Here is a 72,089-nt window from a genome sequence, read left to right on the forward strand (position 1 = left end):
AAGTATGCTGCGATGAACAGCCTTATTCTTACTTCGCTGTTTAAGGATTCATTTATGTAAGGATGCCTGGGTGGCTGGGTTGGTAAAGCATCCAGTTCTTGATTTCAGCACAGGTCGTGATCTCAGGGTTCTGAGATGAAGCCCTGTGTTAGGCTCTGCACTGGGCATGGAGTCTGCTTAAGATTTACTCTCTGCCCTCCCACTCTCACTTGCGTACTCTCATTAAAAAAACTTAAAAATAAATAAAAATAAGATGCAGTGCATGTGTAGATGCTGGGTAAATACCTGAAAGTTGCATTACTGAGTCAAAGACTAAATTCAATTAAAAAAATATATATATATGTGTGTATATATATATATATATATATTTTTTTTTTTTATGTTTCTTACAAGTAAAGGAGATTATTCTATTTAATACACTTTATAAAATATTTAAAAATTCCTTATATTGTGAGGTTTGGGTTATAGAATATTTAAATTTCTAGGTAGTCAAATTTATCAATCTTTTTTTAATGCTGCTTCTGGATGGTTCCTATTATTTGGAAGGAGTATTTCCACATCAAAACTCTTAATATAATATAAATGTAAAATTTGTTCTTTAAAAATTTTATTTTTACATTTAAATCTTTGATACATCTGGGATTTATTGGGGTCTACTCTTAAGACAATAATCAGCTTTTTAATTTGTGACTGGCTGGTTGCATCAACAACCTTTATAGAGAAAGCTATTGTTTTTTTTTTTCTTTTTACCTATTTGAAATGCCATCTTTATCATACAGTAAACTCTCATGTGTATTTGTTTATTTCTTGACTTTTTCTACCATTCAGTTGATCAGTCTGCCGATTCAGACACTGCTGCCAAACAATTACAGTGGTGGGAAAATTCACCTCACTATCTTACCAAGGTATCTTCTTTTACTACTTTTAATTTTTTCAGAAACTTTCTGCCAATTTTCCATGTTTATTTTTACATAAGAAATTTAGAATCAGCTCAAGTTCCAAAAATAAGGCTGTTGGTATTTTATTTGGATCATGTGAAATCTGTAGATTTATTTAGTTTGAACTTACGTTTTTACAATAGTGAGTCTTTCTGTGCAAGAATTAATTCTGTCTTTTTTACTCTTGAAGCCTTTTAAGAATATTTATCGTTTAGTAAAATTAAAAATTGTTCTTTCAGAGACATCAATCACATTTGTGATTAACTTCCACCTAGATATTTATTCTCTTTATTTTGAAGTTGGATTCTTAATTCCTATTTTATAGCAGGGTATGTTTCCTAAAAAGCCATTTTTAAAAATTATTTGTATTTGGTTCCCTCAGTAAATAAGTTTTCCAGTTGTGTATCATCTGAAAAAAATGTTGTTTTATCCTTTACAATATTTATTTTTCCATTTAAAAAATTAAGTTTTAAAGAAATATTTTAAAGTATATCACCTGGTACATATAGAACCGTATTAAATATAGTAATCCTAATAAACATCCCATTTTATTGTGACTGAATTGAATGAAAATGCTTTACTATTTCTCTGTTATCATGGGTTTTGCTTTTAGACATATATGCCAAACAGATTACAAAGTTTTAGAGGATACCAGTTACCATTTTATTAATTATAAAAATCAAGGTCAGATACCAGTTTTTACCGAATAATTTGTGCTGCCTACCAAATAATCTTGTGCTTTTGTTTTCTTATATTTTTAAACATATTGATATTTTTTATTTGAAGATGTATGTATTTATATTCCTTGAATAAACCTTCTTAATTGTGTTCTATTCTTTTAATATTCTAAGAATTTCCTCCTTTTGCTTCGTTTTGTATACAAAAGCAGTATGGGGCTATAGCCACTCCCCCTTTTAAATCTGGAAAGATCATTTTTCTAGATTTAAAACGTTAGTTTTATGTTGGCTTCATAAAAGACGAGTTTGGAAGTTAAAGGTTTATGTGCTTTCTGGAATTTCAAATAGCTTTGCAATTATCTATTTCTTAGGGTCTGGTTATAATTCATCACTGGAACTCCATGGTTTAAGAAGTGTTCAGCTTCCTGAGGATAAATAAATACTTTTCTTAATTTTCCTCCACAAAAATTTGTAAATTTACTTTCATTTGACTTCTCTTGTCCTTTTAGATCAATTTTGTCCCTTCTGTTTTCATAATAAAACATTCATTTTATTCAGACTTTGAAATTTAGCTTCAGTGTGTGAGTTAAATATTTTCTCATAATTAATTTCATTTTCCTAGCAATAGTATCTACTAACAAATTCACTTTTGTCTATTTTACTATATGTAATATTATAGTCCTCAGCTTATTTTTATAATAGTTTATATATACGCATATATGTTTCAAAACATAAATACACACAGGTACACCCATATATTTAATCAGTTTTATATATGCATATGGTTATATATCTGTGTATAATATAGTATGTATATATAATATATACAGTTACTAGCACTTTGAGTTTTACTTTATTATATGTGATTTCTCCCTAATGTTATTTTTTAGTATTACTCATATACCAAGTGTATTTATGTCTGTATATTATTAGCATATGCATAGGTGCATAACATGTATTCAGTTATATGATACCTATTTATATGATCACATATCAAGCAATTAGTGAATTAGCTGTTTTACTCATTTTCTATTTTCCATTTTATTAATTCTGCTTTTGTCAGTGGCAATTCCTTCCTTTTGGTTTTCTTAGTTCTAGGTTACTGTTACTTTTCTAATTCCCTCAGTAGAATGTTTAATTAACTTATTTCATTCTTGGTTGTTTAGAAAGGTAATTATTAAAGCCTGTAATTTTTTTTTCTTTTGATCATATTTTTAGTCAGTTTTCATAGGTTCTGATATATAATTACTTGTTATTGTTATATTCTGGATATTCTACACATTCCTTTTTTAACTCGTGAGCTGCTGAACACAGAACTTCTAAATGTTTAAACAGCTGGTATGTTAGGTTTTTCTTTTGTGTTACTGTAATTGTAGTGCATTTCAAGCAGGGGATGTCTCGAAATTAATCGCTTGTCAAAAAATTGCTTTAAGTTTCTTTATAACTCCTTATATATAAGGAGATTGATATATTTTGGTAGGTACAACTGTATACATTTATTTGGTCTCTTTGACCAAATGAGTTCAAAGATGTAGTTAAAAATACTCTAGTGCTATTGTGTATGTTCTGGTTCATTGAAGTGGTTCTTTTAACTCCTTTAATATTTTTTCTCCTCCTTGATTTCAACTTTGATATTAATATCACCAATTTTGCTTTCTTGTTTGTTAGTATTTTCTCTGGTATGTCTTCGCCTATCTGTTTCATGTATTCCTTTAAAGCCACTTTATTTTAAAAGTTTGCTTTGGGATCTAATCACTATGGGATTAGACTTTCTTGTGGATCAAATTAGATAATCTTTTATTCCTAATAGCTTATTTTATTCAGTTTACCTTCATTCATGTGAGAAATATGATTGATCTTAGTATTATAATCTTACCAGTATTTTATGTTTCCTTTTCAGTCTCTTGTGTGTTTTATTGTGCCACCTTTTCTTTGTGTACTTCTTATTTTCTTGTAATTACTTGGGATGTTTATTGACTGTTGAGTGCTTCTTGGAAGTTAAGCTATCTTTAAAATAATTTCCTTATTGTTTAACTTTACAAAACCATTGAATCTCTACATCAAGGTAAAAAGAAATCAGCTCACTAACACTGGTGTTACTATACCTCCCAGTATGTGTTAGTTTTGTTGATTTTGTCATGATTTTTTAAAATAATTTTTTAATTTTTTATTAACATATAATGCATTATTAGCCCCAGGGGTACAGGTCTGTGAATTGCCGGGTTTACACACTTCGCGGCACTCACCATAGCTCATACCCTCCCCAGTGTCCATAACCCATCCCCCCTCTCCCTATCTCCCCCTCCCCAACCCTCAGTTTGTTTTGTATGATTAAGAGTCTCTTTTGGTTTGTCTCCCTCCCAATCCCATCTTGTTTCGTTTTTTCCTTCCCTACCCGCCAAGTCCCACATGTTGCCTCTCAAATTCCTTATGTCTGGGAGATCATATGATAATGTCTTTCTCTGATCGGATTTTGTCATGATTTTTTAACTTTTATCTGAGAAATTTATTTTACAGAATTAGTATCTGTTTGGTTCTCACCTGGAAATGACTGTACATTCACTTCATCAGGCTTCCCTTCTCTTGCTTCCTCTCCTGGTTTTTTTGATTAGAACATTCTGTAACTGACAAATAATAATACCTACATTGCTTTATCATTAGTTCTTTGAAGTGGTATCAATGACTCACCATTTTTTCCATTCCTGGTCTTTACTTTGATTCATCTCTGTCAGGTTGGATTTTGTGATTAAGTAGTTCCTACGTGTGCTCACGGTGATCCTGGGCTCGATGAAGTGTTTATCTGTTGCCTTAATTATTAAAAAGCAGTTTGTTGTGGAATAAAAAATGAAGACCATCTTTTCTTTATCACAGTGATATACTGTTTTTTTTTTACTCTGATTATTTGTCTTGTTTGTCTCTTTTTACTCCAAATAGTTATTTGTTTGGTTTTGTTTGTCTAGGGTTAGTTCTTTATACTTAAAAGTCCAGTAACTGCTCTGGGATATGGTGATGTTTGGTTGACATATTTCATTTTTTTCCTTAAGATAGAATTTATCATTTTAATGTACAAACTTTGACATTTATTATTTTGGTGTTTGAATGACCTAATTAAGAAACTTCATGTTCTTTTCTTCAGAAATATGAAAATATATATATGTACAAATATACACTCACATATATAAGATTCATCTCCTGTATCTCTTATTATGTCTAAACATTTATTTTTCCCCCATTTGACCATATTTTCTTTATTCAAGCTGGTCTTCCCTGTTCCCAGTTAAATTTTCCATATTTTCCCTACTACTTTTTCTTTCTTTTAATGTACCCTTATTTACAAAGTGTTTTACATCCACCTTCTTTCTATTTCTATTTCTAGTATTGTTGACTCACTTTAATTTTTTTTCTGGCGTCCTCCTTGACCACATACATCTCTGCTTTGAACTCTTAAAAAAAAACAAACAAAAAACCAGAGTTTGCTTTCTTTAAGCCATGATGGAGAAAGATTTGTTCAAGGCTCTCAACTGTCTACCAGGACATGTGTAATCTTCTGATCCCTCATCTCATGCTGGTGTCCTTCTGATGACTGTTCCCCGTTGAATGGGGTCAGCACTCTCTTCAGCTTTTGAGTCATGAAGTAGGAATAAAGAGGAAAGAGACTTGGTGAACTAGGGCATAGCCTGCTTCATTTCAGACATTTTATTATAAGCTCTGCTGCAACCTCTGTCTTGTTGAACAAACTTGACAGACGGAGTCAGTTTTTTTTCTTTTTTGTGTGGAACAAAATATCTACATGGCTCTCAGTGATGTATGGTGGCAGAGAATTTGTGCAGGAATGTGGCTTGTTCATGCAGGAATAGAAATGAAGTCAGATAGAGGCAGTGTCCTTTAGTGGTTACAGGCACAGGCTTTGGAGCAGATAGCCTTCCTGGGTTAAATCTGAAACTTCACCACTGATGAACTACATGATGTTGAAGAAGGGCCTTTCCTCCTTTAGTTGCTCACCTGTATCTACCTTCCAGACTTGTGAATATCAATTAAATAATGTGTCCAGGGCACTTGGTGTATAGCAGGCACTCAGATTGCCCTAACACCATCACTGAGACATCGTGTACTCAGTGGTGAGGCTGCTTGGGTTCAAACACCAGCTCTTCATTTACTGGCATTAGTACAATTTGGTACAATTTACTCAATTCTTCTGCATCTCTGTTCCCTCATATACAAGAAGGAGATTATAGTAACAGCTACTTCTTTCAGTGTTGGGGAGGTTTTAGAACAGTATGTGGCATATAGTAGGAGCTCAGTAGCTTTATTGTTAATCATGATACTCAACACACAGAAAAGCTAAATCTGGCAGCGAATTTTGATCCATGAATCTTGATCCATTCATGAGTATTAAACAGTTAATGTCTGAACTTATGTACCTCAAAGTACTGACGCCTTGTGAGCATCTATCCCAGTATTCTGTACAGTAATAATAACGGTAAATGGTTGCAGAATGAATAAATATATTCATAGAAGTGAGGTGACATGGGTACCAAGTTGCCTCCTGTTTTTTGTTTCAGTTTTTTTTTTTTAATCATGGAAAAAAAATATTGAGTTTAATTTAAAAGGTTTCTTCTGTGATGTTTTGACTTATATATGTTACTTTGGTTTTCTCTGTTTTCAGTAGCCTTTTTTGCTTTCTAGTTATGTATTGATAGTACCCATTACCTGCAAGAATATAGATAGCATGGATTGATAGGAATTAGAAGTCCTTTGAATTCCAATGTAAAGATTATTATTATCGCATAGAATCGAGCCTCTGACTTAACTTTAATACCGTTAAGGATTGCCTTAATTACAGCTTGTGTAGGTGGACTAGATGGTTTACAATATTTATTTAAAACATTAGCTTGATGTGGAGAACTTCCAGTTTTGCATTTTCTACTTAATTTATTTGAGTCATCTTTATTTGTTTGTGGCCACTGATGTATCCTTGGTTTAAAAGAAAAGTGACTTTTATCTCCAAACAGTGGTCATGCTTCATTTCCCCAGCTACACTAGAATGCCCAGCCTTTGTGAGTAATTCTTGTTTAACCAGTTTACTGCAGTTTTTATCTTTATTATTGTTGCCATTACTGTTCACTGAGTGCCGAAAACATTTTCAGTGTTTTAAAATGCAGAACCTAACCAAGTGTAGTTTCTGCCCTGGCAGCTCCTATCCATAATGCCACAACTGATATTGCAGAACAAGAGAAATAGCACTGTGAGAGAACACAATGAAATTGGGTTATCCAGGGTTAACAGCATTTCATTAATGTTATTTCTGAGCACCTTTCTTTACTGCACTAAGTTCTTTGAGGAATCTAAAAACGCATAGGACATATCACTTTCCTAGAAAATTTTACAATTAGATTTGGAAGGCCTAACGTATGCCTGTAACATGACTAGACAAAAATTACCATGTGCCTTTTGTTAATCAATAAATTTGCACTGAGCCTCTATTAAATGAAGAGATTGGCTCAGGATACAAAGACATTTATGACATCGTCTCTTTGATTGTAAAGAACTCAGCATTTGATGAGGGATAAAATGTCACTCCATATTACCATTACCACTACCAAAAGTGACCGTTTTTTTTGCAGACTTACTACCTGTGCAGTTACTCTATTACATGCATTTGACATCCTAACTCCCAGAATCCCCACAGTAACTCTGAACATGTGTTGCTGTCATTCTCGTTTCAAAGATGGGAACACAAAGGCACAGAATGTTCAAGTCACTTGCTCCAGATTGTTGACCTAGTAAGACAAACAAGATATAGGGGCCTGATGACATCAGGGTGAAGGGGGGATAGTATGGAATAGGAATTGGGAAAATCTTTTGGAAAGAGTTAAATTTTTTATCACTATCTCAAAGGAATAAAATCAGGACTTTTCCGTGGGAGGAAGCTCAGGAGTCCATGTATTTTGAGGAGGCACGGGCCTGGAGAAGAGTGGAAAGCTTGAGGAATAAACAGAGACAAGACTTGGTTCTGGCCAAGATTTTAGAGGATTGTGATAGAAATGCCTCTGATAAGTCAGAAATGCTGAGCAAAACAGACTGCTCACCGTAAAATTTTCTGTGCCTGTTTCGGAGAGACTTGGACCACATGTCCAGGTAACCTCTGAAAACTGACATGATTGAACTAAAAGCTGTGTGGTTTTCCTCATGCCTGATAATGCCACAGAGACAAGATTCAGAGCTAGGACATTCTTTCAAGAGACCATCACTCTTAATATTGCAGATAACCCAAGAAAGAATATAGAATCAAGCTGTTATCTCCATTAACACTTAGTGCCCATTAACTCATTTGTGAGTTTATTGGCTCACTTAAGTTATTAGATCAGTGACAGAATGCTAAGCAAGGCAAGTGGTTTTAATAGCAGTGAAAGCATGTTATAAGATTGCTAAATCACATGACACCAGCCAGGCATGGGGAACAGCAAAGTGATGAAAAGCCAGGGAAACTGAAAGGCAAAGCAAAAGGCTCTGAGGATAAGCCCCACCAATTTTGCAAGTTTGCCTAGAGCTGGCCCTGAGAAAGACACAAGGGCAGATCTTTCAGTAATGTGCAGAATTAGTAGGATAGAAAGTGAAAGGGATGTATTATGCCTCAAAGTTTTTTGTATGGCATCCTTTTGCAGAGCTGGCTAGTAACAGTCACTAAAAGCCAATTGTTAGATTACAAAAAATGTGGGAGCCAATTAAGTGCTGCTAGACTGAAGTTTACCGTGGTGGGAGTATTTACACCATGGATGTTGGCAAATGTTGCAAATGACATTTTCTACCCTCCTATCTTTCTCACCCTCTGATCCCCCAACACATACAACCCCTCACTGTGCATTGAAAGCTAAGGAAGGGAAATTCAAGATGTGGGGTTTAACCAGTCCGCCATGGACTTTGAGTGACAACTCCTTTCACTGTAGTGAGGGGAATTGGATCTGCTCTAGGAAGGTGAAGAAAGAATGCCCTCTTGCCCCAACATTCCTTGGAATCATGGCAGGGAACACAAACAGCCTGGGTTGGTGTTTGTAGCTTCCTGCTGCTCTTAGAAAACAAGATACCATGGAGTTTGTGATTCACAAAAGTAAAAAAATGTATAATGTCAAGGAAGGAGCATGAATGCTTGGGGGCCCTTTGGAGGACCGGTGGGAAGGATTCAGAGAGTTAAATGTTGGAGTGGTACTGACTCAGCAGTTGATGAAAATATAGCTACCGAGGCCTTAGAGACTCCATTTGCTTACAAAGTGCTTCCTTCTCCACCTTCCACTTTAATTCTCATTCTTCCAACACTTCGTCCTTCTTTGTGACCTCATTGAGTTTCTGGAACTGTTTTAGACCAGACAACATCAATGGAAAAGAGAAGGGAAAGGGGAAGTTTTATAAAAGGCCTCTGAGAAGAACAAAGGCAGACTGCTGGAAAAAGAAGGTGGCAGCGGGGGGAAAAAAAAAGGTACACCAGTACATTTTAACATACTATTAGTGAAGAGCCTTGGAATTTTCAGCTTGAGAGGAATAAAACCACTTAAGCAGATGGGGGGAAATAAAAGTTAGATGAAACTATAAAATATTCCAGTTACTAAACTGAAGAAACCATTAGTAGTGCTCCTCCTCTCATTTAAACAGCATGAATAAGACTCATTGAATAATAAATTCTTATCCTGCAAGCTGTTTGTAGAGTCAAGGAACCTATCTCATGCAGGTGTTCCATGTGTGAAATGCCAAAACCGATAATAGAAGCCCCAAACATACCATATTGTGGTTAGAGGGAGCGCTAAACCCAGAGACACAGTAAGAAGACTAAGAGTTTTTCAAAACAAAAGTATGTTTGTGCTTTAGTGCTGCTTTAAAGTGATTCAGTTTGTTTTAATCAGTTACACTTTTTGTGCCATAAATTCCGTATGTATACTAATTATACTAGTAAAATTTGAGTTTAACACTGCTAGGAGAGAGCTTGTGAGTTCTGTGGGAAGATAGAGCTTTTCCTACAGGATACAAACTCAACTTCAGGTCATTACGAGTGAAATTTACTGTAGAAATTATTTGCAGCCTAGCTTAAGGGCTTGATTTGGCATGCTTATGCATGCAGAGCTCCTGGAGAAGTTATGGAAACTTATAGCTCTGTAAATGCCAGCTGCTGAAGTCAGGCTGCTCATGATCTGAGCGGTGGAGGAGAGACAAGAGAGAGGAAAATAAATGGGAGTAAAGAGGAACACGAGGCTACGTACTTGGTATAAGACTTTGGCACAAACAGGTTCAATTTTTCTTGAGAGACGTGGGAGGAAGGGAATGAAGTGTTCCTGATGCCAAAGTAGACTTGGAGGCCCAGGAACTTCACTTCAATATTCATTAAGTCAACCTTAGTCATTGGTACTCTTGCATCCACTATTACGTATATAGGCTAAACATACAAGTACACATATGCTCATGCATTTATACATAAATATATATACACAATAGATGCATATCTATGCACAATATATAAGCATATATGCATACACAAATATAAATATATATACATATATAAAATGGGACATAAATAGGAGAGAAAAGAGATGTAAAAAGTGCCTTCTAGAAACTTACAGTTTAACTGAGGACACAAGGTAGGATATACAGAATAATTGCTCTTGTGTACTTTGATCACTCATTTTTTATTTAACCTACTTTTAATTTAGGTCCTGCCCCACATGTCATCAAAACAGCTCTATCTGCATTTGTAGCCAAACGTTATGTACTTTGTAAAGTTCTCTCTCAAACTTTCAGTGCTGCCAACATGTAACTGATCTGTAACATTTGACCTCTCCCCCACATTTTTTTTCCCTATCTTCACATCTTGAAACTCTTCCTTTCCTAGCATTTGATTCACCATTCTCTGGATTTAACTTCATCTCTCTGGACATTCGGTCCTTCCATGGCCTTTTTGTCCTTAGCTGGTCTGTTAAATGGAGATGCTCCCCAGAAGTCTAGTCATGTAATTCCTTCTTTTGGTGATTTCACCTGTACCCATGGCTTTACCTACATAGATGTTGATGATTCTGAAATCCAGCGTAAACCTCTAGTCTGAACTCAGACCTTTGTATATGACCAGCTAGAATAAATATCCACTTGGTTACCTTATAGTTTTCTTACAACCTTTAATCAACCGGCACCTCCTCCTGTCTTTCCTCTCTTACTTGGTGACATTCTCATTGTCTCAGAAACTGGAACCCTGAATCATCCCCGACTCTACCTATCATCCCTTCATCCCCCATAATGAATCCCCATGAAATACTGTCCAAAAAAACCTCTCCAGTAACATTTCAGTTGAGCTTCTTTTCAAAATTCTCTCCAAATAACTCCTAGCTGGATGAGCCCAAAATATGTCTGATTGTATCTTTCTTTTTGAAAATCCTTCCATTTCTTCTCCTGACCTTCAGATAAGACCTGAATTCCTGAGCATGGCATAGAAAGGATTTTATAATCTGTCCTCTGCACACCTCTTCAGCCCCATGTCCCTGCCCCCTCTTTCTCTCCTCTTCTGGGCAATTCTTGATACAGGACTTGAGCCAGGTGTCACTTCCTCTAGAGCGTTTTCTTGGATGTTCTTTCTGTTTGTGCTCATAGCTCCCGAGAGTTGCCTATACCACAGCGTTTCAGTCCGTCGCATCATACTAATTATTTTTTCTTGTTTATCTTTCTCTCTGCATTTGGGAGCTCTCAGAAGGCAAAGACCACTTCTCATTTGTCTTTGTGTCATCATTATGTTGCAAAATGTCTGGTACATCTAAATAATAAATATATAAAAAATGCCCAGTGCCCAGCAGATGTTTTGTTCATGACTGAATTCAAGGCTAAATAGTACTAGATCTGTCAGGAATTGCATTCGGTTAAGGGAAAGGACCTCACTTCAACAAAACCACAGTGGGTTAGACTCATGAGTGTTTTCTTTTGATATTTGTGGGGAGTTGCTGTGGCAGCCCCACAATGATCAGATGTAGGATCTTCACTCTTTCTCCTCAGTGGTTAGCACTTGGTTGCCAATCTCAGAATCAATCCCATGATCCAGGATGACTAATGGGTTTCCAGCCTTCATGTCCATATTCTAGGCAAGGAGAATGAGGATTCAGGGAGAGGGCAAAAAGAGAAATGTCCACGTGGGTCTAGCTTCTTTGGAGAATTTCCCGGCAAGTCTCACCACAGTCCTTATTCTTACTTCTTACACATTGCCACCATCTGCATGGCAGGTTAGGGAGCATAATTCTTTAGGTGTACATTTTTCATCTTGGAATAAAATGAGTAACTGTTAGTATAGAAGGTGGAAGTCGATTTCAAAGAAGTAGATGTTTAATAGGCAAATTTTATTATCAGGATAGTGCCAAAATTAATTTTACCAATGAGCAATTCTGTAGGAGTATTCAGTATAGCCCCTAATGGTTGATGTGTCCTTGCAAGGAGAAGGATGGAGTTTTTGCAAATGAGGTGTGAAAGGTGGGTAAGATTAGAAAAGGCGTAAGCATACTCAGAAAACTATAAAGTACTCATGAAAGAAATTGAGGAAGACATAAAGAAATGGAAAAATGTTCCATGCTCCTGGATTGGAAGAATAAATATTGTGAAAATGTCTATGCTACCTAAAGCAATCTACACATTTAATGCAATTCCTATCAAAGTACCATCCATTTTTTTCAAAGAAATGGAACAAATAATTCTAAAATTTATATGGAACCAGAAAAGACCTCGAATAGCCAAAGGGATATTGAAAAAGAAAGTCAAAGTTGGTGGCATCACAATTCCAGACTTCAAGCTCTATTACAAAGCTGTCATCATCAAGACAGCATGGTACTGGCACAAAAACAGACACATAGATCAATGGAACAGAATAGAGAGCCCAGAAATAGACCCTCAACTCTATGGTCAACTAATCTTTGACAAAGCAGGAAGGAATGTCCAATGGAAAAAAGACAGCCTCTTCAATAAATGGTGTTGGGAAAATTGGACAGCCACATGCAGAAAAATGAAATTGGACCATTTTCTTACACCACGCACAAAAATAGACTCAAAATGGATGAAGGGGAGGTGAACCATGAGAGACTATGGACTCTGAAAAACAATCTGAGGGGTTTGAAGTGGCGGGGGGGTGGGAGGTTGGGGTACCAGGTGGTGGGTATTATAGAGGGCATGGCTTGCATGGAGCACTGGGTGTGGTGAAAAAATAATGAATAATGTTTTTCTGAAAATAAATAAATTGAAAAAAAAAATGGATGAAGGACCTCAATGTGAGAAAGGAATCCGTCAAAATCCTTGAGGAGAACACAGGCAGCAACCTCTTCGACCTCAGCCACAGCAACATCTTCCTAGGAACATCACCAAAGGCAAGGGAAACAAGGGCAAAAATGAACTATTGGGATTTCATCAAGATCAAAAGCTTTTGCACAGCAAAGGAAACAGTTAACAAAATCAAAAGATAACTGACAGAATGGGAGAAGATATTTGTAAACGACATATCAGATAAAGGACTAGTGTCCAAAATCTATAAAGAACTTAACAAACTCAACACCCAAAGAACAAATAATCCAATCAAGAAATGGGCAGAGGACATGAACAGACGTTTCTGCAAAGAAGACATCCAGATGGCCAACAGACACATGAAAAAGTGCTCCATATCACTCGGCATCAGGGAAATACAAATCAAAACCACAATGAGATATCACCTCACACCAGTCAGAATGGCTAAAATCAACAAGTCAGGAAATGACAGATGCTGGCAAGGATGTGGAGAAAGGGGAACCCTCCTACACTGTTGGTGGGAATGCAAGCTGGTGCAACCACTCTGGAAAACAGCATGGAGGTTCCTCAAAATGTTGAAAATAGAACTGCCCTATGACCCAGCAATTGCACTACTGGGTACTTACCCTAAAGGTACAAACGTAGTGATCCAAAGGGGCACGTGCACCCGAATGTTTATAGCAGCAATATCCACAATAGCCAAACTACGGAAAGAACCTAGATGTCCATCAACAGATGAATGGATCAAGAAGATGTGGTATATATACACAATGGAATACTATGCAGCCATCAAAAGAAATGAAATCTTGCCATTTTCGACAACATGGATGGAACTAGAGTGTATCATGCTTAGCGAAATAAGTCAAGCGGAGAAAGACAACTATCATATGATCTCCCTGATATGAGGAAGTGGTGATGCAACATGGGGGCTTAAGTGGGTAGGAGAAGAATAAATGAACAAGATGGGATTGGGAGGGAGACAAACCATAAGTGACTCTTAATCTCACAAAACAAACTGAGGGTTGCTGGGAGGAGCGGGGTTGGGAGAAGGGGGGTGGAGTTATGGACATTGGGGAGGGTATGTGCTTTGGTGAGTGCTGTGAAGTGTGTAAACCTGGCGATTCACAGACCTGTACCCCTGGGGATAAAAATATATGTTTATAAAAAATAAAAAATTTAAAAAAAAAAAAAAGAAAGAAAAGGCGTAAGCATGGAGTGGCATTTCAGAGTTGGAAAAAAAACTGTGCATGGATTTGAGAATTAAAGATCAAGGATCGTTGGTTTGGGGGTATTGATCGTTTGCTATTGGTCTTCGCCAGATTTTAAATTCCTTGAATTAGAGCATACTTTGATCCTTATACGTCTCCATTACCTAACATAGCCCCTGATACCTGATAGGTGCTCGGTCAGTTCTAATCTAGAGTCGATGTGGTGGATGGATTAGAGAACATGTTTAGAGAAATTTTCTTAATACATAAAAGAAGTTGGAATTAATTCCACACACCACTAGAGGCATTGGGAATTTTCAGAAGAACGACATGATGAAAATCTTTCTCAAGGATCAGTATTATTGTAAAGGTGCTGAAAGGAGCCAAGGGAAGTATTTCAGAAGTTCAGTTTGAAGATGTGAGGAATTTAAATGGAAGGGAAGCAGTAGATAAGCAAAAACAAGGAATGATTAAAGAGATTCCTCTGTAGTAATTGTTACCCTTGTCCCTGATAATACCTTTTCCCTTTTCTTGCTTAATTTTTTTCTATATCGCTTACCACCTTCTAATATACCATATAATTTGCTTAATTTTTTAATAGTATATCTTTTGAGGGAATAGGAAGCATTGTGAATTGGTTTGTTGGATTACAATGTTGGCAGACTATCCAAGTGAGAGAGGCCTGAGATTAGATTAGGAAGTAAGTACAGAGCGGCAGATACAGGTTTAAGAATTATTAGTATGGGGGCACCTGGGTAGCTCAATCAGTTAACCATCTGCCTTTGGCTCAGGTCATTATCTCAGGGTTCTGGGATCGAGCCCAATGTCCTGCTCCCTGCTCAGTGGAAAGTCTGATTCTCCCTCTCACTTTGCCCCCCGCTCACTTGTGTTCTCTCTCGGTCTCTCAAATGAAATCTTTAATACTCTATACTAACTGTATACTAATAATTATTTTTCTTAAAGCTGAGAAGAAAGAGTACCTCCATTTTGGGTAAATTGGAAGGGGAGATGAACCATGAGAGACTATGGACTCTGAAAAACAGTCTGAGGGGTTTGAAGTGGCGGGGGTGTGGGAGTTTGGGGTACCAGGTGGTGGGTATTATAGAGGGCACAGCTTGCATGGAGCACTGGGTGTGGTGAAAAAATAATGAATGCTGTTTTTCTGAAAATAAATAAATTGGAAAAAAAAATAAAAAAAAAATAAAATAAAATAAAAAAAAAAAGAAAGAGTACCTCCACAGGTAGGATAATGTACAGTGATAGAAACAGAAGGCAGAGTAGGTAATCAGATATCAGATGATAATCAGGTGGCGATGATCGATGATGTTTGCAACCATAATACATTCTTGTTCAGAAAGAGACAACTCATGAGACAAATCTTCACTTGATCTTAGCCAAAAGGCCGAGAAGCGATCATGAGACAAATCTTAATATGAAGATATTCTCACTCCCTCTTATTCAGCCAGAAGAAGCAGGTTTGGTTAAGCCAGGATAGATTCTAGGCCATGAGTGGGAATGGGATGAAAATTTTTTCTTTTTCTTTTTTTTTTTTTAAGATATTCATTCATTCATTCATTCATTCATTCATTCATTTATGAGAGAGAGAGAGAGAGAGAGAGCAAGAGAGAGCAAGAGAGGGAGAGAACCGCTAGGGGGGCAAGAAGAGGGAGAAGCAGGCTCATCATTGAGCAGGGAGCCTGAGGCAGGGCTTGATCCCAGGACTCTGGGATCATGACCTGAGCCAAAGGTAGATGCTTAGCCAACTGGGGCACCCAGACGCCCCTATTTTTTATTGTCATGGTATGGATCCAAGTTGCTTTTTATATTGTGTTTGTATATTGAGAGAGAGAGAGAGAGTGTGTGTGTGTGTGTTTGTGTGTAGAATTTATTTCATTCCAGTTTTGGTGTCCAAGACTGTCTTTAGGAGAAACTTACACAGTAGAAGCCAATTTCCAAAGTGTTTAAGACTACTTTGTTAGGGTTTTTGGTCTTTTCTGATGTAATTTGTCCTTGAAAGAGAAACCAACATGGAGAGTTGGGAGTGCCATCACCTTGTAAAGTTATTTGTTTTGTTTTTTTCTTCCATAAGTAATGTCTTACTAGTCTAACTGAGCTTAGGCATAAAGCTTGGTATAGTCGTGCTTATTCTTGGGGAATGATGAACTCTTTTAGTCATGTTCTAAGGAGGAAAGGATTTTGTGCTATCATTTGGTTCCCAGAAAGGGTAAGAGTCTAAGCTAAAAATTAAACTAATAGTGGGTGTCCCCATGGCATTTTGCTTATAAACCTTATTGATTCTTCCCTACTAGATCAGGTAACCTGTCATCTGTAAATCATGCATATCTGATTAGAGCAAACTTATGACTCTTTTTAGTTAGAATAGAGTTGTGCCCAAAATTACTTTAAACTAAGATCCCTTAGGTTGGGTTTAGGAAACTTAATTCTGCTTTAAGGTTTTGCAATGAAGACATCTGCAATTCGGCAATTCAAATTCCTATTTGTAAAATATTTCCTAAAGTAGGCTTTTGAAAGTGAGAGATTATGATAATTACCTCTGGACATCTCTCTCTATTTCCCTTGTAGAGTTAGCACATTTTACAATTTCTATTTAATAAAAGGTCATTCTCTCATCATCCGGTTAAGTGTCCTGTCACAGTGAATCTGGAAGCAAGTCCCAAGCTGAGCTGTATTTCCTTTCTACATTTGTTTACATTCTGACCCCAATTTTATTTGCAAAAATTATTTATGAAGCTCTTTTTTCCCCCTTCTTGCTTGTGAAGCAGCTCGTGGGTCTGTAAGCCGTAGAGTAGTGTTCTCATCATGCATATATTTAGCACCCTAATCTCTGCAACCAGTTTTAGCTGCTTGTTATACTTTTCTTGACATTTTCTTGTATGCTTTTTGACATCTGCTTGCAAACTCCTGCAGCCTTTTCAATCCTGATATTCACTTGTTTCATCTGATGTTGTTATCATTCTCCTTAGATATGCAGATGTGTTGCTTTCCTTCCAGTCCTGTCCCTTCATTCTTGCTAGAAAGACTGTTCTGTAGACCCACCTCCATTGCTTGTCGATTTGTTTGTTTCTCTGCTTGTTTATTGTTACACTGTTTTCTGTCTCAGACCTCTAGCATTGCACTCCTCCTTTGAGGACCGAATGCTTTCAGTTGACTTTTTAATGCAACCCATTTGAAAACACACATGGCAGAAGTCTGTTTCACAGGAGCACGAAAAGCCTCATGGAATGAAGCCTTGTCAGAAACGATTTTATAAACTTAAGTAATTAGCAAGCTAAGGTGCTGTCTCCTCACATGGCATCACTTTGTGTCAGCCATCTTCCTTTCTGGTCATCAAAACTGATTTAATTGTTTATTTGCCTCTAATACCATATAGATCTATGACATTATCTGGGTGTTTGGTAATGAACCTGAGTATAGTGCAGTGCTTTCCTCAGATCTCTGAATATTTCAAAAAGCAGAATCTTTTGTCTGTCTGGAAATGTACCCTCCTTGTTACGCAGTTTATATCTTTGGAAGAGATGCCTGCAGGGATGCATCCATGATTTCAGGTAAGCCGAGCAAGGTCTGGAGACCCTGGAATCATCCCACATAGGGATTCAATGAAGCACAGAAGTTCAAGTCTAATGCTAGATGTGTAATTCCTGAAACAAAAGCTCTCTTGCATCTATGTTCCAATTTTCAGAAGACATTTGGGTAGTAGTTAATTGGTAAAAATCTGTCAGTGCTGAAGGTGAAGCAGTAAGGAGTTCAGTTTTCATCGATGCCGAATGGTGCAATGTCTCACACATAATACTTAAGTCAGTAGCTTAACCGCCCCTGTATATTTTATGCACGGTAAAGTACCAACACAGCACTTCGAAGTGTTTCGGTAACTCTGTATTCGGATTGAGTTCGAACAAGCAAAATGTTTTTTTCCAGTAGCGTTAATTAAAAGAAATAGTCGTGGACATGATGTTGTCCCTATTCAAGTCACTGATAAATGGCACATGATATTTTGACTTTATTTTTGATATCAGATGTTGGATTAGAGGGCTGATCTGAATTACTGAGAGATTAAAAAAATTGTAAACAGTCTGGCCTTAAAAATACACTATCCCACAACCATGATAAAATCTTTCATGTGTAAAGTTAAGTAACATTTTTTGAATATATCGGATTTTGGACACTGTCTTTACTATCCCTGACGAAAACAACAACAACAACAACAAAAAAAAAAAACAAGCTTTAAAGGCATAGTTTTCTGGGAAAATTGATGCCTTCCTGGCTCTTTAAACACTGAGCTAAGTACATGAGTTATTGAGGTGAAATAAGTTGCTTTCAACAGTTGTTAATATATCATTAATAATCATACATGCAATAAATAACAACACATGAGTTATTTCCTAAGAGATATATGACTGCAAATTGCAGCAACAAATCACAGCGTGTGTAAAGAATGCTCATTACTCTAGTGTGTACAGAAGCTGTTTTAACAACTGTATTCTTTATGGAGAAGCTCACCCTAATTAGCCTTGCAGATTCCTTAGGGAATGTGTGCGGAATGTTTGACATTGTGATGCTGTAGCTAAAGTGGGGGAGGAAGGTAGAATTTCTGCGCCTAGAAAGCACCAGGCCACAAGCCTGGCTTTCTACTCAGTCACTTGTTTTAATGTATGCATTGTGGTGAAAGTAAATAGCCTTTTCAAACAAGTAGATAATAAGGGTGTTTGGAATTAAATGACTAATTAAATCAATATTAAATATGTAAGCTAGACAGTGATGTGGACTAACGTGTTTTTTTTTTCCCCATCAGTGGTGCCCTTCCATTATAATAGGTGCATAAACCAACCGTACGTCTATATGGGCTTGCACACCAAGATTTGTAGCCACAAATGTAATAGGAACACACTTGCTAGTCTCTTATTGTATTTGAAAGCTAAGTGGACTATACATTTAAAAAAGAAGAAGAAAAAAGTAAGGTTGAAGCAAACAAAAAAGCAGCATGTTTTTTTCCCCTTTCAATGAAACATTATATGCGGATTCTGCTGCTCTATTAGCTTATAGCTTGTTACTAAATCAGACCTTTCCTGCAGTGAAAAAAATTGCATCTTTTCGTTGTAATCCTTGACAGCTTAAAGTTTAATGGAGGCAGTTTTTTTTTTTTTTTTTTTTTTAAGGTATATAATGGGTTGACACCATGGAAGGCTGCTGAGAGCTCACAAACTCAGAAATAGCACGAAATGCAGTAAGAACAAGCTCTTGCTGGCTTTTTTTTTTTTTAATCATAATTTCCTACTCTTGATAGAGAAACAAGTGGAGAAAACAGTTTTATGTTCTCTTAAAGTAAGTTGTTTGTCTCATCCCAATCAAATGATTCTCTCCTACCCTGGAAGAGTTTGAGTGGGGATTAGCTTAAAAGGTACGAATAAGGTAATACAGCCATTCATAGAAACTATATCTCTACCTCAGAGTACTAGTCGGTAGAAGACAACCTGCCAAGACAAGAACTCAATGAAAGGGGCAGATTTCCCTCTTCTGGACAACAGAAGCAGGGGAGAGTAAACCATCACTGGCTGACAGCGTTGCCCTGCTTGACACCCAGAGGTCATGCTTGGTTCCATTTCAATTTACAGATTCCAGAATACCATCTCCAGATAACACGTGCTCAGGACTGTGGTTGAGGAGGGTTCAGAGATTACACCTGTAGCAGGCTTTAAAAGTCTTGACAGTTGGCACCAAGATTCTTCTGGGGAAGAGATAACAAAGGTTTATCTTGGTTTGGGTCCTCTTGATTTGGGATAATTCTCTGACAAATGCTTAAGAGTGATGGTGTGGGCTGGGGTGATAAGTCAAACTTTAAGGGAATATAATGGCTACAGGAAAGAAAACAGATGGATTACTGTGTAAAAAATTAATAAGTATATGAGGGGCTGGAAAAGGGGAGCAGAGGAAGGAGAGGAAAAGTATAGTTGAGAAATATAATGTGGTACAAATTTTTTCTTTTACCAGCCAAACTGTGTACTATTGAATTTCTGTGGACAGTCACATTATAAAGCCTGTTTCTCTACAACATTCAGTAAAATCTGCCACATACACATAAAACACTTTGTGTGGGTGGTACTTTATTAGAAAATAAAGAAGGGAAAAATGAAACACAGAGGTGATAGGTGATGACAGAGTATTCAGCAAGCTGTAACTAGTGTAAGAAGTAGCTCTAGAAAGGGAAGATAGGAGAAGGTAGAACAGTATCCGGAGGTGAGGCAGGAGAAATTTGTTTTCAATGTGCCTACTTCATACCTCCATTGGAGAAAATATTTACTTGTATCTTGAGTCTTACTTTATATTGTTCCATTATACTTTCTGAGATCTTTCTTAGGATTCTGTGAAGTTCAGTACAAGTGTAACACATTGTGGGGTGGTAAAATTTATGATCATGGAAATGCTGATATTAATGAACTTTCTGTGTATTAAGAGTAAATTGTAATGCTAGTGTTCAGGATGAGTGATTGTTCTCAGCAGTTCAGATGGTGCTTAAATGTTGAAATAAACAGTGGGTTAATTAAAACAGTGGCTCAGTGGGTTAAAGCCTCTGCCTTCAGCTTGGGTCATGGTCCCAGAGTCCTGGCATCAAGCCCCATGTTGGGCTCTCTGCTCAGCAGGGAGCCTGCTCCTCCTCTCTCTCTGCCTGCCTCTGCCTACTTGTAATCTTTCTGTCAGATAAATAAATAAAATCTTAAAAAAAAAAAATTCCGTGGCTATCCATTGTATTGCTTGGTCTTCCATTTCTCATTTTGTTTTTTGAGTCTCTTTTTTTCTTAGTAAACGTAGTTAAAGCATTGGCAATTTTGTTTAGTTTTTTTTTGTTTTGTTTTGTTTTGTTGCTAAAACTGGTCATTATTTTCATGTTACTTCAATAATATTTCATGTTGTTATGTTATAGTTTACTCTGGTCTCTATTTTTCGTTTGTCTTTGTTACCTCCTTGCTCTACCAAATTTCAGCTAAGTTTCTTCTTTTAGTTCCTTGTGTAATGCTAAGGCATTCAGTTGAACTTTTTTTTCTTAATGCAAGCATTTGTAGTATAAGCAATAAATAAAATACTATTCATCATAGAATTTTAAAAAGACTGTAAAAAGCAAATGGGGAAACTAACATTTAGTAGAAGATAATGAATATATCAAGGAATTTTCTAAACATATACTCTCATATTTTCAAAGGCTTTTCATTAATGTAATAAACCTTTATGAGAACTTTGAACCAAACAGTATTTTTTAAAATTTTTAAATTTTTTATTAACATATAATGTATTATTAGCCCCAGGGGTACTGTTCTGTGAATCTCCAGGTTTACACACTTCACAGCACTCACCAGGCACATAACCTCCCCAGTGTCCATTACTCAACCACTCTCTCCCTTCTCCCCTCCCTGTGGCAACCCTCGGTTTGTTTTGTAAGATTAAGGGTCTCTTTTGGCCAAACAGGATTTTAAATACATAATCAGTACTCATGGTTCTAGACTTTGATTGCTCAGAATTTGAAATTTCAAATTTAAACCATGTTTTTCTTACTTTTTTTTAAAGTATCTGTGACAAATCCGGTTTTGTTAAAGTTTGGGTGCAACTTTGCACAAATTTTTAAAAAAATGTATCAGCAGGTGTAAATCAAATCCTAATTAAATTTTGATTTAGGATTTATGCTCTTCAGTGCTTATCTGCATCCAGTGCTGAAGTTTACATTTTAAAATACTTTTGACTATCTTTTGTTTTCAGAATTGTTAAAACTTTGAGGATATACTGTGTTGACACACAATATTACATTAGTTTCAGGTGTACAACCTATTAGTTCAGCAACTCTGTATGTTATGCTGTACTCACCACAAGTGCAGCTACCATCTGTCACCATGCAAAGCTATTGCAATGTCATCGTCTATATTCTCTCTGCTGAACTTTCCATTCCTGTGACCTGCTCATTCCACAACTGGAATCCTTTATCTCCTACTCCCCTTTGCCAGTTTTGCTTACCCACCCCCAGCCTTCTTGCAACCATCAGTTCTCTGTATTTGTAGGTCTGATTCTGCTTGTTGGTTTGTTGATTTGTTTCATTTTTAGATTCTTCATGTAGGTGTAATCATGTGGCACTTGTTTTTCTTTGACTTAATTTATTTAGCATTATACCCTTGAGGTCTATCCATGCTGTCGCAAATTGCAAGATCTCATCTTTTTTTTAAGGGCTGTGTAATATTTCAGCATGTGCACATGTGTGGATGGGTGCATGGGCACATATACACAGCACATCTTTTTCCATTCGTCTCTTGATGGGCACTTTTGTTTCTCCCATATCTTGGCTATTATAAATAACACTGCAATAAACATAGGGGGGTATATATCTTTGAGAATTGGTGTTTTCATTGTCTTTGGGTAAATACCCAGTAGTGGAATTATTTCATCCTACAGTAATTGTATTTTTAGTTTTGAGAGGAACTCCCTACTGTTTTCCATAGTGGCTCTACCAATTTACATTTCTCCCAACAGCATGCACAAACAAACTCCTTTTTCTTCACATCCTCACCAACACTTATTATTTCTTGTCTTTTTGACTGTAGCCATTCTGACAAGTATAAGGTGATAACCTCATTTTAAAATGATCATAACATTAAAAGAAAATTTGAGGGCATCCCTTGGCCTCTAATTTATGATAAGCAAATGTAATTGGATAAAGCACAAAAATGTACTGAACACCTACAGTGTTCAAAGTGCTCTACCAGCTTTGGGTGTGATAGGATGCTGAAAAGACATGGACTTCAAACTGAACTAATTTCTGTAGCCCAATATGAGAAATTATTCATTTTAATGCGTTGTACTATAAGGAAGGAAACAAAGTATTTGAAGAGAGCTAAAAGACTAGTGCATCAGGCAAGGAAGATTATATCCAGTTGCTGGGAAGGCTTCCGAGAGCTGTGCTAGACCTTGATGGAGAGTATGTGGAAATGGAAAGATAATTTAAAAAGGGCTTAAAAGATATCCAGAGAATGTGGACAAAGATAAGCAGATGGGAATCCTGGTGCATCCACAGGAAAAATAGGTACTTCATGAGAATACTGAACCCTTCATGGGATGTGATGGGCAAAAACCATTGGGAAAATGGGTGAAGGGATAAATGCTCTGCTGATAAATTTGAACCACATTTTGTTGGAAATGGAGAATCCTTGCAAGTTCATGAGCAGAGAAATCAGTGCTTAAGCTATGGTGTACAAAGATTAATGTGGCACTAGTGCATAAAAAATTGAGATGGGATAGTTTATTTGTAAAAGATTTTTAGTGGCCTGAATAGTGGCACAGATTTCTCCCACTTTTGGTGTAACCCATTTTGATGTGATTTCACATTGAGTCAAGAGCCCAATAAATACTCATATTCAATTAAATGTTTATAACTTGTAAAAAGCAGTCCCATCTTTTGGGGACAGAGAGGTTGTCCTCCACCAGCATGAAAAACAACTGATCAGATAGCAAGCCTTTCTTCAATGATTTCTTAATACTATTTAAAATATATTTAGTAAGAGATAAGTAAACATGATTAAAATAGGACACTAAAGTCACAATCTCTTGGAACTGTCTAGGTGTCAGTGATTATGCTAGGCACATTATATGAATTATAATATTTAATCTTCAAAACTATTCCAGGAGGCCAGCATGTTGTTGTTCCTATTTTATAGATTTGGAATGCTAAGGCTTTGATAAGGAAGGTGAAAAGACCAGCCTAGAAGTATAATATTTACCTTAAAGTCATATATTGCTAGAAATCCATTGGTGTGTATTGAATAGGGACCATGAATGAGATAATTATTTCAGGAAAAAATACTACAAATGCAAGACACAGTTAACAGTAATGCCTGTGATTTACTGAGCACTGACTCTGCCAGTGTGCCGGGTGGGTTGCAGATAGCATCCCTGGACTGTTAAGTTAGACTCAAGTACCATTGTCACATCTACAGTATGACTGTGAATCAGTAATATAAGGATGCTTTTCAGGGGGATATGGACAAATGGGACATGGGATTTTATGACGTGTGAACTCCAAATAGGAAGCCTTCTCCTTGGTTTATTTTGGTCAGGCCTTTAGTATGTTCCATTTTGAGGGCCCAAAACAAACAGAATATACAGAAAACAGGGTTTAGAGAAAAAGAACCAAGTGATTAAGTTGGCAAAAAATATTTCCTCTGAGAAACAGCAGGACTGAAAGTCAGTATTAACATGTTTCAATGCTGCATTTTGTACTACATGGCTATGTAACTTCAGAACTCATTATTTATCTTTTGCATCTTAATTTCAAATCTATAAAACTTGTTTTATAGTTACATTAACAAAGTAAATGTAAATGTTGTTGAACGATGGGTATCATCCTAGGCATTATGGACGTAGGAAGGGGATTTTTTTTCTGTTTTTAAAACTGTTTATTAAGTAAACTACAAATTCAACTAAAATTAGAGAAAAAGTGAAAATAAACCCCTATAGGATAGCAATAAGATCTAGTAATTAAAATTTTGCCATTTTAAAAATATCAGAGATGACATTTAAAAAAATTTTTAAATCATGAATAATCAAATCAATTTGGCAACTTTTTTTTTTTAATTCGATTGGCCAACATGTAGTACATCATTAGTTTCAGAGGTAGAGTTCAATTAATTCATCAGCTGCATATAACACACAGTGCTCATCACATCCTGGGCTCTCCTTAATGCCCATCACCCAGTTTCCTCATTCCCCCACCCATCTCCCCTAATGCAACCCTCAGTTTGGGGATTTTTTTGCCACCAAGGAAATGATGTGTACAAAGAGATCAGAGGAAAGGGCAGACATGGAGCATTCAGGGAACTGTAGGTATGTAATTTGTTAAGACAGGAGTGGTGAATGTTGGGGCATTTTGAGAAGTGAGGATGACGGGTTAGTGCTTAAAAAAATTGAGAGCAGCTATGGGGCACCTGGATGGCTCAGTGGGTTAAGCCTCTGCCTTCAGCTCAGGTCATTCTCTCAGAGTCCTGGGATCGAGTCCAGCATCAGGCTCTCTGCTCAGCAGGGAGCCTGCTTCCCCACCCCCCTCTCTCTGTGCCTGCTTTCTGCCTACTTGTGATCTCTGTCAAATACATAAATAAAATCTTTAGAAAAAAGATTTTATTTATGTATTTGATAGAGGGAGAGCATGAGAGGAGAGAGGTCAGTGGGAGAAGCAGACTCCCTGCTGAGCAGGGAGCCTGATATGGGACTCAATCCCAGGACTCCAGAATCATGTCTTGAGCTGAAGGCAGTTGCCTAACCAACTGAGCCACCCAGGTGCCCCTAAGAAAAATCTAAAAAAAAAAAAAAAAAAAAACCAAAAAAAAAAAAAAACCAAGAGCATCTATATATAATAGTAGTTAAGAGCATGGGCTCAGGAACCAGATAATTTACATTCAGATTTTCCTATACTCTTTACTCGTTGAAGAACACTGGGCAAGCTACTGAATGAATGTCTCTTAAACTCTATTTCTTTATCTGTGAAGTGGGCACAATAATGGCCCTACCTCTCACATTATTGTGAGGATTAAATAAATTACTCCTGGTGAAAAGAAGAGGCCACCACTCAGTATCTAAAATGAAGGGCTGAATGTACTGCTTGGTAAATAGAGGAGAATTGTTCTTTAAAAACATAGTCTCTCTGAACATACTATCAGGGATTGAGGAAGTATAGAACTCTGGGATTGGCTAACTTTCAGAAAGCAATGGAAGGGTGGCTCTTGGAGTGTGATTCTTACAGCAAGGCTGACTCTAAGAAGCATGGTTCCTAGAATGAGGTTGGTACTGATTGAGACCTGAGTCACTCATGACTTAGCTTTCAGAAGTATGGTTACAGGCTACCGTCTAGTTTAAGTGCCTGAAAAGGATGGACTCAAAATTGGTTCTAGAGGTTACTTGCTACTGTGACCAAAGGATAGTCTTTTTTTCTTCCATATATAGTATAGGAACATCATTTTCAATTGAGTAGTGCCTTTGCATTAAGTGTTATATTACTAGTCTTTCTATTAATTGTTTGAGTGGATTGAGAACTACTTTTTCCCCCATGTAATCAGGAAGAGGATTGTTGTTGTTTCTGTCCTGAAAGCAATGGAAATTCTCTAGTAAAGGATTTTTAGTAGTGGAATGATGTGATTAAATTTGTCATTAAAAAACAAAAACATCTCTAGTGTATGAAGGTCAATGAGAAAAAATATATACATAAAGACTCTATTTCTCTGATTTTATGTGTATCAGAAGTGTTGATCTCAGATGTATTTTCTATTGAGTCATAGTGATTTAAAAAAAACTGAGGAAAAGGATTAAATGTTACTTTATATAGCTTTGTGGCAAAAACACCTCCCTCACCAATTTTTACCAATAAAAATAACTCACTTGGAAGTTCCAAGGGATTTTCACATTCAGGGGGTAAAAGGGAAATCAACTAATGCTCTAGTCTAAATTAAATGAAAATTCATTATCCAAATTATTGTTGAATTTGAAACAGGTGTTCCCTTCCTACTTAGGAAAATAAGAAATGAGAAAACTGCCACAGAGTTGTTACTGATTTAAAGTGTTCTTAAATTGAAGAAAAAGTTAAATCCTAGTGCTGTACTTCTAAGTTCTCTGAGGAAATCCTCTTTAATAAAGAGAATTTATAGAACATCAGAGAGAAAAGAAATTACCAAAAAAGGGATGTGTCATTTATAATATTTGGGCCTGCCCGTATGGTTGGCCAAATAATAGGGGATTGCAGTGCTACCAGTTTCAAAATAAAATCTTGATTTATTAGTTGGCACCCCTCAAATAATTGTGTCTATAGTGTCCATGGGAATTTGGAAATGCCTCATTCCATCTCTAAAAGGAAGATGGAGATTAAAAATCCAGGACAACTGTTGGGAGCCTTCTCAGAGGGTTCTCATTCTATTGCCTAAAAAAGGGAGCACAGAAAGAAAATTATTACATACGAATCTGTTGGTAGGAATTGATCTTCACAAAACTCAGCTGTTTCGTATAACTGTGAGAACGCCCATGAGGTTTGAATAAAAGCAGACTTTCCTCTTATACTGACCTCACTTAGAAGAGATTCAAAGGATCAGTGTATTCTCAGAAATCTCAAACTGACCACTTACAATAACACAGTTTGATGTATAATTCCCTAACGAAAAAGATCGCTAGCATGTAACTTTATTTTCTTGCAGCATCCCCCTTCTGGAAGCATAATGCTCTATGATATTCCCAACACTCTCATGATAGGGTGAAAAAGAGACAATCTGAGAAGCATTGCATGGAAGTGGAACATACTTAACATCCAAATCTGATTTCAGTAAATAATCCTGGACCCAGGAAATCAAGTTTTCAAAATCAAGTTCTGTAGTTTGCCCTTCACACAAGTTGAGTGTGCCCATCCTTAGCCCACCCTATGTTTCCCAACAAAAGGTAATCACGTTTTAACTGTCTGACAGGGCAAGTAAAATTTAAATGGAATTAATGGAGTATTGGCAGTGTGGTAAAATTTTACATTGGAATGCGATGAAGTTGAGGCAAGCATTCTGCCTTTAAACTAGCTACATACTGCAATAGCTTCCATGGGTGTAGATTGTGGAAACAAACAAATTAAGGAAGGGTGGGTGCCTCATTTTGAATCTGCCATAACTGACACCTTTAGATGGAGTCGAAAATAGATCCATCATATCCAAACTTCCACTGAGAGTGTGGTGATTTTAACATGAGATACGTGCTAAGTGCACTGTTGAACAGTGAATACTTAACAAATGTCACAGAAGAGTGGCATCAGGAGGCAAAGAGTTGTTAAGACAGAGGATAAAGCTCAAAGTCCATAGAATGTCTCCAGGACTAACTCCTACTTTAATCTTCAGCATCACGCACCACTAACCTCCCACATTCAAACTCAGGACTCCAGCTGTTACCGGACACTATCTGTTCTGAACGTCCCCTCTTCCTCTTCCTGCATTGCCTTCTGTTCATTTTCAGTAACCTAGAGTCACCCCTGATGTACTCCCGTTTCTCCCCCAACTGAGTTAGGCGGCTCTTCTCTATATTATAGCTACTCTGTACTCTGTATTCCTCATTATAATGTTTATCCCACAATTAATAATTTTCATATTACATAACTATTTCCCCCATGAGGCTCTCTCCTTCTAAGGAACAGTAACATTAACTTTCTTGTTCACCATTGCATCAAAGGCTTTTGTGGATCCTATGTATGGCACTTGGTAAGAACCCCAAATAATTACTGATGGAATAAAGGCTTATATTTGAAGGATATATAAGTTGATCAAGTGCTTTAAAGTAAGATATTCATAGGTAAATATTGCCTTATCCACCTTATCGATGGTCACTTGAGTTTTGGCTGGTTCTTAGACCCAGAGGTGGAGGATTACAACAGTATCCCATCCAAAATGTCTTTTATAGAAGCGATTAAATCAAGTTTGATATTGTAATGATGTACAGTCAGTTAAATCTGTTGACTCACTTTATGAATCTGTGTCATTCAGTAATTTCTCTGTATCTGTATGAAGTTTAGAAGCCATAGTTTTAGATAAAGCTTTTGCTTTATTTTGATTTGAGGAAATATGACCTTCTGGAAATACATAATTTTCAAAAGTACAAATATGGAAATGCTTTATTCCAATTTTCTGGAAGGAATAATGATTTTTTTTTTAGAGCATGTTTTTTTTTTAAGTAGATGATAATGAATGTAAATCATTCGACAAAACAATATGAGCTTATTTTCACATTTGTTTGGGATTAAACTGCATCCATAAACTGCTTCCACATGTATGTTAATTAACTCTGCAACAGAACCAGCCCTACTTTGAGGATTATAGACAAAAGCTTTATGAAATCCTACCTTTTCAGTTCAACATTTATCACCACATTTCTGGTCATTAGGGCTCAGTTATGAGTATTGTGGGGTCTCTTTTGGCTCAGGACTTTGGTAATAGGACATGAAATCTTTCCCTTGGAGATAAAAAGATGGAACACAAACCAGCTTGATGTAGATCCACAGTTAATATTATTTGATAGCTGCCAGTAGTGAATATAAAATTTATGGTTTCCTAGCAAATAAATATTAATTTTTTTTAAAAAGTTACTTTTGCATCAGCATTAAATAGTGTCATTGCTAGGAGTTGCAGAAGGCCAGAGTTTGAGTAGGCATTTAACAATATATGCACCTCTAGGACTAGGAGTAATTTTAGAAAGGTTACTTTGATGACTTCAGGAGGTTGTAATATGCCTAAGCTCTACTTGGAAGGGCTTATTTATATTGCTGCTTATTTGTAATTGCGGAAGAGTAAAATGAAAAGGAACAACTGCTTTTTGTGTGTATGTGTTGTGTTTGTGTGTGTGAGAGAGAAATTCATGTTTTAAATACGGGCACTGTTTATAACTGCAAATTGGTAGAGAAATAGATTCTATTATTTATCCTAAGACTGTTTGCTCACTGTGTTACTGTTGTGTTTCATTTTGCTTTGGACTAAATATGTTAATAAAAATTCTAAGAATTTTAAGAATACTTAGTTCTACTTGGTTTGAAATATAGGTCAAATCCTTCAAGATAGCAGTATAACTCAGTTTCCATCATATTTCTGTAATTGTTATAATGATTCAGGTAATAATTATGAGCAAATAATGCCAGTGATAAAACTAACCAATAGCTTTTAAGTTTCTCAGATTACAACAGTATCCCAGAATTCCCATTGGTGTTCTGTACTTTCATTTATACATTCATTCAACAAGAGGTCATACCAGATACCACGCTAGCTGCTAGTTATATACAGACATGAATAAATGAAGGCAGTATGTTACTTTACTTCACAGAGCTTTCAGCATAGTATGGGTGTGTGTTTATAATTAAAAATTATGAAAAATTTTGTGGAAGATATTAAAAGGATCTTTAAGAGAAGTAAGAGGAATTTACCTAATTTAGTTTGAGGACTAGGCAAGGCCTCTAGCATTTGCACTGTTGAATTTGATTGCCTCACTATGTTATTAATAACATTTACTTGGCTTCACAGATACTTAATAATAAGGAAGAATGTTTTGTCCTCAAATGTGCACACTCATCATGGCTTTAGGCTATTTCTTTCTTTAGTGTATTGGCGACTGGCCAATATAAATGATTCAGAAAATACTAGGGCAGTTGAAAAATGAAAGGGAGAAGTTGTGTAAAGTAACTAGCTCTTTGTGTTGCCCTCTCCCCTACATACACATTGATTAGCTTCCACATATTTATTAGAGGTATGGAGATGTTATTATATAATCTTGAAGTTAACCTACATAGGAATAACTCAAAAACCAAATCTAATCTCCAACTGCAAGCTTCAGGCTTTTTGTTTGTTTTACTAACTGATGTAAGTGGAATTACTGGGTTAATATTGGCACAGTGAATATTTTTGTCCTAATACACAATTGTATCATTATTTTTTCTTTGTCTATAGAAATACTATTTGTGCATGGAAATACTACATTGTGTCAATGACATGTTTTGATGGTAAAAAATAAATAGAAGGATTGAACATTTATAGATTGTAGTAACCTAAGAAAAAATGAATCTTTCTTATTTTATCTCAAACACTTTTACATTTGAAGCATATTTTCCTTTTTGGTGTGAAAAGAATCTACCAAGTTATTGCCCATCTCTATGTTGTTTCAGAGTGTGAAATGAATAAATATCAATCATACTGTTTTGTTTAATGAATACTTTGGATTGAGATAAGGGATGGAGTGTTGAGACAAATTTCAATTCCTGTGAGTTTCTCCACTTTATAAAATTATATACACCTATAAAGCTAATACAACGAAGGGACAGAAAAAAAAAAAAACCAACGGGGTCATAATTGCTATCATCCACCCCAGAAAGAAAAGACATTTATCTTATCAGACCATAAGGATCCACTGAAATAGGTCTGAAAGGGTCTGAAGCTGCTGACAAAACCACAACACTGGGCCCAATTAACAATACCCATTTTTAATTAACAGTTGCTGACTCTTTGCCATTGAAATATTCACGCTCTAGGTGTGAAATGGCAACCCCCATTTGTCATATCTGTCAAAATTAATTTTGAAATCCCATGGTCTTCCTTCCACAGGATAAAAGTGAATAACTAGAGCATACTTCCTACCTGCCAGAAGTTCAGTTCCGGGACAAAGACTAGGAAAATAGAACCTAGAAAACTGCTGAGGTCAGCTCTAATAGTACAACTCATATAAATTATTTTCATAACATTCCTAGTGCTGCAGACTATGCCAATATATGCAGATATCCCATACTTTGGGAGAGGGTATGAAGGGCATTTTGACAGTTTTTAACCTTAATTCTTTTTAAAATTTTTTCATTCAAAAAATGTATTAAGCACCTCATACGTCTTAAACTCTAACCCCGGCATATCTTTTAATCCTGAGCTCACATACATGAACAGGACAGTGTGCTCTGGAGGACATCACAATGTAATAAAGAAGGAAAAACTGCTAAGTTTCTGTGTATGTATATATTATGATTGAGAGTATGATCTCTTTAGAAGGATATGAAAGTTTACAAACATCATTGATAGCATGGCTGGGAAGGAAGTTTAAAAGAGGTTAAAGAGCATACAAGCTATTGATTCCAGGGTAAGACTTGCTGCGAATGGGGTCTTTTGTACATGAAAAGTCTAGTTGGATTCAGCAATAATAATAGAATCCTTTTGTGTATGTATTTAACATATAATATAATTTTTTGAAAACAAATAACATATACTCTACTTTTCTGATTGGATCCTCCCAGTGATCTTATGAAGTAGATAGTATTGCCTTTGTTATAAAAATGGAAAAAAAAATTTCAGATACCTAGTTGACCATGCTAAAGTTAAGGAGCTGGTAAGCAGCAGAGCCAGAGCTAGAATGATCAACTGACACATTAATTCATGAATTCACTTATTGAGGATGTATGTTCTGAGGTATTGGGGATTGAAAATAGATAAATAAAGCCAATGCCTGATCTCAAAGCATTTACTTCTGGCAGAGATAGAAGTTGTGTTATGAGAAATAATGATAAAGAGGTAAAAATACAGTATGCCAGTATGCGTATCTTACCTTGTGCCAGGGGAGCACAGATAAAAGAATGAGTGCTGAATTCTTCTTGCGGGGATAGAACATTACAAAAGAAAATGGGATTTTCTGACCCATTTCATGATTTCCCCCCAAGTGTCAGCTGCCTTTGTCCAGCCTATGCAAAACACAGTTATCATTAGAGGTGGGGGGAAAGAAAAAGGGATCTAAAAATTTTGCATTGTTCCAGTGCTGGAGGAGCTTATATTCTAATTAAAGAACAAAATGTCACCTTTGAAGTAGAAGAAGAGCTGTGGAGTTGTCAGGGCTGTAATCATTGACTAGCTCTCTAGCTAAACAAAAGGGAGAATGAACAGTGGAGCATGGAGAAACCATCTCATTCCCAGTCACTGGGGAATTCACTATGACTAAAGGGAGAATTAAGCTGAGTGGGTCAAGGGTAAAAGCAAATCGAAGGAGATTCAACACAAAAGAAGTCACCTGGAAATTTGTTTAAAACACTGTACTATGTTTCAGGTGGGAAGAGATGGGCAAGATAAAATCCTTGCAAGATTTAATTGATATTAGAGCTATGTTTTCCAAATTCTGACACAAAAGCACAGATCAAGAGAAATACTACCCAGAAATTTGAGGCTTGATGAATAAGACATATATTAATAACTAATTTAATGATAACTCCTTCCCTTCATTTTATATGTTAAAATGCTAGTAAATACAGGTAGGCAAAAGAAAAAAATCACATTCATACTTTTCCCACTCTTAACTGGAAACACACTTTAGTTGATTATATTATATATTATTTAACACAAGTATTTCCATACATTGGTCCAGACTTTATTTTTAATGGTTACCTATCATGTATTATATCTATGTACTGTGTATTGTATAATCAGTCAGTTCTTTTAGGGCTAAAGAGCATACAAGCTGTCAACACCAGGGTAAGACTTGCTGCAGCGGAAAGATGTACATTGGAAACTATTATTGTAATGATAAGTATTCTTGTAGCTAAATCTTTCATACTTTCATGATTGTTTCTTTATGATAGATTTCTGGAAATATAACTAAGATCAATAAGTAATAAATATGTGAACATTTTTGGTAGGTATGATCAATTTTCTTTTAAAATGTACTAATTTACATCCATTTTCGTATTGTGAGATCTTCTTTTCTCCAAATGTTGAGGCTCATCAAATGTCTTTTCTAGATTTAAAAGAAAACTGATTGATGTAACTTGTATCTATTAGTCATTGGTGTTATGGAATGTTTTTCTTTTGTATTTCCACTCATTAATTTTTGGTGTTCTTCCCTTTTGGGGTACTTATTGGTGACTTTTTCTTGATTTGTGAAAAATAATTACATATTAATTTTGTTGATTCTTTGCCCTCAGATCCACCAAAGTTATGATGGGACTTTTTACTTTGTATTTTTGTATAGTGGAATCCAATCTTTTCCTTTGTACTTTCTGTTTAAGTGGTGCCATATATAAAATTTTCTTCATTCTAGATTACATAATTAGCATCTATATTTATTCTTGCATTTTTTATTTAGATCTTTAATTCATTTAGAACTTTGGTGTGTGGTGTTGACATGGGAATTCACTTTTTTTTTTTTTTTTTTACCTAATGGTTAACGATTTTCCAAATGCTACTGGGTTTCTTCTTTTTTTTCTTAAAGATTTTATTTACTTATTTGACAAAGAGAGAAAGCACAAGTAGGGGTGCTGGAGAAGAAGAAGCAGGCTCCCAGCTGAAGGGAGCCTGATGCAGAACTCCATCTCAGGATGCTGGGATCATAACCTGAGCTGGAGGCAGACGCTTAACCTACTGAGTCATCCAGGGGCCCTACTGAGTTCTTTCCCCACAATTTGGCATGTCATATTTATTATATTTTCAGTTATTGAATATATGTTGTCTTTTCCTTATCCTTATTGGTCTGTTTCTGCTTTGTTTTTTTTTAATTTATTAGTCTTTAAAGTTATTTTTACATATGCAGTGTTACTTATCAAATATTATGTAACTCTTCTCTGATATATATCCTCCAAAAAATCCTTTGAACAATTTTTTCAGGTCTGAAAAAAGAGTTACTAATTTTTTATGACTGCATTAAATTCATAAATTAATGTGGGAAGACTTGAGATCTTCATACTATCCCTTTTATCTAAGTACATAATTTCTCTTGCCACTCATTCAGAGTTTTTGTTGTTGTTTTGTTTTTTTCTGAATTTCTTAGGAAATTAACAACTATTGGTCCTAGAAGAACTTAAATTACAGAAATCTTAGAATGCTACTAGGCAGAACTGCAAAAACTGTTAGACTACCACTGAATGACTTACACAAAGGCTAATTCAATCTTGGAAATGTTTACATCTTTTGCATAGAAGAATAAGAAATGGCTGGTAGAATATTGCCAAGCTAAACACTATCTAGAGACACGTGTGGCAATCAAATGATTTTTATGTCTTGTAATTTTTATCAATCATCTTTTTTCCCCTAAATACAATTTGATGAAAAATATGTTGTGATTTTTTAAAATAAAACATAAAACCAATTAGGGGTGCCTGTGTGGCTCAGTCGGCTAAGTTGTCTGCCTTCAGCTCAGGTCATGATCCCAGAGTCCTGGGATTCAGCTCCGAATAAGTGAATAGATAAAATCTTTTAAAAAATGATTTAAAATGTAAAACCGGTTAGAAAAGCAAAAATCATATGGTTTTACTTACTTGTGGAGTATAAGGAATAACACGTAGGACATGGGGAGATAGAGCAGAGAAGTGTGTTGGGAAAAATTGGAGGGGGATACAAGCCATGAGAGAGTGTGGACTCTGAGAAACAAACTGAGGGTTTTGGAGGGGAGGGGATGAGAGGTTGGGTGAGCCTGGTGTGGTGGGTATTATGGAGGGCACGTATTGCATGGAGCACTGGGTGTGGTGCATAAACAGTGAATGCTGGAAGACTGAAAAGAAACAATATGGGGGAAAAATCCTGTTTACCATCTGAGCTTAGTTCTGGTGCCAAAGAATGAAACCAAATTAGGTATTTATTACATGGTATAAAATATCAGGTTGCAAATATTTGGGGACCTGTCGTGAAAAATAGGCTAGGAATGTAATTGCATGGAGAAATGTTTCCAGATACATCCCAAAGAACCTTGAACATGTTCTAAGTGCTGGTGTTGGAAAACTTTTCTTATTGGTCCATGCTATACAGAGAAAACTCATGGAAGTTAATAGAATTTTATAATTTTTTTCTGTAAAAGTTTCTAGCAACAATAGTTTGTGCTTTTTTGATAGTAGCGTATGAAGACATGACTATAGATTTTTGAGTTCTGTCTCTTTAATAGAGATGGATTTTTGTGAGCCATATCAAATTCAAATTGTATGGTATATGGCTAAACACATGCATTAGCAATGCAAAAGAAGTTAAAAAGTTATATCCAAGACATGTAAAGGAACAATAAAGTGTAACCCATACAAAAATAAAGTAAAGCAAGTAGTAGTAACTGTCTTTGAGAGGCCCCAGATACTGGACTTAGCAAACTTCAAGACAAATATTTTAAGTAGGTTAAAAAAAAAAAAACTGAAGGAAATTATGTTTAAATAATTAAAGATAGGTTGACAATGTCTCCTGAAATAGAGAATTTTCATAAAAGACAGAAATTATTTTTTAGAAATGTAAGTTTGGATTTGAAACATAGAATAATTGAATTGACAAAAATCACGAAAGGGATTCAAAAGTATTGATCTGGTAGGAGAAAGAATCAGTGAACTTAAAGACAGATCTTTACACATTACGGGATATAAAGACAGGAAAAAAGGAATGAAGTTAAAAGAGTAGCCTCAAATGTGGAACATTATTAAGCATATCCTCGTAAATAATGGGAGTACCAGAAAAGAAGAGAAAAAAGGAGCAATCAATAATTGAAGAAATAATGGCTAAAATTTGACAAGTTGGTTGAGAAATATTATTCTAAACATCCATGAATCCAAATAGTATAAATAAAAAGAGAACAACACACAGACATATGATAGTCAAAATGTTGATGGACAAGGATAGGGAGAGACTCTTGAAAGCAATGAGAAAAGTTACCACATACAAGGGAATCCCAATAAGATTAAAGTCAATTTATCATTGGAAGTAATAGAGGCCAAAAAGCAGTGAAAAGATGTATTCAAAGTGCTGAAGAGAAAATAAAAATCTAAAGAATTAGATATGCAGAAAATTACTTTTCAAAAATGAGGGTAAAATTAAGACATTTCCAGATGAGTAAGACCTTACAGAATTTGTTGTTAGCAGACGCACCCTATAAGAAACACTAAAATAACTTCTTCAGCCTAAATGCAAATAACATCAGAAAGTAATTCAAAATCACATAAAAAAACAAGCACCACTTAGTGTAATTATGTAGGCAATTATGAAATCATATGAAATCAATTATGAAATCATATTTCTTTTTTTCTCTATTAATTGATCTAAAAATCAGTTGCATAAAATTATACATGAGAGAGTGTGTGTGTGTGTGTGTGTGTGTATACACACATCATTATGAAGCTTTATATATATATAACTTTATTGTTGAGCCATAGTGCATAGGAATACATTTAACAATAACAGAACTATGAAATGGGTGAAAACAAATCTGTAGCGGAGTAAAGGAAATCACACTATATGGTAATTTGAATTCACAGGAACCAATGAAGAGAAACAGAAATGGATAATTTGTGTGTGATTATTTCCTTTCAGCCTGACAAACTTTCTTTAGTATTGTTCTTTATTATACCTTATAGTGTGCTTTACAGGCAATATATTCTCTCAGCTTTTGTTTGAATATTTCTCCTTTTTGTCTTTTTTAAAATTAGACTTTTGCTAGGTATAGAAATCTCTTTTGACAGCCATTTCTTTTCCTATCACTTCAAAGATGGCATTCCATGAACATGTGGCTTGCATTTTTTTCTAATGAGATATCACCTTTTTTTGTTATTCTCCTTTGTGTAAAGTGACTTCTTGGTCTGTTTATAAGAATTGTTTTTAAATTTAGTCTTTGGTAATTTGATTATGATGAAATACAGTTTTATTTGTACTTATATGAGTTCATTGAGCATCTTAAATAACTGCTTTTTCATATTTTTAAATTAATTTCTTTATTTTAGTTCCAGTATTGTTAACATGAAGTGTTATATTAGTTTCAGGTGTACAACATAGTGATTTGATAATTTTATACAATACTCAGTGCTCATCATGATAAGTGTACTTTTAATCCCCATCACCAAATTCACCCATTCCCCCATCCCACCTCCCCTCTGCTTTGTTCTTTAGTTTGTTCTTTAAATTTAAGAGTTGGTTTTTTGGTTTGTTTCTCTCTTTCTCTTTTGTTTTCCTTGCTTGTTTGTTTAGTTTCTTAAATACACATATGAGTGAGAACATATGATATTTGTCTGTCTCTGAGTTATTTTACCATTATATTCTGAATGTCATTGGAAATGGCAAGATTTCATTCTATCATATGGTTGAATAAGTGTTCTGTATACCAGTTCTTCTTGTCCATTTATGTATTGATGGACATGGGCTGCTTCCATAATTTGGCTCTTGTAAATAATGCCACAATAAACATTGGGGTGCATGTATCCCTTCAAAATAAATACTGGTAATATGACTACTGAATCTTAGGGTACTTCTATTTTTAACTTTTTTGGGAACTTTCATACTATTTTCCACAGTGGCTTGATCAGTTTGCATTCCCATCAACAGTGCATGAGGATTCATTTTTTCCCAAATCCTTGCCAACATTTGTTATTTTTAATTTTTTTATTTTAGCCATTCTGACAGGTGTGCAGTGATCTCAATGAAGTTTTTTTTAATGTTCATTTAATTTTTAGTAGTTAACATGCAATATAATATTAACTTAATTTATTTTCATTTTCATTTCTCCCTATATATTATTTGATTTCCTCTTTCATTTCTTTTTTTTTTTTCTTAAAGATTTTATTTATTTATTTGACAGACAGAGATCACAAGTAGGCAGAGAGGCAGGCAGAGAGAGGAGGAAGCAGGCTCCCTGCTGAGCAGAGAATCCGATGCGGGGCTATGCAGGGCTATGCAGGGCTATGCGGGGCTCTATCCCAAGGCCCTGGGATCATGACCTGAGCCGAAGGCAGAGGCTTTAACCCACTGAGCCACCCAGGTGCCCCTTCTCTTTCATTTCTTAATTGACCCATGTATTACTTAGTAGCATGTTATTTAATCCCCATATATTTGTGGTCTTTCCAGATTTTTTTCTTGTGGTTGATTTCTTGTTTATTCTGTGTTTCATACTGTTCATACTGTGTTGTGGTTGATTTCTTGTTTTATACTGTTGTGAGAAAAGTGCATGGGATGACATCAGTCTTTTTTAATTTGTTGAAGTTTGTTTTATGGCCTAATAGGTGATCTATTCTGGAGAATTTTACATGTGCATGGAAAAAAATGTGTATTGGGCTGTATTAGGATGGAATATTGTGAGTGTATCTGTTCAATGCATCTGGTCCAGTGTATCATTCAAAGCCCCTGTTTCTACATTGATTTTTTGTTTGGATGATCTGTCCATTGATGTGAATGGAGTGGCAAAGTCCTCTGTTATTATTGTATTGTTATTGATTTGTTTCTTTATGGTTGTCATTAACTGTTTTATGTATTTGGGTGCTCCCGCGTTGGGTGCATAAATATTTACAATTTTTAAATATTCTTGTTGGATTTTCCTTAGTATTATTATATCATGTCTCTTTTTTATCTCTTGCTATAGTCTTATTTTAAAGTTTATTTTGTTTAAAATAAGTATTGCTAGTCTGGTTTTATTTTAGCATTCATTTGCATTATAAGTGTTTCTTCATCCCCTTTGAATCTGCAGGTGTCTCTAGGTGTGAAATGAGTCTCTTGTAAGCAGCTTATACATGGCTATTGTTTTTTTTATTCACTCTGTCACCCTATATCTTATGATTGAAGCATTGAGTCCATTTGCATTCAAAGTAATTTTTTTTTTCTTTTCAAGATTTTATTTATTTATTTGACAGAGATCACAAGTAGGCAGAGAGGCAGGCAGATAGAGAGGAGAAAGCAGGCTCCCGACTGAGCAGAGAGCCCAATGCAGGGCTCGATCCCAGGATCCTGGAATCATGACCTGAGCTGAAGGCAGAGGCTTTAACCCACTGAGCCACCCTGGCCTCCCTCAAAGTAATTATTGATAGATATGTACTTATTGCCATTTTGCTACTTCTTTTGTGGTTGTTTTTATAGTTTTTTTTTGAAGCTTCTGCTGCTCTCTTTCATGGTTTGCTGTCTTTCTTTCTTTCTTTCTTTTTAGATTTTATTTATTTATTTGACAAAGAGAGACCACAAGTAGGCAGAGAGGCAGGCAGAGAGAGAGGGGGAAGTAGGCTCTCTGCAAAGAGCCTGACATGGGGCTCGATCCCAGGACCCCAAGACCATGACCTGAGCCGAAGGCAGTGGCTCAATCCACTGAGCCACCCAGGCGCCCCCTGCTGTCTTTCTTTAGTGATGTACTTGGATTCCTTTCTCTTTATTGCTTGCATATCTGTTACTGGTTTTTGATTTGTGGTTACCAGTAAGTTTGTATATAACATTTCCTGCATCTAGCAGTCTCTATTAAATTGCTAAGTTTGCTTAGTTTGCTAAGTTTGAATCCATTTTTTTCCTCCTCTTCTCCCACATTTTAAGTATACAATGTATTTTACATACTTTTATTTTGTGGATCCTTTGAGTAATTTTTATAGGCACACTTATTTTTACTGCTCTTGTGATTCTTGCTTTTCATACTCTCATTTAGGGTCTTTCCTTTCCACTCAATTTGTCCCCTTTGGTATTGCTTGTAGGGCTGGTTTAATGGTCATGAATTCCTTTAGATTTTGTTTGAGAAACTCATTATCTCTCCTTCTATTCTGACTGATATCCTGGCTGAATAAAGTATTCTTGGCTACATATTTTTTTCAGCGCTGAGAATGTATCATGACCCTCCCTTCTGGCCTGCAAAGTTTCTGCTGAAAAATTAGCTGATAGCCTTATGGGGTTTCCTTTGTATGTAACTGTCTTCTTTTCTCTAGCTGCTTTAAATTTTTTTCTCTATCACTACTTTTTGCCGTGTTAATTATTATGCATTTTGATATTGACCTCCTTGGAGTGATTTTGTTGGGGGAATTTCTGTGCCCCCTAGATCTGGATTTCTGTTCCTTCCCCAGATTAGACAAGTTTTCAGCTATTATTTTGTCAAATGAATTTTCTGCCCCCCCTTTCTCTTTTCTTCTATTTCTGGGATCCCTTTAATGTTAATATTATTACATTTGATGGAGTCACTGAAGTCTCTAAATCTTTTCTCATTTTATGTAATATTTTTTTCTCTCTTGTGCACAGCTTATTGCTTTCCATTACTCTGTCTTCCAGATCATTAATTCATTTCTCTGCTTCTGCTGGCTTGCTATTCTTTCATCAAGAGTATATTTAATTTTATTTATTGTGTTCATCTTGATTGATTCTTTTTCATCTCTTTATTAAGGGTATCACTGATGTCCTCCACTCTTTCTCAAGTCCAGTGAGTACCTTTAAGAACATTACTTTAAATTCTTTATGAGATATATTATTTATATCTGCTTTGTTTAGGTCTCTTGCTGTGGTTTTATTCTTTTCTTTCATTTGGGACATAGTCCTCAGTCTCTTCATTTTTGTATACCTCTCTGTGTTTCTGTGCATTAAGAAAGTCAGCTATGTCTTCTACTCTTGAAGATAATGTCTTTATGAAGAAGAGGTTCGGTAATGCCCTGTAGTACAATGTTTAATGTTTCCCAGGACCTGGCACTTCAGGTAATCTTTCCTATGTGTGTATGTGTGTTGCCTGTGCCCTGCTGTTGTGTCCTGGCTGCTTTTTCCTTTAATCTGGTTGTCTATAGAGGTTCCCTTTACCTGTGTGGGCACTGTTCGTTCCTGGTTGGGGTGGGGTGTATGCTGATCTGCTTGCAAAATGAAAGTTGCTCCTACTGCTGCCAGAACCAAGGCCCCTCAAAACATGGGGTTGGAAATGTGGTATTGGTGGGGTTTGTGCTAGTATTCTGGGGGAGGCGTTCTGTAGCACCAGGACTGAGGCAAGTGTAATGGGAAGGGTGGATTCACTGAAACATGAGGAGTTCGGGCTTAGTTAGATGGTGAATGTAGACTCCCCACTGGTTCTTGCAGGGAGCAGGGAGGGGAAGTGGTACCAGCCAGTTCCTTTCTTCCTGAAGAGGTCTCCCTATGATTCTTGTCTCTCTGGGCCATGCTCTGAGATGAGCAAATCATTCTCCCTCCCATCTAACCCTGACATTTTTCAAACGGCCATGCTTTTTCTGCATGAACCAGGCCTACTGATATTTAAAATTCCAGGCTTTAAGTCCTGTTCTTTGTAAAAACTTATAAAATTTGGCTCCTCTCACTTTCAGAGGCAAATATTACGGGGATTCGTCATCTCCATGCAGGCTCCCCAGTGTGAAAGTCTGCTTCTTGCCCTTCCCATGTCATCAGCTCCCTCTCAACCAAAGCTGACCATGGTCTATGTTGTGTCACTGCCAGACTGCATCTCCATCCTTCCTACCGTTTTTGATGTGGTCTCTTTGGTATTGTAGTTGTGAAGTTTGTTCTGCCAGTCTTTGGAGGATTTTCTGGGTTATTATTATTTTTTTCTTTTTTAATAACAGCTGCTTTTTATTTTGTTTTATTTTATTGTATTGTATTGTATTAACATATAATATATTATTGGTTTCAGAGGTACAGGTCTGTGATTCATCAGTCGTATATTTCACCCAGTGCTTACTATGTCTCGTGCCCTCCCCAGTGTCCATCACCCTGTTATCCCATCTCCCTTATCCCCTCCTCTCATTTTCTGGGTTATTTATGCTGATGTGAGTATTATATAGTTGTTTCCATGGGATGAGGTAACTTTAGGGTCCTTCTCCTCCACCATCTTCCCAACATGTTTTTTTTTTTTTCCTTTTTAAAAATTATTTGTCTTCTTTTGGGTCCCTGGTTCTACAAGTGCTTTTTTTGTCCTACATGTTTTTTATGAACTATTCTTAGAATTCTTAGTTTTGTTTTGTTTTTCTCTGCTTCGATTTGGGTAATTCCTATTGCTCTACTTTAAAATTCATAAACTTTCTTTCTACTGAATATATTCAGTTTGAAATTAAGCTCCATATCCAATGAATTTTTAATTTCAGGTTTTTTGAAAACATTTTCCATTCTAGAATATCAATTTTATCTTTAGAGATGCTATTTTTCTATGGAGATGGATTTTTCCCTATTTTATCTATCTTCTAATTTCTTTAATGTATTTATGATGACAATTTTAAAGCCTGTGTAATCTGCTAACTCCAAAATCTAATTTATTTGTGGGTCTGCTTCTACAGATTTATTTTTCTATTTCTTTCATTTTGGGGTCATTTTTGCATATTTTGCATATTTTACATATGCATGATTGAATATTTTTTTGAACCAAAGAATTTGGTACAAAAATACTTCTCCTCTGAGAGGGCACAACCCTTTCTCTGTCAGGCAGCTACAGGGAAGAGTTGATTATTTTGATCCAAATAAGAATTTAGGTGGGTTGTTTCTGGATTGCAGCTTGAGCTTCAGTTTACCTCAAATTTCAGAATTCTTAAAAATGAGATCTATCCTGAGTAATTGCAGGCACCTTTTAGGAGAAATCTGGGATTGAAACACTGCAAAATATAAAGATTTCTGCCTCCTTTATAGACCAGCCCATAGCATACAATGGTGCCATACTTCAAATCAAATTCCTCTAGGGAAGCTTTGGTTGGCCAGAGGAATCAGCACTGAATATGGGGATATAGTAGATTACAATCCTTAATGCCAGCTTATTTAGCTGTTAAAAACTGTGCTATATTTCTCATCAAAGTTCATGACTGACCCATTTATTGTGTATTTATTCTCAGAAATAGCTAATGCTCACAGAGAGGGAAATGACACTGGTATTGGCTCAAGAAAGTGTCTTTCCTCTCTAGAAAGGAAATTAGTTATTTAAGAGTTTTTTCTACAATACTTTCTGAAGTCTTAAATATATTTATGCATACATGTATCTAAATATATACATATGGGTATGTTTATATGTGTGTATGTTTTATCTTTTTAAAATTTGTCCTAGTTGTCATGGTGGCAGTTATCACTTGTACTTCCTAAATGAACGTGGAACACCCTATTGCCCTACCAATGTTCATTTAATATCTTGAAAAATAATCGATATCCTTTTGTTATTTTTATGTATTACTAAAAGAATTTGTTTTTCAATGGATGGGAAGTATCCACAGTAGTACATAGGGTGTGTGTCATAATAACAGCTACTGTTTGGTGGAGTTCTTTCCATAAGGTAGGTGATTTTCTTAGTGCTTTAAGTATATTACCTAATTTAATCTTCACAGTTATCCTACAAATTAAGTACTGTTGTTAATCCTATTATCATGTGGGAAAACTGCACCATAGAGCGTTAAGGTGATTTCTCAAAGCCATGTACCTTGTAAATAGTGGAGTCAGGATTAAAAAACAAGTGGTCTTCCTCAGAACCCCAGACCTTAAGTCACTATACTACATTGTGGTATTGAATGAACATTTAACATTTTTTAACAGGGCTATCCTTCACTTCTCTTTATATTCTAAAATTATTTATGTTATATAGTCTTCTAATTATATAATTCTGCTCCATACTTCACTTTTTCCAGCATACTCTTTGGTCTGCTAAGAGTTACTTATATTTCTTGATTACAGAACAAACATTTATGTTCCCTTTAGAATTCGATTCAGCTACCACTTCTTTCAGAAACTTCTATCATTCAGACTTACTCTCTTCATCGACTTATTTTAAACCAGATGCATACATCTACCTCAGCATTTAACATATTGCATATAATGTATTTATATATGTGTATCTTACCCATTAGTCCATAAGATTGTTGAGAGTAGGAATTGGGGCTTAGCCATATCTTTCTCTATATCCCTGATGATGGTCGACATGCAATAATCACTGAATTTGCCTTTACCAAATTGATTTCAATCTGTGTCTTAAACTTTTTCTTAATAGGAATTTCAAAGGTTAAAAGTCTCTGCGGTGTATTGCACTTATCTTGCTACGAAGTTAAAGCTTAATAATAAAGCTCAAAATAAATGTTGTCATACATTTTAGAAGATCTCCTTGGCTAAAGTTAAAATAGCAAGAAATGTTATTTAAAACTATAAAATTATTCACTTTAATTTTTATCTGTTTTTAATAGTTAAAAGCAAAATTCAAGTCTCCTATTTCAAATTAAACTACTATTCACTCTTAACTAATAATACCTTTATGTGCCTGACACTTCAGGTGGAATGATTAAATTATGTACCTGTAGAAAGATCTCAGAAAGCAATGACAGGTATTACAAACCTACTATGTTCCTGGGTACTTAAAAAAGTACTGTATTTAAAATTTAAGACATTGATTTCAAGTCATTGTTTCTCTCGCACATGACATTCTTCTTTTCAATTCACACAGAAGGTGTAAATTTTCATTTCCTTTGCTTTGCTCTTCATTGAATTTATACCATAGAACGTTGTATCGTTCAGCTTTACTAGTTACTTTAAGCAACAAAGTAGAAGTATAGAACATTCCTTTTGCTCAAATGGAGAATAGTCTGAAAGGACGCTTTCTTTAAAAAGTACAGTCAACATTGGGCTGCACGTAGAGAGATTAATGCAGAGCACAAAATCCTTAAAGCTGCTCTTTCCATTCTTTGCATATAGGCTATGTCTTGCTGCATTGAATGGGTGAAATATATTTTCCTCCACTGTTATTTAAAGCTGAAGTCCTCAAACAGAAATTTAGGGTAAGCAACCCCAAATAACTTCTTGAGCTCTTGTAAAGTTGTTTATGCTTGCAGGCCTTTTGAATTCTTTTTCTGTCCTACTATGGAATGTATTTAGCACCGACTCTAAGAACTGCTGAGAGTGCTAGTCCTAAGAAGGAAGAAACAGAAGGCTTAGTTTTGACCCCGTGGGGTCTATAATTTGTGGTTCAGGGAATGACTCTTATTTCATTCTTTTAAATTACTTTCGAGTCTCTTTTTTTTCCTTAATGCTAGGGGTTTTTTTTGGGGGGGGGGTGGGAGGCGTTAAGATGTCTAAGAAGGAAGAACATAGCCAGAAGGCATGTGAGTGTTATCTTTCTGAAACGGCTAGATGTGCATTTTTTTTTTTTTTAATGGGACAGAAAACAGACATGGAACCATGATTTGACAAGCGTTTCCTTGAATGAAAGTGTCCAGGATAGGAGGAAGCATTTTTCAAACATCTTAGACAGTACTGTCACTTCTTTTCACAAGAGAGATTATAGTATTTTAGATTAAGACAATTTATTTCATCTCCTAAAATGAATTGTTACCTCAATGAGACTCAGTCTTGTGATTGGGATTTTAACATAACAGGAAGAGATTTGTCTGATGATGCATTTCCCATGTTTGTCAATGTCCTCTCCTCCTCTCTCCAGGAGCAGCGGGAACACCCATTCTAATGGTTTGCCTTTGAGTTTGAATCTGAAAATTGTCCTCCCTCTCAAATCATGTCTAAATTCAGTGCCCATAATTTCTTCTCCTTACCTGGAGACTTTATGGATAGAATAGGGGCCAATGTAATTATGTCTTCTCTTTTGCAACCCGTCATGACTATCCGTACACCATGTTACATTTTCATCTTCACTAAGCGCATAACTTTTTTAAAAAAAGAAAGATAGTAACCAATATCTTCTTGCCTCCAACTTAAACCTCTTTATACGTGTCTGAAAATTATATATAAAGGAGAAAGAGAATCGTATAGATACATGTATGAGACTGTATTTGTATGCATGCATCCCTATATATATTTATACACTTATTCATTCATTTGGTAAAAAAATCACTACTCATTACTAAGTGATGAATCTGGCTTAAAATACCACTTTAAAGCGATGTGAACATGGGGAGGCTTGCTAACTTCCATGAGATTTTTTTATATAAAAAGTGGGGCACTCATACCTATTGGGTTATAATAAGGAGCAACTGATATAATATATAAAATATCTATAAAATATAAGGCAGATTATAGGTTCCCCCAAAGCGGTAATTATTATTACATTTACCCTGCTATTCCTACTACTTTCTAGTCGCTGGACTCGGTGCTCAGAGGCACAGAAGCAAAGAAAAAATAACCTCTTTTCTCAAAAGCCTCAAAGTCTGCTGAGGAAGACTTAAAAGAGTGTCAAAAACCAAAATACAGTATACTAAGAGCTATTAAAAATATTAAACAGGTGCACTTTCAAATGAAGCTGAGCAGCCGACAAGAACCTGGTGGGCAGTGGTTGGCAAAAGAATTTCTATCTTTACTGACTTAATTGAAACTAGTTACTAGCCAGGGATTTTGTCTTGGCTATTAATTATTTTAAATTTGTTACAATTGTTTATTGCTCAATTTCCTTTTTTTTTTTTTGCTTCTGTTTAAAGTTCGTATATATTTTTAAAGCTTAGCATAGGGAATTGTTCTACCTTTGTACTTGAATATCAAAAAAGTAGAGGACACAACTGAACTCAGAAAGGTTGTCTTGTCCTGGAATTAGAAGGAAGGCTTATATCAGCAAAGGATCTCTGAGGATACAGCAACATGTGTTGGGACACACATGATGGTATGGAATTTATTTATTAGAGTGAATATCAATACGCCTTATCCATTTGAATTTCAGATGTTTAGAGATCATCACTATTGTCGTTTCTCTGATATTGAGGTTATTTCCCCAGTTTCAAAGCTTTAACATAATGGTTTAATATTAGAGAAGTTGGTTTAAGACACAGTGGAGCAACTGGCAGAGAACTCAGCCTTCTAAAGTGTAGGAGGGAGGGTGGTCTGGACCACTGTAAGCTATGGTAACCCTAAGGGTTTTGAGGAGCCTGGGCCAGCAGCTAGAATTAGGAAAAGGATGCAGAACACTTGCTCAGTTTCTCCATTTCTCTGATGGGCCTGACAAAGCTTACATTGTATGTGTTTCTCAGGATAGCACCAGTTTGTGCTTTTTGAGAGAAAATTTTAAGTTAGGATAGTATGAAACTTTAGCTGATAGAGGGGAAATCTGATACTGTTCTTTTGTATTATTAAATACAAGTGAGAGTAACTAGGCATGGAGAGGAAATGAAATACTTAGAAATAGGCATAAAATAAGAAATCCCAGGAAAATACAAAGAATGCAAGCAAAGAGAAAAACATAGGAATGCTTAGGAGTCAACAACTGAGTTAGAAGAAAACAAAATTAAATATATGAAACAGAAAAATTGACATCAATATAATCTTTTTAAAAGACAAAGTCTTAGCTGAAATAGTTTTGTTATAGCTCCCTTTTTTGGTTCTTTCTCTCTTAGTTTCTAGTTAAGAAAACCCCCCTTCTTACTTGCTTGCTATTTTTCATAGCTAGGGAAACAGGGAGACAAAAAAGTTGCCCAAGGTGAGGCATCCATAAAGGCTGAGCCAGGACTTTGACCCAGATGTACCTGAGTCTGTCACACCACCTGTCCCCTTCTGAGATGTTGTTGTTGATTTTACAAAAAGGAGGCAAATTAAATGTATGATTTAAAATGCTTCTTATCTCAGATCTTCATACTACAACCTCCTCTGTATACTGTCTTGCACTATGCTACATATTCATCTCCCTTTGCTGGTTTCCTCTGATGCTGGAGTTCACTTAAGGTTCAATTTTAGGAAGTTGGATTTTTAATAAGATTCCTTTAAATGGTTTCCATATTTAGCCAATCTTGCAGTTCTCAACAGTACATGGAAGAGCAAATAGGGAACTTAAGAAAAAAAAAATTAGTTTCTTTAACTACTAGATGAAACCAAAATTTGGGCTTTCTGACTTCTAAGATTTGGAAGCAGTGTTGGCAATCTAAATTTATCAATAGTCGAACATAGCATTCTTCATAAAGGACTTCTTTATTCTCCTTAGGATAGCAACATTTCTTAAATTTCCAAGAGTGGTCCTTTCCCTCTAAGTGTTTTCCGCATGACGGCTCTTTTCTGAAGTGCATTAATTCAGGCCCTATGCCACTCCTGCATATTAGCTTATATATATGAAGAAAGATGTCAAATATGGAAGAAGTCATTTCTGACCTCATTTTAAAAAGACAAACAGATCTGGTTTAATTTCTTTTCAAACCACATAGTGCTTGGGCATTTTTATTGTATATGTGAAGGCCATGCCTCGTTTTTCTCTAATGAGTACTGAAACAACCTTAGGGCTATATTTTTCTTCAGACTGTTACTGGATTCTGCGAGGTAGTCGATACTAAGCTCTGCCACTCCTGAGGGTGTGGTGTGGAAGGAGGGTTAGGAAGGAAGGAGAGCAGGAAGCGGAAGGATGGCAGGAAACATTTTGATTTATGCAATTTTTATGAAAAATGTTCTCTTTGCTTACTGCATAGTGTTACTATTATTATCACTTGGTGGGCCTGAGGCATGGGCCACACACATCACTCGCCTAAAAATAATTCTACAGCCTGTCTGGGTGTCATTATGGTGTTTGTTTCATAACAACTGCCTATGAATCTTTATTAAAATTCAAGTAGGCTGAGACTTGGTGCCAGCAACGGAGCCCGTATACACTAACAGAGTGCAGTCTGTCCTTGGGAAGGCGCTGGCAGCGTCAGAGTAGGGTGTGTCAAAAACTATTCACTGCAGAGAATCTCAGGCTCATAAACTCTGAAAGAGGCAGGATGAGACCCTTGGAATGTATTCCGTCTGGCAAGATTTTCAGTATTTGGTTCATTCCCAGAATGAGAGGGACTACACCTGTGGAACTAAACAAGTGGGAATGGACCTCTACGCATGCCACCGCTTACCATCTGACCACCTAAGGGAGTGAACGCTGAAATGTTACGGGCTTTTTTTTTTTTTTAATGGGCTTAAGATTTCTGAAAGACAAAGGCAAATAGCACAAGATTTTTCCTCAGATTATGAAATTATAGGGCTTAGATGGTGGGTATAACACTCTCTATAATAGCATCTATTCTTCCATATATTGAGATAGAACCTGTGTTTGTGAAACACAATCTCCATGAAAATCCAGGGAATACCCAGCGTGAAGCCCACAGATTTAATCTTTAAATTAATACTTACTGTTCTTACGAGTGTTTTTATTTTGTGAATGAGAATACTCCTTAAAAAATAAAAACTATGAACGGGTACCTGGGTGGCTCAGTCAGTTAAGTGTCCAACTTTTTTTTTTTTTTTCCAATTTATTTATTTTCAGAAAAACAGTATTCGTTATTTTTTCACCACACCCAGTGCTCCATGCAAGCTGTGCCCTCTATGATTCAGGTCATGATCATGGGTCATGAGATCAGGCTGCACGTTGGGCTTCACACTGAGCTTGGAGTCTGCTTGAGATTCTTTTCCTCTCCCTCTGCCCGTGTCCCACTCACACCCTCTCTCTTTCTTTCTAAAATAAATAAATAAAATCTTAAGAGTTTGTCCATACATAGGACCAGTTGTGAGCAAAAAAACACATAGTTGTAGAACTAAGATGAAATCAAAGTTAGAAGGGCTATATTTGGCATTTAATAATGAAATACTCCATTAATTATGATATAGCATATTTATTGAAAATGTGGGAAAATGTAGATTGCAAATGCAAAAAGATTTAGCTATTTCCCATGATCATATTGGAGTGATAGCATTATTAGTATTTCACTGGGGCTTTTGGATTTGTATGGTTAGATAAAGGCAATGAGTAATTATGGAATATTCTAATCCTATCATCCTTTGTGTATGAAAGCAAATATTGTAATAAGAGAGAGGAAGTTAAATCCCCATTCTGTATTCAAATTAAAAGGATCAATATAAACTTATGTAATATTATATTTTGTGAACAATAAATTATATCTGTTTATATATCTCTTACTTTATCTCTTTAGAGATAAAATATCTCTAAAATATCTACTTAAACACGTAACTATCTCTTGCTACTGTATCTCTTTACTACTAAACAAGCCTAGAAATAGTAAATTCAGTAGCATCTCTCATCCTCAGATTATAATCTGGTAATATTCTACTAAGAGAAATCAAGATGTCTTGAAGAAATTGATAATTCTATGTCTTTGGAAGGAAATGTGCAAGATTAATTTGGATCACCTTTCATCCTGGGAAGAATGAGAGCTATCAAAACTAGTAGCTCTATCAGAGGAACACAGGAGCTGTTAGCTGTAACGAGGCTTCCACTGGCCAAAGCTGAGACAACTTAACTCTGTAAAAATTAACAGCAATAGATTGAAGCACATAAAAAATGTTTAAATATATATATTTGATTTTTAAAATGAATAATGTCTTACTCCAAAAGATAAGAAACTGTTATCTTAAAAACAGATAGAGAAAAATAACCAAACATCTATTTTTCCAAATGGCAGATAAGGAGAAGTATTTCTTTGTTAGATATTTTCCAGTTAATAGATCAAAAAACTACTGGAATTTGAATATCACCATTTTGCAAGCCTCAATGAATTGCAGGTCTATGCACAGAGTATCGATGGTTGCTGACATAACCAAGAGGAAGACAAACATGATATGCCTCCTGGTCTAAGAATACAACACTCCTCACACGATTGCTAAGAAGACCAAATTCGAGTCCAACATAGTTTCTATATTCAGTTTCCAATTTACAGGAAACACAGAGAACAAAGACACATGCTAAACTATACTGGGAACATACAAGATCTAAACTGTGGAACACTCAATAGTGTTGGACTGGGTCTTTAACAGATTAATTCTTTTTCTTTCTTTCTTTTTTTTTTGGTAATTTTTTCTTATTATATTAGTCATCGTACAGTACATCACTAGTTTTTGAAGTAGTGTTCCATGATTCATTGTTTGCATGTAACACCCAGTGCTCCATGCAGTAGTGCCCTCCTTAATACCCATCACCAGGCTAACCCATCCCCTTTTCCCCCTCCCCTCTACAACTCTCAGTTTGTTTCCTAGAGTCCATAGTCTCTCATGGTTTGTCTTCCCTTCTGATTTCCTCCTCTTTATGTTTCTCTTCCTTCTCCTAATGTCCTCCATGCTATTCCTTATGCTACCCAAATAAGTGAAACCATATGGTAATTGACTTTCTCTCCTTGACATATATCACTTAGCATAATCCATCTATATTGATGCAAATGTTGGGTATTATTCATCCTTTCTGATGGCTGAGTAATACTCCATTGTGTATATGGACCACATGTTCTTTTTCACTTTGTCTCGGCTCCTTCTACAGTTTGGCTATTGTGGGCATTACTGCTATGAACATGGAGGTGCATGTGGCCTTTCTTTTCACTACATCTAACATCAATTCCAAGGAAATAATGGGTTGGAGGAGAAAACTCTAGATTAAAGGAAACTGAAAAAGAATACAAAAATTTTAAGAAGATGCAAAATTTAAAAAACCAAATTTCCCTGGGGGAACTACTATATTTAAAATTCTGTATTTGATTCTAATGTACATTGAAGTTGGTAATTATGAGGTTAGAAGTTAACCAAGTTGGAGGAAATGCCAGTTGTCTGTGTTATGCTAGAAAAGTGTGTTGGCATTAAGAAACCATGGACACGAGGCGCTTGGGTGGCTCAGTGGGCTAAAGCCTCTGCCTTCAGGTCAAGCTCCCAGCATCCTGGGATTGAGCCCCTCATCAGGCTCTCTGCGTAGGAGGGAGCCTGCTTCTTCCTCTCTCTCTCTCTGCCTGCTTGTGATCTCTGTCTGCCAAATATATAAATAAATAAAATCTTAAAAAAAAAAAAAGAAAAGAAAGAAAGAAACCATGGACACAGAGGAAGAAAGGTGAGTTGTGTGCTGGAGCATTTCAGCCTTAAGATGGAAGCAGAGGTTGACAAGTCATCAGATTTTAAATAAGAGAAGTGGGAGATTTAACAACTACCCTGGAGAAAGCTAGAGATAATTAAGATCCTGCCAGGCTAAACAGCTAGAGATGTTTTGATACCAAACTTTTTTGAAGGTTGAGGATAAGCTGTCTGGAAGGACTTGAGTATAAAGTATTGAGTATTATTTCAGAGTGACATTAAATACTTTTAAAATTAAATATTACTGGTAATGTTACCAGATTTTCCTTAGTGTTTATTTCTTTTTCAAATTGCTTTATGAGTTAGATGGCTAGACAGTATGGTGTGGTGATAGAGGGTGTGTAACTGATGGCTCTGGGTTCAAATCTTTGTATTACTTTTTAGTAACTTTGTAATGTGGCAGAACTCAGCTCTTAAGTCTCAATTTCATTGTATGCCAACTGGACATACCTTAAAGAATTGTGAAGAATAAGTCATATTTATGTGAAAACACCACCTATTTTTAAATGTCTTATTGTTTATTTATTTATTTGTTTTTAAAGATTTTATTTATTCATTTGACAGAGACAGTCACCATGAGAGAGGAAACACAAGCAGGGGGAGTGGGAGAGGGAGAAGCAGGCTTCCCACCAAGCAGGGAGCCTAATGCAGGGCTTGACCCCAGGACCCTGGGATCATGACCTGAGCTGAAGGCAGAGGCTTAATGACTGAGCCACTGAGGTGCTGTTTTTAAATGTTTTACATATTTTACATATTTTATTTATATTTTACATAATTTTAGTGTGAACTATTTACAACTTAACAAGACATGCCAACAGATACAGATAATTACATTTAAGACATTTTAACATGGTACGTTAAAAAAAAGTAGCACAGGTAAATCAAAACATCTGCATCCCTTTTTACTTTTTCTTTAATCAAGGTATGACTCCAAAATTGTTTCATATTATATATTATGTTTTTAACAGTTTTATTGATGAACAATTCACCTGCCATATGTTCTGTTTAAAGCGTACAACTTCATTTTTTTTGGTCTATTCAGAGGATATACAACCATTATTATAATCTAAATTTAAAAACTGTTTGGTCCCCCAAAAAGAAACCTGGATTCATTAGTGGTCACCCTCCATTCCTCCCCAAATTTCATCAGCCCTAAGCAACTGATAATCTATTTTGTGTGTCCATAGATTTTCTCATCTTGAACATTTAATTTAAATAAAATAATACTTTATGGCTTTTTGTGATTGATTACATTTATTTAGTGTAATACTTTCAAAGGCTCATTTGTGTTATAGCACTGTTTCTTTTTATTTCCAAATAATATCACAGTGTATGGATATATTATTTTTTATTTAGCTGTTTATCACCTGATGGACATTTGGGTCATTTTCACTTTTTTGGCTATCGTGAAGACTTTTCTGACATATGTATGCACGTTTTAGTTGAGCATATGTTTTGTGTTTCTCTTGTGTATGTTCCTAAAAATGGAATTGTGGTTATCATATCATAGCTCTTTGTCTACTATTTTGAGGAAATAGTAAAATTACCTGTTTTCCACAATGACTCTGCCACTGTTTATTCCCACCAACAATGTATGAGGGTTCCAGTTTCTCCTTATCCTAATCAGTGTGGGGTATTATGTCATGTGGTTTTAATTTGCATTTCTCTAATGACTAATGATGTTAAGCATTCTTTCATGTGTTTCTCCCCACTTACCTATCTTCTTTGGAGAAATGTCTACCAATTCCATAATACATTTTGGGTTGTTGGTTTATTGCTAAGTTATAAATATTCTTAATGTATTCTGGATATGAGTTACTTATCAATATATGATTTGCAAAAATTTCTCCTATTCTGCCTTATATGCATTTTAAACTTGTACATATATAAATATGACTTACGTATAAATAATGTATTTAAATAATTTATATAAATCCATGGTATTTATATAATTATGTAATTTATTTATTTTATATGTGTATTGATTTCTGGGTATTTTAATATTTACATATGTGACATTATTAACCCTATGTGATTTGGTATTTTTCTTGGCTCTACTCAAAATTTATATTGACGTATGTCCTGGCTGACAATCCAGTATAGTTCCTTCTCCAGTTAATTCATTTAACATGATGACTAGTATTCTACAGCAAGGGTAAATCATAGTTTAAGATCATATTTTATTTTTCCTGTATATTGCCTTTCAGCCAGCTATATTTAAGAAGAGATGAGATGTTGTGAGCACATTTGGTTGTTCTCTCATTCTTAACAATTACAAGGTTTGTTGTAATGTATTTTGGGGTAGAACTGCCTCCAAAAATAGATGACTTTATAATGTCCAGGCACTATTACTCAATATAAACAGTACCCTAGAAACTTAACTTCAGTAATCATAATTTATACAGTAATTCCTCACCTCTGTCGACATAAAAGTATTTAGTTTCATTCTATAGTTGAGACATAGTCATAGTAATTAAGCTTATTAGTAATATAACATATTCTTGAAGTTATAAAAGTAGAAAAAAAGAAGATGTTTGGAAATTGCAAACTGAGGATAACTCATGATGTAAAAACAAAAATCAATTGCAAAATAAAAAAATATCAAAAATCAAAAACAAATATTTGTAAAGTGAACCTTGGGAAATAAAGATTGTTGAGGACATTGAGGAATGATGCTAAATACTGCACGGTGTCAAAGACCTTGACAGTTCTTTATGTCAGACACTGATTTAAAAAAGTGCAGTCCCCCTCTGTCAGACGTTCTGTGCCAGAAAAGTCACTATCCATGTTTCAAGAAGCTGCAGACATTCTATTCACAGAGAATGCTCTGATTCTGAAGAAGCTATACTTTTTGACCTAGAGAAGTAGAGGAATGGAAGGAGAGCTCTAAAAAGAAACTTTCATATTTTATTGTTTTTATTACTATTTTTTTACTTTCTAAATTTCTTCTACCTTGGCAAAGTTTTATCACATTGGTTATCAATAGTGTATATGTTTCTTTTCCATAGGTGAATTCTTTCACTCATCACTTAGCACAGAACCGTAACTCTTAAACGCTTACTTCATGTTTCGGGCTGTGGGTATTCGTTGTCATGAGACAATGATGTATATTCTCGTTACTCTTTGGCTTTATATATATATATATATATATATATATATATATATATATATAAAGATTTTATTTATTTATTTGACAGACAGAGATCACAAGTAAGCAGAGAGGCAGGCAGAGAGAGAGAGAGGAGGAAGCAGGCTCCCTGCTGAGCAGAGAGCCTGATGCGGGGCTCGATGCTAGGACCCTGGGATCATGACCTGAGCCGAAGGCAGGGGCTTTAACCCATTGAGCCACCCAGGCGCCCCGGCTATATTATTTTTTTTAAGATTTATCCATTTATCTTAGAGAGAGAGGGCAAATAAGTGTAGGAAGGGGCAGAGGGAGAGAATCTTCAAGAAGACTCCCCGCTGAGTGTGAAGCTTGGCATGGACCTTGATCCCGCAACCTCAAGATCATGACCTGAGCCGAAACCAAGAGACAGATGCCCAGCTGACTGAGCCACTCAGGTCCCCCAGCTTTGTATTACTTAATTCAATTTTCATTATTCTTCACAGATCAATCATTGTATTTAGAAAACAATTTGTATTTCTGGCTTCCCTCCTCAGACATATACAATAATTCAGTTTCTTACTATACTGTAGTGTAGCAGTTAAGAGGTTGGCCTCTGAAGTCAGATGTCTGAGATATGCTAAAATCATCTGGGCTTTGGAGCACCTTGGGGGCTCAGTGGGTTAAGCCTCTGCCTTTGACTCACATCATGATCTCAGGGTCCTGGGATCGAGCCTGCATTGGGTTCTCTGCTCAGTGGGAAGCCTGTTTCTGCCTCTTTCTCTGCCTGCCTCCCTGCCTACTTGTGATCTGTCTCTCAAATAAATAAATAAAATCTTCTTAAAAAATAAAATAATCTAGGCTTTGAGAGAAATGGGTGGAGGGGCCTCTGGAGGTCTCAGCTGATTAAGCATCTGCTTGGGTCATGATCTCAGGCTCCTGGGTCGAGCCTTGCATTAGGTCTCCCTGCTCAGCAGGGAGTCTGCTTCTCCTTCTCCCTCTGCCCCTCCTCCAATAACAAAATCTTAAAAGAAAAGAAAAGGATAAATGTATCAATATACAGGAATAGAGGGTGGTTCATTAGACTATTTTTTTTTTAAAAGACTGGATATTTTCTGTAACAAAAGTTAAAAATGAGTATATTCCATCATATTCTGCTTTAAGTAGACTAGATTTTTTAAACCACTTTGGGTTACAATAGTAAATGTGGAAAAGTTAAAATCTTATACCAGATATTTAGAAATTCTTAATTTATAGAAATATACGTGTATAAGTCTAGCTAAGGAAAATTATAAATAACCTTCAGTAATCTCTTGGGAAATTTAGAGTATAAAGCTATGTATTTTACATGTATATGCAAGCATCTTCCTCATTCTTTTAGGTTTCTTGTAATGAACATTCTAGACTTTGAAATCAAACAAATAATTCAGTTTATTCAGATAACCATGGTATCATGGTTAATATTATAGAACAGCATTGTCCAAAATGATAGCCAATGGCCAGATGCAACTATTAAAACGTTAATTATAAACAAATTACAATTAAGATTCAGTTTCTCAGTCCTATGAACCACATTTCAAATGTTCAGTAGCTGTATGTGGCTAGCAACTATATTATAGTACTTGATGGATAGAGTACTTTTATTGTAGCAGAAAGTTCTATTGGGTGACACTGCTATCAAATATAACCAATGTTTGGAGTTGACCATTTATCTTCACTGTCTCTACATCAATCTCTTTTAGTTGTTTTGGTCAAGAATGAAAGTTTTTCCCTTAAGAGTCATACAGTACCAGTCCGCTAAGTGTCGTTAGATGATAGTTCCCATTTTTAACTAAAGATGATTTCCTGTTGCCTGGGGCTTGACAATTCACAAAGAGACCAGAGTTGACAGAAACACAAATAATATAGGATTAGTAGGATTAAAGTGTGGGGGGAAAAAATGACAACTGAGTGAAAACGTGAAAGAGTGAGTTTGGAGCAAATATGCAAAAAGCATCCTAGATTACTTTGTCAACAGGAACTAGTGTCATTAAAAAAAAGGCTTGGCAGGTGTTTTATTCTCACAGAAGGAAAAACTACTTACTGTAATAGAAGACAGCATTACATAGGGCCTTGCTTTACATACAGATTTCATTTAATAAAAAAAGAATCAAGACTACCTTTTGTTTAACTCTACCATATATACATAATATTTGTTCACACACACACACATACACCCACATATTTACATACATATTTTCTCACTTATTTTTTTAAATTAAACTTATTTAAACTAAAATTCCAATTCACCCATTTCTCCCACTCCCCATCCCTCACTTCTGGCAACCACCCACCTGTTCTCTTTATCAATGAGCTTATTTTATATATAAAATACATTTATTAGCATACATAAGTATATGGTTTAATTCTTATTATTATTTAATTATATATGATTATATAGTATTGCCTATATTATTATTTTGCTTTGCATAATGCCCACAGGTCTATCCATATTGTCCCATATGGCAAGATTTCATTCTTTTTTATGGCTAAATAATATTTTGTGTATATACACACACACAATTCTTTTACTCATTTATTGATGGACCCTTGGGTTGTTTGCATATCTTGGGTATTGTAAATAATGCTGCAGTGAACATGGGGGTGCATATGTCTTTTAAATTAATGTTTTTATTTTCTTTTGATAAATACCCAGAATTGGAACTGCTGGATTATATTGTAGTTTTATTTTGAATTTTTTGAGGAACCTCCATACTTGTTCCATAGTGGTTGTTCAAATTTACATTTCCACTAACAGGGCTCAACAGTTCCCTTTTCTCTACATTTTTGCCAGTAGTTGCTATTTCCAGTCTTTTTGTTAACAATCATTCTGTGTGTGGTGATATCCTATTGTGAGTTTTTTTTCAAGATTTATTTATTTATTTGACAGAGATTGAGAGAGCACAAGTAGGCAGGGAGGCAGACAAAGAGAGAGGGGGAAGCAGGCTCCCCGCTGAGTACAGAGCCTGAGATGCCGGGCTCCATACCAGGACCCTGAGATCATGACCTCAGCCTAAGGCAGAGGCTTAACCCACTGAGGCACCCCCCCCATTGTGAGTTTTTGATATGCATTTCCCTGATGATTACTTATGTAGAGTATGTTTTCATTTACCTGTTGGCTATCTGTATACATGTTTTAGAGTCTTCTGCCTACTTTGTAATCACATGATCTTCTGCTGTTGCATTGTATGAGTTCTTTATATATTTTGGATATTAGTCATTTATCAGATAAATAGTTTACAAATATTTTCTTCCATTCAGTAGGCTGCTTTTTCATTCTGTTGATGTTTCTTGTTTTGAGTTTCTGTTGCTTTGGTTGGCTGGTTGGTTGGTTTCTTTTTTTGCTATGCAGAAACTTTTTAAGTAGATGTAGTCCCAATTCTTTATTTGCTTTTGTTGCTTTTGCTTTTGGTAACAGATTAAAAAAGTCACCACCAAGATCTATGTCAGACAACTTGTTACCTATGTTTTCTTTTAGGAGTTCTGTGATTTCAGGTCCTTCACATTTAAGTCTTTAATCTATTTTGACTTAAATTTTTGCATGTGGTGAAGGATAGCCGTCCAGTTTCAGTCTTTTGCAATAGGCTGTCCAATTTTCTCAGCATTTATTAAAGAAGCTGTCTTCTCCCCCACTGAATATTCTTGGCTCCTTTGTCATTATATATATATATATATATATATATATATATATATATATATATATATATATATATATTCATTCTTTTATTCTCAGTCTGGTCACCTAAAAAAGTCAAGATACTAAAAACTGCTTTTAATATCAAAAGAGAAGTATAGTTTCCTAGTCAATGAGTTCTCATTTGCAGGATTTACTTCATACAATTCTTTATATTATGCTGTGTATAATATAATATTAGTTGATATTTAGCATTTTGGAAAATTAAAATTTTCAACAAATAAGTATTTCTAACACTTAAAACATCCATTTAAAAGCAAATATTTGAAATTGTTTACTTTTTTCATAGATGGTTATCTAAAATTTTATGACCATTTTTTGCCTTATTAAGTAAATTGTAAGAGTAATGTTTAATACTTTCTCAACTAACTGGCCTGATAATTATGCCCAGTAGATTTCATAGTAATTCTAACACAGTGTGGACCCTACGACTATTGAGGTTAGGTTTGCTTCTGAAGTAACAGCGATAGGTAAATTGTGATTCTGAAGCCCATTATACACTTTTTTTTCCTCATTGTAAAGTGTCACTTCACAGTAGATCAGATACTAACACTTCTTGCTTTTCTTAACAAGTTTCACTATCATTTTGGTAAGAAATCAAGGTTTCCGAAAGAACCAGACGGAAAAGTTTGTTAAGTGAATACCCTTAACTCTACATCTAACAATCCAAATCATTGGATTGTTATTTGAGGGTTGGAGAAGCCTCCTCTGCAGAGCTCCTGGGCTTTATGACAACATTCTTCTTCATTCTTCCAAAGGTGTTCTTATTTATTTCCTGTGAGGCTGGAACCTAAGTCTGGATATAACTGATATTGTGAAAGTGGGTTGCCATGCTTCAGAAAACCATGAGTGTCTTTTTAGTTATGTTGATTCAAAACTGGGGGGAGGGCTGTAGAAATGAATGGAAAGGCAGAATTAATGTAAGAACTAGCTTTAAGAACCAGAAGTTTTCTTAAAGCTATTCTTGACAGAAACCAAGGATAATCTCTTCCTTAAAAGCAAAAATATGAGTGAAGTATTCACCCCTATGTACTTGATTTCTTATAACTTGCCTCATGTTAAGAACATTTGCAAAATATTTTACACATTTGCTAAATGTATCTTATTGTACACTAGCAAATGTTAAGTTGAATGCCATGTGTATAGTAAAATAATTTTGAAAACCATCTACTTACCTAGTAAAGGAAAAGGGTAACTTTAAGTTCCAATCTACTTGGTAGGATTTAAATTTTTTTTATCATTAGTAAGTATTAAGTTGTCTTGAAATTAATTCCCTTTGTATGTTTTTGAGGGAAATAAAAATAAACAATTTGTTTTTACTGATTGCTTTTTAAGTAAATATGAGTGAGCCATAACAAAAAAGAAATCTACACAGAATTATGAAAGCATTCAGAAGCAGATATCCCTTTGAGAGAAAATTACTTTTTTTTCTTTTAAGAAAGGAAGATGGTTTTAAATTCTCAGCAAGGAGTCACCATCTCAATTAAAAATGATTCTGAATAGGGACTTAAAAGCTGCTAGTTCATTTCATTTATGTTTTGGCCATTAGAACCATATATTAGCAGAAACTAAAGTGATGGGAAATTAGTTTGAATTCTTTTTAGAAATAATAAGGAATAAGAGAAAAATTTTTTCTCAAATACTGTGTCTTGTTCTCTACATGTAGTATTTGAATCTCTTATTACCAGTCACATGATCAAAGAGTCAAAGGCCCAAACTGGTCTTGGAGTGAGTATATCTGATTGATCAGGTAGATGGTGCTTTACATGTGAGGTGACAGAGGAAGACTGTATCCATTGAAAGTCCTGAGAGTGAAAAACATTTATTCACATTTTCAATACAGACTGTTTTTTACCTGTATGAGGAGAGTAAAGATATCTTCTGTTTTTATTTATCTGATATGATTCACTGTTTGAAACAGATCGAAATAGCCAGATTGGAGTGAACAGAGCTTTTTAGTAATTGTTCTTTATGAATGTGCACTGTTTCCAGGAGATACCCATGGGCTTATGTTTGCAGTTCTCTTTAATATTAAAACATAAAAATCAGCACACTGAAAATATCACCTGTTACTCCCATAGATACTAATAACCATGTTATTAAAGATATTGAGGGCCCACCATTTTGGTGATAGAGGTTCAAGCCCTCTTGCATTTTGTCCATCCTGTTACCCGGGGCTGCCAATCCGCAGTAGGGCCATTTTTTCCTGCAGGAACGTAGGGGGTGATTCATCTTGTTTATCTGAAACAAATCACCTAAGATTATTTGTTCTTGTTGTTGTTGTTTGTTTTTTTAGAGTGAGCCTGAGCCAGAGTGGGGGCGGGGGTGGCTGGAGGAGCGGGGAAGAGAGGATCTCAAGCAAGCTCCTCGCCCAGCACAGAGCCTGATACAGGGCTCAGTCTCATAGCCCTGAGATCATGACTTGAGCAGACATCAAGACTCAGATGCTTAACTGAGCCACCCAGGAACCCCTGACCCCTAAAATAGTTCAGTGCCAAACTGTACAGCCAAACATGACACTTCTAAAAATTATTCATATAAAAATGAGCTATCTTTTATAAAATTACTGAACTCTACCAAAGTATTTAAAAATTTGTTCCTAAATTTTGAAAATAAGGTAATTCCAGTTTCAAGACCTAAGAAGAAAATAAAACCAACCTGAATGACATTAGATTCTGGACATTTTCTGGTGTTAGGTATTTAATACTGGCCCATTTCATTGCTAAGATTTGCAAACATGAGTAGCTGAATCTTTATAATGAAGAAGTTGAATTCTCCATATACATTTCTGAAAAGTGCTAGTGAAAGAAGGCAGCACGTAGTGGAGTTGGGGGGCAAGTGAAACAGTGACTGGAATAGTGTATCTTCTCTTAAGGGAGGACCAAGGACAAACTGGGAACCTAAGGGGGAGAATGGAGCTAAGTGGAGCCATTAAATCAGAGTTTATCAAGAGCCACATAGGATGAGAAAAATATTATCACTGGTTATTTCTTTTACAAACTCAAGTATAATGTGTGTAGACACCTAAGTCATGTGCAGTGAAGTCAGCTCAGTTCCTCCTATTACTCAGTTTAACTTCTTTTAAAAAAAATTGTGTCTAATGCCATTTCTTGTTTTCATTTTTGAGTTAGCATTTTTTTTTCAGACAGGGACTACAACTTTTTTTTTTTTTTTTGCTTATGGTCTCAAAACTGATTTACATAGAGAATGGTAATGTGACTCAAATGGTCCTCACTTAGTATATTGCTACCAACATCACAGATGAAAAGATGTGTTCAAGAAGAAATCCTTTCCTTGTACCCTTACTTTAAAAATCGCCCCATCATCAGAATCTGATAGAGAAGGTAAACTTTTTCAAAGAAAGAGCTTATATATTTTTCAGTAAATAAAGATAAAGTGTGCTTAACTTTTTGCCTTTATCATGTTTACCACTTGTACTTTTATGTTTATTTGATACCTGGGGAAATGTGACTTCAACTTCAATCCAAAATGTGTTGTGGATTTATACTTCAATAAGTTTACTTTAAAAATACCCAAATAGCACAGTAGAAAAAGAATATTCAAAATGTCAAAATGTCTTTCTGTGTATCATAACTTCTCTTTGAAGAGCTGGGTTAGTAATAAGAACTTAGAGATGTTTGATTCTTTACAGTTCACAATAAACTTTGTAGAGGAAAAATAAAAAGATAAAGATAATAGTAATAATATTCTCAGTTCTCAAATGTGCTGAAAAAGACCAAATGCTCCTAAACACCAATAAAAGGAAGGCTCTTTTGAATTCATTAAGTATGCCAGAATCCCATTACCCTTTTGTCTAGGAATGAACAGTGGAGTTTTCTCTCGCAGATTCAGATCATGTATTATGAGATTCTGTGAACTGTCAGGAAGGAATGATGGCAGTAATACCACACCTGGAACTAGAAAGATGTATCATATCTGGTACAGCTATGTTGGACAAAGTTGTTTTTTATTTTTTTTTCATCGTATACATTCTCTGTTTGATTATTTTTTTTCCTCTATTTCTTCTGAAAGCTTGTGTATGGGTACATACATACACACAGATACTGTATGAAAACATGTTCTTATTATATTTGAGTGTGTAGTTAACTAGACTAAGGGGACTTCTTAAATGAATGGGCGTGATTTATTCCCTTGTAAAAGGGAAGACTGATGGTGTTAACATTGAACATTTTCTTTCCAAATGAGGCTTATATTTTGAATGACACCATAAGACCTACAAACACTTTTGATATATATTGTAAAAGATTAGGGTATATTTGTGTTCCAGGGCTGAGCTAGCTTCTGAGGATTTTTGTGAGCCTTTTCATTTTGCCCTTGGCTGACTCAGTTCTGGGGATAGTGTGGGACAGATATCTGAACCAGATTGCTTTTGGAGAGTCCCCACCATTAAAATAGTCCTTACTGGCTTAACTTGTGAATAAACTTGTACATACCAAAAGTAAAAGTATAAACATTTTCCCTATACATGATTATAATGAGGTTGATTGTTAATAAGAGGAATTTGTGAAGATATTTTTTTTCTTTTGAAATGGAATAGATTTTTATTGTACCTGGGGATGGATGTCCTTTGAATGCATTTCAGATGTGTTTTTCATATGCTCAAGACTAATATGGTAGCTTTCCTTTAGCAGAAGAGTTTTCTGCTATGCCCACTCTTGCCCAGCTGACCTAGCAATTTATATTAATTGATATCTCAATTTACTGATCAATCACAATTTATCTAAAACCCCCCATGCACCAGGTTTGCAATACAGAGTGATGTCATCCAACGATAAGAATTCTCTTAAGTGAGGCTCAGTTTACTGTCACATAGTGATGCAGTGAGAAACAGAAAACGTGTTTTCCAGCATTGCATCCTTCCCTTAGTGTGACAATGACAGAATGGTAAATAGTCTACTTTGGTCCACATGTGTGATTCACATTCAAAATATTTTCTTGGTCCCAAATTCATGGGCAAATATGTTTCATGTGATTAAAAATGTTTAAAAGTGTTTCTTTTACCCTTGCATTTTATTTGTCTGATCTATATTTTTTTCCTGTGCAATAAGCTGATAAATATTCTAGCCAGGTTTTTTTTTTTTTAATAATTCTTTTTGCCTTTCTTTTGTAGCTTTTGACTGACATCTATTCACTTCAAGGGTGATTTTACTGTTGGCAAGAGGCAGAAGAGACACACCAAGCATCCCCTTCAGGAACAAGCAATTTAAGTACTATAATGAGATGGGTCTTTTCAGAGTCTATAATTGGTGACAAGGTGTGGCAGCTTCATATCAGACAAAGATGTACAACACCGAGCTTATTAATGAGGATGGAGCGTCATACTCCAGAAAGCTTCCCGTGACTATGAGACAGGAGAATATAACAGATAGTGTAGGTTGTTACTAAGTCCAATATCTCCAATTTGCATCATAAAACCTTTATGTAAGCCAATTCAAGCTAATCCAGAACGGGCTATTTTCCCCCTTTAGAATTCACTAGGGTAGCCAGCAATCCATCACTTTGGATCCCAGCCCTCCCAGACAACAGCAATAATCATCTAAACGTGCAGATATGCTCAATTTAATTGGGTTAGTTTAGTAACCTTCCTTGTATTAGAGCCAACTTGCAAAGAGATATAATATTTTCACAGTTATGAAGACATAGCAGCTGGCCATAGTAAGATTTGATTGTGGATCAAGAAATCAGATTTTCATCAAGTTAAGAACTCTTCATGGAAATATATATGGAATAAATAATAAAGTAAAATGATTAACAGGGAGACCTACAAAGATATTGGCAAGGCATACAAAAACTGCCTTACTGATAATGCTGAAATCTGCTACTCAGCTTACTCTGATAGCTTTTTACTAGTATTTTGGGGGAAGAACATTAGTTTTAAATAAAACCAAAAGTCGAAAAAGTAGATAATGAAGTGATATATTAATATTGAGAAGGTATATGAAACCTCAAGATGTTGAAATTATTTTGTAAATGCTAATTTATTAAGCTTTATACAATTTTCTAAAAAAAAGATAAGTGTCTTTTTTTTTAACATTCTTAAAAACTTAAAAAATAAGTATGTTTTATGCAGTCAAATACAATTTCAAGGGAAGTCAGAAAGAGAACCCAGGTGTTGGGTTTCTGGTGTTTGGTTCTGAGGAATGATACTTTTTTTTTTTTTCATGTGAACAATAGAAAAGTTATCAGAAAATAAATACCTCTTCTTAACGGTAACACTGGGACCCATTTTGATGAGGTAAGGACCAAGATGCTCAGGAATAAAGCACTGTACGATCCTCTCACCATCTGCCCCATATTAACAGATTTCTGCAATGAGTTGTTGATAGTGTAATTACAAAGAAAAACAAGAATAAAATAAAACAGAATGAAAGATAAAGGATTGTCCAACTTCAAATGTCCTTTTCCTGGAAAGCACTTATTCTCAGAGCAAGCTGCCCCCTTTTCAGCATATATTGCTTCAAGGGGGTTCTTTCTGTTCATAATTATGGGCCCTTTATTCTATGAAGTTAAAGGATTCTCCCTCAGATTGTCACTCAGTAGTAATGTTTCTAGGGAGTTTGTGAATTTCCAAGTCATTGAAGTATTTCTTGAAGTCCAAATTTGGCCGCCTTTGATTATAAGCTAGAAATCATAGCTCAGTAAAACTTTTAGAATCATTTAAAATTACAATTGTGTAGTGATGAAAATGTTCAGGACCACATTTTGAACCAGCAGTGATTGCATAGTATTTATTACTAATGAATTGCATATGACATGTTCTGCGAAGCCAGAAGCATTTCCTTTGGGCATCAGGACTAGGGAGAAGAGTCTCAGGGGCCGGAGACTAGCTTCTCCTACTTGGTCAGGGCCAGGTCGGGGGTAGTGAAGTAGAATTACAGGTTCTGTGGAGGATGGAAAGGCCTGTTTTGTTTCATTCTCTTCATGTGAATTTTGTTCTTTCTCTCAGAGCTCTATGGTTTGGTTCTAACCCAAATCCTGGTCAAAACTAGAATAAGTTCATTTTCTGCCTGATTTAGCATTTATAAAGTAAGGAAGTAAAAGGGCGGAGATTCATTTGATTCATTAAGACCTTCCAGTATCTTAGGTGATACAGTTAAAATGAGTGCTGCGGGGGAGTTGGGGAGGGGGCTGGGGGGCTCAGTGGCTTAAAGCCTCTGCCTTTGGCTCAGGTTATGTTCCCAGGGTCCTGGGATCGAGCCCCACATTGGGCTCTCTGCTCAGCAAGGAGCCGGCTTTCTTCTCTCTCTTACTCTGCCTGCCTCTGCCTGCTTGTGATCTCTGTCTGTCAAATAAATAAAATTTAAAAAAAAATAATAAAATCAGTGCTGCGGGTTTTATGAAATATCGAAATATCTAATTTAGTGAATCTGCTTGTGTTAAGTTTACATTTCATATGCCTGTTATAGTTGTTTCCCACTTTCTTTTCTGGGTGGAGAAATAACTAACTAAATAAATAAAGACTCCAATTTAAATCTTTAGATCCCCTTGTATTAGTCCATTCTTCCCAGAAATAGCTTTGAAACAACCACAGACAGAGCAGCAATGTGTGTTGACTAGAGTATGGGCTTTGATATCAGGCACTCCTGAGGTCAGTACTTTTCAGTTTTAGGATCATAAACCTCTCTGCTTGTTTGAGCTTCCCCTTTCTCATTTATGAGCAAAAGTGATAATGTTCACTTTGTAGGAGTAGTTACGTGTTTAGAAATAATACATGTAAAGTGTGCCTCCTGGGAACTGCTGTTTATTACGTGCACTGTGGATATTCTTGCTATTATCATTCCTACTGTTCGTATGTGGGGGTGAGGTCTCTGGGGAAAGGAAAGCGTCCAGGTGAGGACTGGTATGGGGATCATGGGATAGCTGATCTTTTCCACGTATCCTGCTCCTGTGGCAAACTCTGTGCCTTTTCTCTAAGTGATTCATTCGCATCTTGCCTGGACACCTGCTTGCAACCTCGCCACTCTTTCATTAAGTGTTCAGTAATAAAAATAAGATAACAGTTTGCAACTTCTAAGTGTGGTGACTCAGCTCTCACTCTGCTTGTTAAGTCACCGACGTTTCCCCTCACTTGATGCAGCAGAAATAAGGATGTTTGAGGATGTAAACTTTATTTTTTCACACCCTGAAACTTAAAAAAAATATTTCTTAACATCTTCTGTGTTTTCTCTGAAATAATGTTTTGTGTACAAAAAAAAAAAAAATGAAAGGGGAATTTGATGAGTATTCAGAAATTATCATTACTATCAAAATTCAAGTACATTTTCTTTCTTTTTTTTTTTAAGATTTATTTATTTTATTTATTTGGCAGAGAGAGAGAGAGATCACAAAAAGGCAGAGAGGCAGGCAGAGAGGAGGAAGCAGGCTCCCCACCAAGCAGAGAGCCTGATGTGGGGCTCGATCCCAGGACCCTGAGACCACGACCCGAGCCAAAGGCAGAGGCATAACCCACTGAGCTACCTAGGTGCCCCTCAAGTATATTTTCTAATAAATACTATATATATATATATATCTACTGTTCCATGCCTTTTGTAGATACAGGTTTTAGAATAGGTATAACAATAGTTAAAATTATTTCAGCAATGAAACCTAATAAAAATACGAGGAATTTGAATTTAAGATCTTTTAAAAAGAGTCTAATATGAAGGGAAAGAAAGAACTACCAATGCCAGCAATGATTTTTTTTCAGTTAGGTGGGACTCTCTTATAAACTATGTCTTTAAAATGAATGAAGACATATTTCATCCTGTTACTTTTTCTGACAGGTGTCATTTTTCCAGGGCAAATGTTTGAATATCTTAGGTACTTTTAGAAAGTAACAGCTGCTAAAATCTCTGAAATTTGAAACTGATAACCACAGTCCATCAGGTGTGGAGCTGAGCTGAACCTTCTTTCGTTATTGTTGGAGACATGTATTCTTCCTTTCTCTCTAAGGGAACTTTTTTGCAGAGAGCCAGGTAACATGCTATGCCTAGCTGAAAATAATTCGAAATTGGAGTTTTTTAAAACCTACATATCTACGAAGGTATCCCGCCTGCTCAACTTTCAGGAGAAAAAGAAAACTTTTAAGTCCTTATCAAACATTTAAATCTTAACTCTTGCCATTTTTCTTCTTCCTGCAGGCAACTTAATTTCTCTAATTCTCTATGTTTTACATCTGTACTCATGAAAAGTCCATGAGTACATAGGAGGTTCCTCGACCCTCCTATGTTATATAACTTATTTTAGTCACTTTTAGTCTTGTTTCCAGAAATCTGAAGAATATTCCTCTATTACAATAAATTGCTCACTTTGCTTCCTAGTTACTCCTTCTTTAAGTTAATGTTGTCTTCTCCCTGGGCATTCTCACCTATGAGCGAGAAGTAACATAGAAAATGATGGGTCTCCTCATTCTCTGAGAGGGTTTACACATTGCTGACCCCAAAGGAGGTGGCAGGTAGACTCCTAGAAAGAGAGTAGCTGACAGCTCTTTGGTGGCACTAGCAAGCAAATGTGTTGTCTTGATTTGTAAAGGGTTTTAATGTCATCAATAGTAATTCAGCAAAGAGAGAGTTGTAAAATGCAGCTCAAAATGTAGCAAATTGCATCATTGTTAGTGCTTTAGAATTTTAAAATATCTGCAGCAGATGGTAGAGTGCTAGGAGCAATGTCTTGCTTCAGTGTCTAGGAAAAGTTTATGTCATCATAAACCCTAGTGTGATTGTGGCTTCTTTGGCCTGCTGGAAAAAGTTGTTATTTATTTTCCTTCAAATAATAATTTGCTTTTAAAAATATTTAGCAGAGTATCAAGAAATCAGAATTTTTCAGAGAAGTGGTTCACTTTCCAAAGACAGAAACGAATATTATATAGTAGCCTTAGAAATGAGGACATGTTTCAAAACAACTTAATAGAGGTTAGAATAAAGGTTAGGCATAAAAGTTTTCTGCTATATGTTGTACAGTTTGGTTTTAAATGTCCTAAATAAAAAGTTCTTGCTACCAAAAAATTGGGGGAAAGTTCAGTAATGTACAAACCCAATAATGCACAAATTCATCAGATTTTAGTTCTGAAAGCTTCTTTAAATATTTTAGCTCCTTTTATCCCATTATTTATAAATGGCAGAATTACAGCTGTCATGATGTACCCAAGAACATACACTTGGAATAAGGCCGCTAGGGATCTCTTCTTTTCCTCAACTTAGATTGATGTTTTGCATTTTTCCAGTGCATTAAAGTAAAAAATTTAATAAACTAATAATTGTGACAGTACAAAAACTTCTTAAATTGAAATTGGTAATTATCTGTGCAATAATTACAGCTATCAATCTCCTAGAACCTGGAAGAAATTAAGAAATAGGTTGCCTTATTTCTGAGAATCATGCAGAAACCTCAAATTAAAAATAGGTTAAAGTGTAATTCAATTTTTTTAGAAGCAAATAGGACAAAAAAGCACATACAAAAAAACAACAGCCCAGAACTCTTCAAAATAGGAATCATTATAGCAAATACTATACACAAATCATCTTGGGTTATAAATTATGGGCTACTAGGATAGGCTTTAAAGTCAGTCCGTCTGGGATAGAATCTTAGCTCTGCCATTTAGAACCATACCATTTAAGCCTGTTTCTTTTTTTAAAAATTTTTATTCTAATTCCAGTTAGTTAACATACATTGTAATACTAATTTCAGGTATATGGTATAGTGATTCACCACTTCCATACATCACCTGGTGCTCATCAGGACAAACCTACTCCTTAACCCCTATCACTTGTTTCACCATCCTGTGGCCCACTACCACCCCCTCACCCCCACTCCCTTACCCCCTTTCCTCCCTACCCCCCTACCTGCCTCCCCTCTGGTAACTGTCAGTCCATTCTCTATAGTTAAGAGTCTGTTTCTTGGTTTGTCTCTCTCTTTCTTTTTTTTTTTTCCTTTGTTAAGTATGTTTTGTTTTGTTTAGATTTTTTTTTATTTATTCATTTGACAGATGGACGGAAATCACAAGTAGGCAGAGAAGCAGGCAGAGAGAGAAGAGGAAGCAGGCTCCCCGCTGAGTGGAGAGCCCGATGCGGGGCTTGATCCCAGGGCTCTGGGATTGTGACCTGAGCCAAAGGCAGAGGCTTTAATCCACTGAGCCACCATGCGCCCCATGTATGTTTTTTAATCTATGCCATGGTTTTCTCATCTGTAAAATGGAGTTACCTATTCCAAAATGTCATTGTGAAGATCAAATGGATTAATAATGTAAAAACACTTGTAAAAATCCCTGGCAAACAGCAAGCTTATAACAAATTCAACTGCTTTTTTTATTATATATTAAAGTTGGTGTGTTATTGAGTGAACTTTTTTCAGAAAGATAGTAGTGGTAGAGAGGAGCAGGAATGTATTGCTGATTCTGAGGAAAGCTACCGAGTGCCAAAGAATTAGTAGAAAAACAGGTTCCAGAGCAGTTTACAAGAGAGGTGCTCCCCAAATCATTTTCTACTTTATTCTATGGAAATTGCCCCAAAATAGACAGAATTAGCTCTATTTAGTTTCCCTCTTAATTTGCTTCAGTTTCTCCAACCTTCTGTACCTTAGTTTCATTCTCTTTATCTGCCTACACACACACACACACGTATATGTATATGTATTTTTTCCCTTAAAATTACACTGGGGAGATTGTTATTCCACTTGAGATTACTAAGAAAAAAATTGCTCAGATAAGAATAAGGCTGTTGGCTTTTCTATTTTGTGCTGAATCTCTCTTGATAATACTCGAGGGAGAAAAGTTCATCTTGTGGGAGACAACAGAGGAGGATTTTTATTCTGCCCTGTAGCATCACAAAAGTCTAAGAAAGAGTTCACTTCACTTGTTTCGCACAGTTCTCCTGAGACCAGGGGACCAGGTTAGCATTTTCACTAACTCATAGTTGTTCCATGCCCTCAGCCCCCACCACTGTCTCCCTTCCTGAAGGCCATACATACACCCTGTGTGGCTCTGCTGCTCTCAGAAAGCTGAGGGAGAAAGTAAAAAACACAACAGTCAAAACGAAGGCAGAGCATGTTGCTAGGCATGCTTGGGGAATATTTCCAGACATCTTTTATTCTGAACCTCAGTACTTGTTGCCTTAGTCACCAGTCTGTAGAGATTCTTTTCTTTTGATATAACATTTGACCTTTATCTTACACTCTTTTTAGTTATATGTAAACTTAGTTGTCAGGAGCCAGCATTCCTTGGTCCTTACCCATTGCATGTTGCTTTATGATCAAGGGTAAAGGCATGGATGCTGCTGGCTGATGTCCCTGCCTTGTTTCTGCCACCACTGACATTCACCTTTCTGGCTGTCACTCTTGAAAAGTAACGTATCGTTTTTGAGGGTCACCTTCTTTCACAGATTCAGTCGTCAATGTATATGAAAAAAAAAGCCCATCCTTCTCCACAGTCTTTGTCTGTCAGTTTAGCACAGCTCTCCAACCACAAGATCCCAAAGAAATCTGTTAGAACACGCCTCATTCTTACATGGGTTAACAAGTGCTGCGTTTCACATCAGAACTAAAGAAAATTGTTAAAGTCACCCCAATGAGAGAGTATATACTTCCTATATAAACTTAGTATAAATTTCCCCCAATGTCATTATGTGTGTTTTTCCTGTTCCAGAGAAAGACTACAAGGACAGAGCTCTTTTTTTTTTCCAGTGACCTCGCATCCTTTGTTGATAGTCAGATGCCACAGTGTTCTAGGGAATACCTGTAATTCATTCCATTATTGTGTATGAAAAAATTGCTGTCCTTTTTGTCATCTTCTCTGTAACTCAAATGTCAGTGGACACCTTTGACTGTCAATTTCTTCATTCTTCTTTGTTGGTACACAGTAAATGTTGCTTGTATATTTTCCTTTGGAACTAAGATGTCAAACATGAAGCATATGTGAAATGTAGGGGGTTTTGATATCCAAGTCTCCTTTTTCTGTATCAGAAGATTGGTAAGATCGCAAAATTCTTATAACAAGTATATGTGTTAATGGAATGATCACTTGTAAAACTAGTCCCTACTCTCCACTCTTGGCACCTAATCGCTTTTCATTAGGTTTTTATTGACCACTTTCAACTGATTGTCAGAAGACAGTGCAAAGAAAAGGTGGGACAAATGTATTGCTACATGAATCTGAATCTTATTT

This window comes from Neovison vison, chromosome 1 (assembly GCF_020171115.1).
Source record: "Neovison vison isolate M4711 chromosome 1, ASM_NN_V1, whole genome shotgun sequence".
In the NCBI taxonomy this organism is placed as follows: domain Eukaryota; kingdom Metazoa; phylum Chordata; class Mammalia; order Carnivora; family Mustelidae; genus Neogale; species Neogale vison.